The sequence below is a fragment of the Ranitomeya imitator genome, chromosome 5, assembly GCF_032444005.1.
Source record: "Ranitomeya imitator isolate aRanImi1 chromosome 5, aRanImi1.pri, whole genome shotgun sequence".
Lineage (NCBI taxonomy): Eukaryota > Metazoa > Chordata > Amphibia > Anura > Dendrobatidae > Ranitomeya > Ranitomeya imitator.
Genome location: NC_091286.1, coordinates 503,263,887 through 503,335,975, shown reverse-complemented (window position 1 = coordinate 503,335,975; position 72,089 = coordinate 503,263,887). Strand labels below are relative to the sequence as shown.

The following is a 72,089-nucleotide window of genomic DNA, read 5'->3' as shown; positions in this document are numbered from 1 at the left end:
ATGTGACAGTTCTGTAGCATTGAGCGCCAGCCTAATTTATGGGTCCATGTCTCCAGAACAGAGGCGTAGCTAGGGGTTCAGCTCAGGGGGGGGCGAAACATGTGAGTGGGCCCCTAACAGGCGGACATATCATTAGTGCAAACTATGCGGCAGCACATGGGCCCAAGAGTTAAGGGGGCTCATTTCTACCTCTAAATAAGGTGCAATTTTCTATTTTAGAAGTTCTTGGCTGCAAAGGGCCCATATATTGTTCTTGCACATGGGCCCTTTTCTGTCTGTGTCCGTCTGTGGCCCCTAACCAGGTAACCATGATTGTAACTACGGTGGGTATAGGGGAAGCTCAGGAGATGACCGCACTGTTATTGCAAATAAATCTCTATACAGTAACCAGCACTGATATTACCGCCATACGGTAATACCATATAGTGGTAGATACCAGTCCTGCATGACATAGAGAGATCACAGTACAGTTACAGATGGTGACTTACAGAGGACGTTCTTTCCCATCTGTGTATACTATTACGAGGGGCGATCCAAAAGTAATGATAATCAATACTAAACACAATGAATATAGTCAAAAATTTTTTTTATTTTTTTACATAGTCTCCTAACAAGTCTATACATTTAGTCCATCTCGTTTCTAAACTTAGAATTCCCTTAGAAAAAAATTCTTGATCTTGACCCTCAAAAAAATCCCCAACAGCGGTTATCACGTCGCTATTGTCATCAAATTTCTTGCCCCGGAGGTGTTCCTTGAGCCGAGGAAAGAGAAAGAAGTCACTGGGGGCTAGATCTGGTGAATAGGGGGGGTGTTCCACCCGTTCAAAGCCCGCTTCTTGAATGGTAGCCGTGGCAACTGCAGCTTTGTGAGCCGGCGCGTTATCTTGGTTAAACAACACTCCAGCCCGCAGTTTGCCGCGCCTTTTCTCCTTGATAGCCTCCTGCAATCTTCTTATTTGTTCTGCGTAGTAGGAGCCCGTAATAGTGGCTCCCGTCTCCAAATAGTCCACCATAATAATTCCTTCAGCGTCCCAAAAAACGGACGCCATAACCTTCCCTGCTGAGCTTGACACTTTGAATTTCTTCGGCGTCGGTTCGTCGGCTCGTTTCCACGTCATCGATTGTTGTTTAGTTTCGGGATCAAAGTGGTGGATCCAGGTCTTGTCCATGGTCAAAAAACGTGACAAAAAAATTTCCTTGTCTGCTTGGAACTTTTCGAGATTTGCTATAGAAATGTTAACTCGTTTCTTCTTTTGCTCGTCGGTTAACATTTTTGGCACCCAACGCGCGGAGACCTTTCTCATATGCAATTCTTTTGCAAGGATTCTTTGAATACTGCCATATGAGATCCCTGTGACCTCAGCTACATGCCTGATAGTCACTCTTCGATCTGCCAATACAACTTCTTCAACTTTTTTCACGTTTTCTTCATTGAGGGACGTGGATGGGCGTCCTTCACTATGTTCATCTTCCGTCGATGTTCTTCCCAGCTTAAATTCCTTGGCCTAGCATGCAACTGTGGAATATGGAGGAGAAAAGTCCCCCAATGTTTCCACCAAGTCGCTGTGTATGTCTTTGGTAGTCATTTTTTTCAAGCAGAGGTATTTGATGACAGCTCTGAGCTCGTTTTTTTCCATTTTGATGTTCACTCCTCGGCAGTTCATATTCAAATGAATGTAGCGCCTGAGAATCGTGGTCTATTTAAGTGATTTTTTTTTTCCTGGACTAGTGGGTACCTAAGAGAGAAGAAAACATTTTATTTTAATTTCTGTGTGCAATAGAAATAACCGAATATCATTACTTTTGGATCGCCCCTCGTACTTCCACATTTTTCTGTCACCGCTCTGTGTATAGAGAGCGGCGGCTGTAACTGATGCCCCGGGACTGACTGACAGCCGGTACAGCACTATCTGCCACTCTGTAGTTAGGCTTCAATGCTTCGTAAGTGCCTACTTAATATTTAGGAGTCCCCCTATGTACAGTAATAATGGCTTCAGCATCGCTGATGAGAGCAGGAGGTCATGTGACGATTTTCTTCTACTGAGAGAAGTCAAACTTGTCTAGTCAACACGTGCAAATAGCAAACGTGGTCGCATGACCGCCTGACCACACCAGTGGTCTTGGCATGAGCGCCTGATCACACCAGTGGTCTTGGGGTCTCATGACGGCAGGTGCACCCCATCATGATTTGGCAGTCTGTAGAGTGACTGCAGACAATTATCCCAAGCCTTTAATAACTTAAAGGGAACCTGTCACCCCCCAGGGCCTATTAAGGTAAAAGAGCCACCTTCTTCAGCACTAAGGCTGCATTCTGTGACGGTGGCTCTTATGTTTTTTATCCCTAATAACACTGAAATATTCACTTTTATAAATTGTGCGCCATACCTGTATTGAGTCTGAGGGGTACGTTTTCTCCCCCTGACTCAGCCGCCTCGCAGCCGTTCATCATCCCACAGAGCATTGCCTCCTTTCTGTCTTGTGCCGTCACCGGCGCTGTGCAATTATTTCTCGGGCATGCGCCGTGCGCGCTGCCCTGGAACTTATATCAAGTGATGTAAGTAGATTGCACCTGCGCACAGCGCCAGATTCCAAGCCCCGCAGTGTGAATAAATCATAACACACTGCGGGGCGGGATCTCGGTCCTCCGCTACACGCAGGCACGATATCAGTACATCAGCTGATGTGAGTTCCAGGGCAGCGCACACAGCGCATGCCCGAAAAATGAGAGGTCAGCCCAGGCATCGGCGCCCGGTGGGATGATGGACGGCTGGGAGGCCGTTGTGTCCGGGAACAAAAGACGTACCCCCCGGACTCAATACAGGTATGGCGCACAATTTATAAAAGTGAATATTTCAGCGATATTAGGGATCAAAAACATAAGAGCCACCTTCACAGAATGCAGCCTTAGTGCTGATGAAGGTGGCTGGCTCTAATACCTTAATAGGCCCTGGGGGTGTGACAGGTTCCATTTAATAATTTAATTATAAGCAACTACAGTAGATGGTAGTCCGATTCTAACGCATCGGGTATTATAGAATATGAATGTAGTTTATTTATGAAGATTTTAGAATAATACATTGAATACACAGGATTCGGCCGGCCGGGCGCGACCAATTGGCGAAGCGTGGTTCAAATCCTGCACCAATTAACGGCCGGACTGCGCCTGTCACTGATTGTTCGCAGCCGGCCACATAGTATATAGCACAGCCACGTAGTATATTGCCCAGCCCACATAGTATATTGCCCAGCCCACGTAGTATATTGCCCAGCCCACGTAGTATATAGCACAGCCACATAGTATATTGCACAGCCCACGTAGTATATTGCACAGCCCACGTAGTATATTGCACACCCCACGTAGTATATTGCACAGCCCACGTAGTATATTGCACAGCCCACGTAGTATATTGCCCAGCCACGTAGTATATTGCACAGCCCACGTAGTATATTGCACAGCCACGTAGTATATTGCACAGCCACGTAGTATATTGCACAGCCACATAGTATATTGCACAGCCACATAGTATATTACACAGCCCACGTAGTATATTGCCCAGCCACATAGTATATTGCACAGCCACGTAGTATATTGCACAGCCCACGTAGTTTGTTTCACAGTCACGTAGGATATAGCACAGCTCATGTAGTATATTTCACAGCCATGTAGTATATTGCACAGCCCACGTAGTATATTGCCCAGTCACGTAGTATATTGCACAGCCCACGTAGTATATTGCACAGCCCACATAGTATATAGCAATGTGAGCATCATATCCCTGTTAAAAAAAGAATTAAAAAATAGTTCTATACTCACCCTCCGTCGTCCCCCCGGATCCAAGCGAGGCGGTTACCGATGCTCCTCGCGACGTTCCGGTCCCAAGAGTGCATTGCGGTCTTGCGAGATGATGACGTAGCGTTCTCGCGAGACCGCTACGTCATCATCTCGCGAGATCACAATGCATGGAGCGGTCACCGGAGCGTCGCGAGGAGCGGGAAAGGCCTGTTCCTGATCCGGGGGCCGATGGACGGTGACTATTTTAAATTTTTTCAAATTATTTTTAACATTAGATCTTTTTACTATTGATGCTGCATAGGCAGCATCAATAGTAAAAAGTTGGTCACACAGGGTTAATAGCAGCCTTAACGGAGTGCGTTACACCGCGGCATAACCCGGTCCGCTAACGCTGCCATTAACCCTGTGTGAGCGGTGACCGGAGGGGAGTATGGAGGGGGCACTGACTGCAGGGAGTAAGGAGCGGCCATTTTGCCGCCGGACTGTGCCCGCACTGATTGGTCGTGGCTGTTTTGCCGCGACCAATCAGCAACTTGGGATTTCTGTGACAGACAGAAAGAAAGACAGACGGAAGTGACCCTTAGACAATTATATAATAGGTACGAGGCTGAAGTTGGTTTCTTATTCGTTCAGTTTCTTATTCAGAGCTGAAGTTGGTTTCTAATTCGTCAGTTTCTTATTCGGCAATTTTTTCTTTTCTGTTTTTTGCATGTTTAACCCCTTACCGGCATTGGACGTACTATACCGTCCGATGCCGGCTCCCCTGCTTTGATGCAGGGCTCCGCGGTGAGCCCGCATCAAAGCCGGGATATGTCAGCTGTTTTGAACAGCTGAAATGTGCCCGCAATAGGTGCGGGCAGAATCGCGATCTGCCCGCACCTATTAACTAGTTAAATGCCGCTGTCAAACGCAGACAGCGGCATTTAACTACCGCTTCCGGCCGGGCGGCCGGAAATGACGTCATCGCCGACCCCCGTCACATGATCGGGGGTCGGCGATGCTTGTATATTGTAGCCATAGAGGTCCCAGAGACCTCTATGGTTACTGATGAGCGGTGGCTGTGAGCGCCACCCTGTGGTCGGCGCTCACAGCACACCTCCATTTCTGCTACATAGCAGCGATCAGCAGATCGCTGCTATGTAGCAGAGCCGATCGTGCTGTGCCAGCTTCTAGCCTCCCATGGAGGCTATTGAAGCATGGCAAAAGTTAAGAAAAAAAGTTTAAAAAAAATGTGAAAAAAATAAAAAAAACATAAAAGTTTAAATCACCCCCCTTTCGCCCCAATCAAAATAAATCAATAAAAAAAATATCAAATCTACGCATATTTGGTATCGCCGCGCTCAGAATCGCCCGATCTATCAATTAAAAAAAAGTATTAACCTGATCGCTAAACAGCGTAGCGGGAAAAAAATTCGAAACGCCAGAATTACGTTTTTTTGGTCGCCGCGACATTGCATTAAAATGCAATAACTGGCGATCAAAAGAACGTATCTGCACCAAAATGCTATCATTAAAAACGTCATCTCGGCACGCAAAAAATAAGCCGTCAACCGACCCCAGATCATGAAAAATGGAGACGCTACGAGTATCGGAAAATGGCGCAGTTTTTTTTTTTTTTTTTTTTAGCAAAGTTTGGAATTTTTTTTCACCACTTAGATAAAAAATAACCTAGTCATGTTAGGTGTCTATGAACTCGTACTGACCTGGAGAATCATAATGGCAGGTCATTTTTAGCATTTAGTGAACCTAGCAAAAAAGCCAAACAAAAAACCAATGTGGGATTGCACTTTTTTTGCAATTTCACCGCACTTGGATTTTTTTCCCGTTTTCTAGTACACGACATGCTAAAACCAATGATGTCGTTCAAAAGTACAACTCGTCCCGCAAAAAATAAGCCCTCACATGGCCAAATTGACGGAAAAATAAAAAAGTTATGGCTCTGGGAAGGAGGGGAGCGAAAAACGAACACGGAAAAACGAAAAATCCCCCCGGTCATGAAGGGGTTAAGAACTAAAAATAAGCATCACAATAATAACATACAATGCAGTGAGGTGCCCTAATGTGAATACGCTTAAAAACGGCTACAAAAATAAAACTGGCACAAAAATGGGCATCAAAGTGGGCACCAAAGAGCGCTGAAGAAAGGGTTAAATGCCTTTGGGCCACTGATCTAACACTGCAGACATATAGAACAGGGCGCCCCGCATCCAAACCAGTTATTTCCAGCCTGGCCCAAATGGGTTCTAGGCACCAGAACTGGCATCAAAGTGGGCAGACAGTCAATTCTTGCCATTTTAATAAGTAACTGATCTTTGCTGCCAGTTCTGGTGTCCAGAACCCATTTGGGCCAGGCTGGAGGGACCTGGGTTTGATGCAGGGCATCACTGTCTGTGAATTTTAAGTGTTGTATCAGTGGCCCAAAGGCATTTAACCCCTTAAAAACATCAGTTCCTTATTCAAATCTGTGAAAATGAGCTGTTTGCCCACTTTGATGCCAGTTCTGGTGCCCAGAACCCATTTGGGCCAGGCTGGAGGGAACTGGGTTTGATGCAGGGCATCACTTTCTGTGTATTTCAAGTGTCAGATCAGTGGCCCATAGGCATTTAACCCCTTAAAAACATCAGTTACTTATTCAAATCTGTGAAAATGGGCTGTTTGCCCACTTTGATGCCAGTTCTGGTGCCCAGAATCCATTTGGGCCAGGCTGAAGGGACTTTGGTTTGATGCAGGGCATCGCTGTCTGTGAATTTTACGTGTCGTATCAGTGGCCCAAAGGCATTTAACCCCTTAAAAACATCAGTTACTTATTCAAATCTGTGAAAATGGGCTGTTTGCCCACTTTGCCAGTTTTGGTGCCCAGAACCCATTTGGGCCAGGCTGAAGGGACCTGGGTTTGATGTTTGATGCAGGGCATCACTGTCTGTGAATTTTAAGTGTCAGGTCAGTGGCCCAAAGGCATTTAACCCCTTAAAAACATCAGTTACTTATTCAAATCTGTGAAAATGGGTTGTTTGCTCACTTTGATGCCAGTTCTGGTGTCCAGAACCCATTTGGGCCAGGCTGGAGGGACCTGGGTTTGATGCAGGGCATCACTGTCTGTGAATTTTAAGTGTTGTATCAGTGGCCCAAAGGCATCTAACCCCTTAAAAACATCAGTTACTTATTCAAATCTGTGAAAATAAGCTGTTTGCCCACTTTGATGCCAGTTCTGGTGTCCAGCACCCATTTGGGCCAGGCTGAAGGGACCTGGGTTTGATGCAGGGCATCACTGTCTGTGAATTTTAAGTGTCAGATCAGTGGCCCAAAGGCATTTAACCCCTTAAAAACAGTTACTTATTCAAATCTGTGAAAATGGGTTGTTTGCCCATTTTGATGCCAGTTCTGGTGCCAGAACCCATTTGGGCCAGGCTGTAGGGACCTGGGTTTGATGCAGGGCATCGCTGTCTGTGAATTTTAAGTGTCAGATCAGTGGCCCAAAGGCATTTAACCCCTTAAAAACATCAGTAACTTATTAAAATGGCAAGAATTGACTGTCTGCCCACTTTGATGCCAGTTCTGGTGCCCAGAACCCATTTGGGCCAGGCTGGAAATAACTGGTTTGGATGCGGGGCGCCCTATTCTATATGTCTGCAGTGTTAGATCAGTGGCCCAAAGGCATTTAACCCTTTCTTCAGCGCTCTTTGGTGCCCACTTTGATGCCCATTTTTGTGCCAGTTTTATTATTTTTGTAGCCGTTTTTAAGCGTATTCACATTAGGGCACCTCACTGCATTGTATGTTATTATTGTGATGCTTATTTTTAGTTGTTAAACATGCAAAAAACAGAAAAGAAAAAATTGCCGAATAAGAAACTGACGAATAAGAAACCAACTTCAGCTCCGAATAAGAAACTGAACGAATAAGAAACCAACTTCAGCCTCGTATAATAGGTTTATTTTTATAACATAGAATGGAGCCCGTGGTTACTGTACTGCTTGTTAGAGGGCAGACCGACGGACGTATTTCTCATGTCAGGATCGCATCGCAATCCTCGGACAGACCGTCGGCTCTCCTGACCTGAGGCTGACAGTTGCATAGTAATCTATCACGCTGTCAAGCTTATGTCAGGAGAGGTGTCAGGGCCAGTCCGAGGATTGCAATGCGATCGTCGCATGAGTTATACAGTGTCTGTCTGCGCCCTTATGTTAATACTTAATGTATGTTAATACCACCATCCTCTCTCATTCACCCCCACAGTGCCCTGTTCCCCTGCGCACCCACAATAACCCCCATCGTTTCACATTTACCCCACAGTGCCCTGTCCTCCTCTCCCACTTCAGCCCCTACAATACCACAATCCTCTCACATTCACCCCCACAGTGACCATGATATGCCTAAATCGAATTACTCTAATAAATTCCATCCCCACTTACTGATGAAGTTTTCAGGCAGCCAGTGAGGAGAACCAGGAAGTGTCCAGAGAGATGCAGGGAGGGCACTAGGACCCAGCGTGCCTCAGCCAGAAAGTAAGTAACTGCATCTGCTGCTGCCAGCCAGGAAGAGACTCCTCGGGTGAGACCGTCCACATAGCACGGAGGGGGGCTCTGCAGCCGGCATTGTGCTGCTCTCTCCCTGACACCTCAGACTCGGCAGTGGATCTCCCGGTGGGCCCCTTCAGGTGACTGGGCCCGGGGCAATGGCCCCCTCTGCCCCCCCAGTAGCTACGCTACTGCTCCAGAAGCATGAGCTGGGCATAATATACTGGGCGCTACAATGTAAGGGCACTACAAGGTATGGGTACTACAATAGCAGATTTGCAATTTTCACTTAGCAACATGCACTGCTGCTTGCTTCTGGAAAACATCCATGGTATTAAATCATCACTATACCTGTAGATAAATTCACAAAAGGGTATAATTTCCAAAATTGGGTCACTTGAGGGGGGTATTCTGTTCTTTTAGCACTTGCGGTCTGCACAAACTATTCTAGCCCCTTCCCGACCCATGACGCCACGTAGGCGTCATGAAAGTCGGTGCCAATCCGACCCATGACGCCTATGTGGCGTCATGGAAAGATCGCGTCCCTGCAGATCGGGTGAAAGGGTTAACTCCCATTTCACCCGATCTGCAGGGACAGGGGGAGTGGTAGTGTAGCCCAGGGGGGGTGGCTTCACCCCTCGTGGCTACGATCGCTCTGATTGGCTGTTGAAAGTGAAACTGCCAATCAGAGCGATTTGTAATATTTCACCTATTATAACGGGTGAAATATTACAATCCAGCCATGGCCGATGCTGCAATATCATCGGCCATGGCTGGAAATACTAATGTGCCCCCACCCCACCGATCGCCCCCCCAGCCCCCCGATCTGTCCGGTACACTGCTCCGGCTCCCCTCTGTCCTGTGCTCCGCTCCCCCCCGTGCTCTTGTCCGCTCCCCCCGTGCTTCAATCACCCCCCCCGTGCTCCGATCACCCCCCCTGCACTCCGATCCACCCCCCTCCGTGCTCCGTTCCACCCCCCCCGTGCTCCGTTCCACCCCCCCCGTGCTCCGTTCTACTCCCCCGGTGCTTCGTTCCACCCCTCCCGCGCTCCGATTCACCCCCCCATGCTCCGATCCCACCCCCCCCCGTGATCCCCCCCACCCTATCATACTTAACGATCCTGCCGGGGTCCGTCCGTCTTCTCCCCGGGCGCCGCCATCTTCCAAAATGACGGGCGCATGCGCAGTGCGCCCGCCGAATCTGCCGGCCGGCAGATGCGTTCCAAAGTGCATTTTGATCACTGAGATATAGTCTATCTCAGTGATCAAAATAAAAAAAATAATAAATGACCCCCCCCCTTGTCACCCCCATAGGTAGGGACAATAAAAAAATAAAGAATTTTTTTTTTTCAACTAATGTTAGAATAGGGGTAGGGTTAGGGGTAGGGTTAGGGTTACGGGTTAGGGGTAGGGGTAGGGTTAGGGCTAGGGGTAGGGTTAGGGCTAGGGTTAGGGGTAGGGTTAGGGGTAGGGTTAGGGCTAGGGGTAGGGTTAGGGGTATGGTTAGGGTTTCGTTATGTGCACACGTATTCTGGTCCTCTGCGGATTTTTCCGCTGCGGATTTGATAAATCCGCAGTGCTAAACCGCTGCGGATTTATGGCGGATTTACCGCGTTTTTTCTGCGCATTTCACTGCGGTTTTACAACTGCGATTTTCTATTTGAGCAGTTGTAAAACCGCTGCGGAATCCGCACAAAGAAGTGACATGTTGCGGAATGTAAACCACTGCGTTTCCGTGCAGATTTTCCGCAGCGTGTGTACAGCGATTTTTGTTTCCCATAGGTTTACATTGAACTGTAAACTCATGGGAAACTGCTGCGGATCCGCAGCGTTTTCCGCAGCGTGTGCACATACCTTTAGAATTAGGCTATGTGCACACGGTGCGGATTTGGCTGCGGATTCGCAGCAGTGTTCCATCAGGTGTACAGTACCATGTAAACATATGGAAACCAAATCCGCTGTGCCCATGCTGCGGAAAATACCGCGCGGAAACGCTGCGTTGTATTTTCCGCAGCATGTCAATTCTTTGTGCGGATTCCGCAGCGTTTTACACCTGTTCCTCAATAGGAATCCGCAGGTGAAATCCGCACAAAAAACACTGGAAAGCCGCAGGTAAAACGCAGTGCCTTTTACCTGCGGATTTTTAAAAAAATGATGCTGAAAAATCTCACACGAATCCGCAACGTGGGCACATAACCTTAGGGTTATGGTTGGAATTAGGGTGGTGGTTAGGGGTGTGTTGTGGTTAGGGCTGTGATTAGGGTTATGGCTACAGTTGGAATTAGGGTTGTGGTTAGGGTTAGGGTTGGAATTAGGGTTGTGGTTAGGGTTAGGGGTGTGTTGGGGTTAGGGTTGTGGTTAGGGGTGTGTTGGGGTTAGGGTTGTGATTAGGGTTATGGCTACAGTTGGGATTAGGGTTAGGGGTGTGTTGGGGTTAGTGTTGGAGGTAGAATTGAGGGGTTACCACTGTTTAGGCACATCAGGGGTCTCCAAACGCAACATGGCGCCACCATTGATTCCAGCCAATCTCGTATTCAAAAAGTCAAATGGTGCTCCCTCAATTCCGAGCCCTGACGTGTGCCCAAACAGTGGTTTACCCCCACATATGGGGTACCAGCATACTCAGGATAAACTGTGCAACAATTACTGGGGTCCAATTTCTCCTGTTACCCTTGTGAAAATAAAAAAATGCTTGCTAAAACATCATTTTTGAGGAAAGAAAAATGATTTATTATTTTCACGACTCTACGTTGTAAACGTCTGTGAAGCACTTGGGGGTTCAAAGTGCTCACCACATATCTAGATAAGTTCCTTGGGGGGTCTAGTTTCTAAAATAGGGTCACTTGTGGGGGGTTTCTACTGTTTAGGCACACCAGGGGCTCTGCAAAAGCAACGTGACGCCCGCAGACCATTCCATCAAAGTCTGCATTTCAAAAGTCACTACTTTCCTTCTGAGCCCCGACGTGCGCCCAAACAGTGGTTTACCTCCACACATGGGGTATCAGCGTACTCAGGAGAAACTGAACAACAACTTTTGGGGTCCAATTTCTCCTGTAACCCTTGGAAAAATAAAAAATTCTGGGCTAAATAATTATTTTTGAGGAAAGAAAACGTATTTATTATTTTCACGGCTCTGCATTATATACTTCTATGAAGCACTTGGGGGTTCAAAGTGCTCACCACACATCTAGATAAGTTCCTTTCGGGGTCTAGTTTCCAAAATGGGGTCACTTGTGGGGGGTTTCTACTGTTTAGCCACATCAGGGGCTCTGCAAACGCAACGTGACGCCCGCAGAGCATTCCATCAAAGTCTGCATTTCAAAAAGTCACTACTTCAATTCCGAGCCCCGGCATGTGCCCAAACAGTAGTTTACCTCCACATATGGGGTATCACCGTACTCTGGAGAAACTGGACAACAAATATTGGGGTCAAATTTCTCCTGTTACCCTTGGGAAAATTAAAAAATTCTGGGCTAAATAATTATTTTTGAGGAAAGAAAACGTATTTATTATTTTCACGGCTCTGCATTATAAACTTCTGTGAAGCACTTGGGGGTTCAAAGTGCTCACCACACATCTAGATAAGTTCCTTTGGGGGTCTAGTTTCCAAAATGGGGTCACTTGTGGGGGGTTTCTACTGTTAAGCCACATCAGAGGCTCTGCAAACGCAACGTGACGCCCACAGAGCATTCCATCAAAGTCTGCATTTCAAAACATCACTACTTCACTTCCGAGCCCCGGCATGTGCCCAAACAGTGGTTTACCCCCACATATGGGGTATCAGCGTACTCAGGAGAAACTGGACAACAAATTTTGGGGTCAAATTTCTCCTGATACCATTGGGAAAATAAAAAATTGCAGGCTAAAAGATCATTTTTGAGAAAATAATTTTTTTTTTTTATTTTCATGGCTCTGCGTTATAAACTTCTGTGAAGCACTTGGGGGTTCAAAGTCCTCACCACACATCTAGATTAGTTCCTTTGGTGGACTAGTTTCCAAAATGGGGTCATTTCTGGGGGATCTCTAATGTTTAGGCACACAGGGGCTCTCCAAACGTGACATGGTGTCCGCTAATGATTGGAGCTAATTTTCCATTTAAAAAGCCAAATGGCGTGCCTTCCCTTCCGAGCCCTGCCGTGCGCCCAAACAGTGTTTTACCCCCACATATGGGGTATCAGCGTACTCAGGACAAACTGGACAACAACATTTGGGGTCCAATTTCTCCTATTACCCTTGGCAAAATAGGAAATTCCAGGCTAAAAAATCATTTTTGAGGAAAGAAAAATTATTTTTTATTTTCATGGCTCTGCGTTATAAACTTCTGTGAAGCACCTGGGGGTTTAAAGTGCTCAATATGCATCTAGATAAGTTCCCTGGGGGGTCTAGTTTCCAAAATGGGGTCACTTGTGGGGGAGCTCCAATGTTTAGGCACACAGGGGCTCTCCAAACGCGACATGGTGTCCGCTAACAATTGGAGCTAATTTTCCATTCAAAAAGTCAAATGGCGCGCCTTCCCTTCCGAGCCCTGCCGAGTGCCCAAACAGTGGTTAACCCCCACATATGAGGTATCGGCGTACTCGGGAGAAATTGCCCAACAAATTTTATGATCCATTTTATCCTATTGCCCATGTGATAATGAAAAAATTGAGGCGAAAATAATTTTTTTGTGATAAAAAAGTACTTTTTCATTTTTACAGATCAATTTGTGAAGCACCTGAGGGTTTAAAGTGCTCACTAGGCATCTAAATAAGTTCCTTGGGGGGTCTAGTTTCCAAAATGGGGTCACTTGTGGGGGAGCGCCAATGTTTAGGCACACAGGAGATTTCCAAACGCGACATGGTGTCCGCTAATGATGGAGATAATTTTTCATTCAAAAAGTCAAATGGCGCTCCTTCCCTTCCGAGCCTTACCATGTGCCCAAATAGTGGTTTACCCCCACATATGAGGTATCAGTGTACTCAGGAGAAATTGCCCAACAAATTTTAGGATCCATTTTATCCTGTTGCCCATGTGAAAATGAAAAAATTGAGGCTAAAAGAATTTTTTTGTGAAAAAAAAGTACTTTTTCATTTTTACGGATCAATTTGTGAAGCACCTGGGGGTTCAAAGTGCTCACTATGCATCTAGATAAGTTCCCTGGGCCGTCTAGTTTCCAAAATGGGGTCACTTGTGGGGGAGCTCCAATTTTTAGGCACACGGGGGCTCTCCAAATGTGACATGGTATCCGCTAACGAGTGGAGCCAATTTTTGATTCAAAAAGTCAAATGGCGCTCCTTCCCTTCCAAGCCCTTCCGTGCGCCCAAACAGTGGTTTACCCCCACATATGAGGTATCAGCGTACTCAGGGCAAATTGGACAACAACTTTCGTGGTTCAGTTTCTCCTTTTACCATTGGGAAAATAAAAAAATTGTTGCTAAAAGATAATTTTTGTGACTAAAAAGTTAAATGTTCATTTTTTCCTTCCATGTTGCTTCTGCTGCTGTGAAGCACCTGAAGGGTTAATAAACTTCTGGAATGTGGTTTTGTGCACCTTGAGGGGTGCAGTTTTTAGAATGGTGTCACTTTTGGGTATTTTCAGCCATATAGACCCCTCAAACTGACTTCAAATGTGAGGTGGTCCCTAAAAATATGGTTTTGTAAATTTCGTTGTAAAAATGAGAAATCGCTGGTCAAATTTTAACCCTTATAACTTCCTAGCAAAAAAAAATTTTGTTTCCAAAATTGTGCTGATGTAAAGTAAACATGTGGGAAATGTTATTTATTAACTATTTTGTGTCACATATCTCTCTGGTTTAACAGAATCAAAATTCAAAATGTGAAAATTGCGAAATTTTCAAAATTTTCGCCAAATTTCCGTTTTTATCACAAATAAACGCATAATTTATTGACCTAAATTTACCACTAACATGAAGCCCAATATGTCACGAAAAAACAATCTCAGAACCGCTAGGATCCGTTGAAGCGTTCCTGAGTTATTACCTCATAAAGGGACACTGGTCAGAATTGCAAAAAACGGCAAGGTCTTTAAGGTCAAAATAGGCTGGGTCATGAAGGGGCTAGAAAAATCTGCTGTCCAAGAGGCTAATAGCACTCCGTGTTGCTGTGTGGGTAAGCAGTACTGTACAGCCACATATGGGGTATTTCCCAGTTCAGCAGAAATTGTGTGAAAAATTTGGGTGTCATTTTTTTCCTATTTCCCTGCGTGAAAATGTAAAATCTGGGGCTAAAACAACTTTTTGTGGTAAAAATGTAATTATTTTTACTTTACTGCTCAATGGCATAACATTCTGTCACACAGCTGTGATGTCAATTTGCATCAAATAAATTCTTTGAGCGGTGTAGTTTGTAAAATAGGGTCACATATGGGGTTCTGCTGTTCTGGCACTTCAGGGGCTTTTCAAGTGGGTCATGGCACTTTCAAACGATAACAGTAACATCTGCGCCATAATATGGCCCTCCTTTCTTCCTGAGCTTCGCAATGTGCTTCAAAAGTAGTTCATGATTATATGTATGGTATTGGCGCACTCAGGAGAAATTGCACAACAAACTGAAAGGTCTATTTTCTCCTAGCCCTTATAAAAAATAAAAATTTGGGGCTAAAACAACATTTTTGTTGTAAAAATGTAATTATTCTTACTTTAGTACCCAATAATATAAATTTCAGTGAGGCACATTTGGTGTCAACTTGCTCACTGCATGCCTAGATGAATTCATTGGAGAGTGTAGTTTGTAAAATCAGGTCACATACAGGGGGTTTCTGCTGTTCTGGCACCTCAGGGGCTCTGCCAATGTGACAAGGCACCCTCAATCCATTACAGCAAAATCTGAACTCCAATATGGCGCTACTTTTGTGCGTCAAAAGTAGTTTTAAACCACATATGGGGTAGGAGAAATTGCATAACATATTGTTTCATTTCATCTATTTAGCTCCTGTTACTCTTGTGAAAATGAAAAATTTAGGGCAAAACCAAAATTTTGGCTGCAAGAATTTATTTTTTCATTTTCACAGTTCAACGTTATAGACTTCTGTGAAGAACCTGGGGGTTCAAGATGCTCTCCACCTGTCTAGATAAGTTCCTTGAAGGGATTAGTTTCCAAAATAGTGTTACCTGTGGCGGGTTTCCACTATTTAGGCACATCAGGGGCTTTCCAAATCCAACATGGCGTCTGCTAACTATTTCAACCAATTTTGCATTCAAAAAGTCAAATTGGCCCTCCTTCCTTTCCAAGCCCTGCTGTGCACCCAAACAGTAGTTTTCCAACACATATTTAAGGAAGGTTGAGTGCAAGATTTAGGCTATGTGCACACGATGCGGAATGGGGTGCACAATTTTCTTCACAAAATCCGTATCTCCTGTCAGAATCCGCAGGTACAGATTTGCCGCTGATTTTGTGCGGTTTTTATGCGGAATTGATGCGGATTTTGTGCGGATTTTCTGCAGTTTTTGCGGGTGCAGAAACGCTGTAGATCCGCACAAAAGAAGTGACATGCACTTCTTTTAAATCCGCAGCGTTTCGGCATGGATTTTTCCGCACCATCTGCACAGCTTTTTTTCACATTGATTTACATTGTACTGTAAATCACAGTGCGGATCTGCAGCATTTCTGCTCAGAAAAATGCGCTGCGGATCCGCACTAAATCCACATCGTGGGTTAACCCATGAATTTGCACAACACGTCACATGCTAAGAAGTGAATACATGGCATTTTGTGTCACCATTAATGTGATAGTTTTATGTTATACATTTGGACAATAGCACTTTGCATTTGCATTCACTTGATGAGTTTTCTCTTTTTCCCTGATGCATTAAAGTTGTTGAGAGTTGTCTTATGATTGCCATAAGGGTGAGCTTCAATTCCAGCTCATTAAATTGCACAATAAAGCAATGATTTCAGCTAAATTAAGTGCAATCCCTTGAGGATATTTTAGACATGTCATGCTAAGCAACCAGTCTATTCAATTATATCCTAACATTCATTCATTGTTTTAATATTTAAATTAATATTTCTGTACAGTGATTAAAAAACCCAGAATGTTTATGAACACGTGGTTGACTATATATTTTTTGGCTTCAGATCCTTTATTACGCCACTTCCACAAAACTCTGTTTTTTTTTTCTTGGTCCAGGTCATTCTCAGAAACTGTGTGTATTTATGTCTGAACTTGTGCCTACATAGACCTCCAGTATCATAGCACAGCATATTGGAAACGCTAATGTATACCACTACTGCCCTCAACAAAGAGATTCACACAACTGACAGGAAAAATATGATGGGTCTCAGTCAGGTGTGTGGGCTAAAAACGTTATCTGCAATGCTCATGGAGCGCCCGCCAGGGCCGTGGGGATACTCGGTACCGGGCCGGGTCTTAAAGGGATATGTCACGGCAGCAGTGACCCTGTCCGTGGCCCTGGGCATTCAATGAAAATGATGATAAAAGGGAAAATAAAGTTTATGGGGGATAGTTCATGAGTCATGATGCCACCTGTGGTATTCGGCAAGGAATAGCCGACGCTGCTTAAAGAGACCGCTGGGGCTGATGGTGATGCAGCAGAGTTAGTACAGCTCTCCACAGGTAGAGCTAAGTCCCAGGGTACTTATGATGTGAAAGATAGTAGTGATGATTGTGGTGCAGCGTGGATGGTGCAGTAAATAACTCTGAGGACACAGCAGGGTGCAGTCTTCACACTTTTACTCACGGTTTGTGGTGCAGTCCATGGCACTGATTACAGATGGTAATGGCGATACGGGCAGCCTGGAAGCAATTTTGGATCCACCTAACCAGGTGAGTTCAGAGTAGGCCTCCCTATTGTGCTGTATTTTGAGGTCCTTGGTGCCTAAAGATTTGCCCAGTCCTCTGCTCCTTCTTGTTCTTTTGTCCTTGTCTGTATGTCAGGCAGCTTGAGCCTATTACAGGAGGCTGCTGTGCCTTGAGATGTTGTGATGGGCCAGGAGACCTGCAGTCCCCTGCCCTAAGGATTTAGCTGCTGGGACTTCAGTACCCGCATAACCACAGACTCCGGCGTCCAGTCTCTAGCACTTGACAATGAAGTGAGCTTATTTACAGCTCCACTTCTCAGGTTCTTCCTTGACTTCCTCTCTCCTCTCTGTCTCCCTCAGACTCCACACTAGACCGCCTGACTCCTCCTCCAGGCCAGAACTTATCAGGGAAGCTCCCCGAAATCAGGTGTTAGAGCTCCCCCTTCTGGTCGGAAGTAGGAAAGGTGTTGGCTGTAAGTGTTACCTGATAAGAGAATCCCTCCTTGCTTCCAGGCATGTCATCACCCCCTATGAGGGAGGCAATGCCACTGTGGCAACCAGACTCCAGGGGTGCCACATTCCCCCAGTAAAATTCCGTACTCCTCGGACTGAGGAAACAAAACATTATAAAAAGTAAACAATAATAACTATTTACAAGATTTCAAAAATTAAAAATGACAAAAACCAAACCTCAAAAATAGTCCAGGCGACGATTAGTCCATGCGTCATTGTCCATTGGTCATTCCTGAGCCAAGTTGGTAACTATACACAAGTGAGTTCGTTGTCACACATAGTCCTGTTACCCAATTGTCCTTCAACAGATTATTACCAAAGATTTTTTAAAGTTCATACAGTAAGTCTCTATAGGCCCCCATGCTTAACAGTTGCAATTGCACACATTATTAACTTAAGGTACCTTCACACTGAGCAACTTTACAACGAGAACGACAACGATCCGTGACGTTGCAGCGTCCTGGATAGCGATCTCGTTGTGTTTGACACGAAGCAGCGATCTGGATCCCGCTGTGATATCGCTGGTCGGAGCTCGAAGTCCAGAACTTTATTTGGTCATCAGGTTGGCGTGTATCGTCGTGTTTGACAGCAAAAGCAACGATGCCAGCAATGTTGTACATGGAGCTAACAACCAGCTACAACGATAAGTGAGTCGCCGTTACGTTACAGGATCGCTCCTGCATCGTTCTGGAGCTGCTGTGTTTGACGTCTCTACAGCGACCTAAACAGCGACGCTGCAGCGATCGGCTCGTTGTCTATATCGCTGCAGCGTCGCTGAGTGTGACGGTACCTTTATTTACATTATCACCACATTTATATTTTAGTTCCTATACCGGGCTGGGACCTGAACTCTGGTACTACGGGTGGATCTACGCAGTACAGGTATCTCTAATGACCTAGCTTGTGTCTAGTGTGTTTGTTGATGATGTTGTGGACCTACTAGTGTCTGTGCTACTTGTAGGCCTGCATTGTATTGGTAAACTGGGCAACTGTCTGCAACTTCTTAGACTCACCATGGGTCTGAAAGATTCACCACTAGCAGGGGGTAGATTCTCACATTCCACTCTGGATGTGGCATCTATCACTGGAGCCGACAGGTCTAAAGTCTCTGCTGCTTCAGGTGCAGTAAGCTGGGGAAACATCAGGACAGGTACTACGATGGCTTGATTCACCTGTGGCCATGACTGGGGAAAGTCTCCAAGAACTGTATGGATTTTCTCTTCCTCTTCCTTCCTTCTATGGGTTGAGGGGCATCTTGGTCTTCTTCTTTGTTTTTCAGTTTGTCAGGGCATACTTTCAGATGATCCCTCGCACTGCTGCTGAGGTTTCTCCTCCATCTTTACTGATGAGGTACACCTTGGTGTTATCAAAGTTTGAAGGCATGACAGTGTATGGTTCAGCCTCTCACTGATCATCTAATTTGTGCATCCTCCTCTTTCTTTTGAGAACCCATTCTCCCGGTACTAAAGGAGTAGCCAGAGCTTGTTGGTTGTAGCTCTTTTCCTGTCTCTGCCTGGCTTGGGACAAACTCTTCTCTACGCATTCATGCATTTTTTGATATTGCTGCTGCCGCTCTGTATCCCGGTCTGCATCTGGTGATGTTGTTTCAGGTGTTATGACTCCCATGTCCAAGTCGATGGGTATCTTGCCAGGTCTCACTCTCATCAAGTAGGCCGGAGTGCAGTTGGTGGAGTTTACATGGATATGGTTGTACAGATCTACCAAATCTGGCAACTTCTCTGGCCACAGGTTTCACTCTTCCAGGGGCAAGGTCTTCAACAGGTCAATTACCACCTGGTTCATTTTCTCACACATGCCATTTGTCTGTGGATGGTTCGGCGTCGTCCTGATTTTCTTGCAACCGTACAGGTTACAAAACTCCTGGAACACTTCTGCCTCAAAGGCTGGGCCTTGGTCGGTAAGCACTTGTTCAGGGTAATCATGTGGTCGACAAAAGTGTTCTTGGAACGCTTTGGCTGCCCTCTTTGCTGTTTGGTCTTTAACAGGCATGACTACCAGGAACCTTGAGTAATGGTCCACTATGGTGAGGGCGTAGACACAGCCTAAATGGCTTGGGGCCAACTTAATGTGGTCCAAGGCTACCAGTTCAAGCGGCTGTTTGGTGACTATTGGTGTAATGGGGCTCGCTGGCTGTTGCGGTCTTTCCTACGCAGGTTGCAAGGGCACCACTTCTTGGCACCACTTCTGAATGGCTCTCCTCATGCCAACCCAGTAGAATATTTCACGAAGCAGGACCTCCAACTTCTTCCACCCAAAATGTCCTGCTCCATTATGGTACGCTTCCAAGACATTGGCGCATCCCGCTTCGGGACTACCACCTGCCAGACCAGTTCATGAGTTTGTGAGCTGATGTTCCTCCGACACAGCTTACCCTCATAGATGAACAGCTTGCTCTTCTCCTTCTACAACTGCTCTGCTTCCTGTGGAGCATCTGTACCAGGGTGTGAGTGCCAGCTTGTGCCAGTAGCTCCTTTACTAGGCGGACTGCTGGATCACTATCCTGTGTCTCTGCCTACTCATGGTGGGGCCATGGGTTTAACTTGGCCTCTTGCACGATGCAGCGCTTGTTCCTCACCCCCTGAGAGCGTTGGGCGACAACTGGGTGGTGGAAGGCTGGTAACTCAATTTCTTCTAGTGCTCCCGGAACTTCTCCCTCATCCAGCAAGTTGGGCATCTTGGACAGTGCATCAGCATTAGTGTTCTTATGCTCTGCTCGGTACATGATGATAAAGTCGTAGTTGGACAGCCGGGCCATCCATCGCTGTTGCAATGCACCTAGCCTTGCGATTTCCAAGTGAGTCAACGGATTATTGTCCTTGAAGACGGTAAACTTTGCTGAAGCCAGGTAGTGTGTAAAATCGCTCGGTCACAGCCCAGACTATGGCGAGAAACTCCAACTTGAAGGAACTATAGTTGTCATGGTTCCTTTCAGTGGGATGAAAGCCCTTGGTGCAGCCCTTGATGAATCTCCGGTAGCAGCGTACCAACCCGAGGAACTGCCATACTTCATGAATGGTGTTGTGTTTTGACCAGTCCTTGATAATGGTGACTTTGTCAGGGTCTGGTGCCAAGCCTTCAGCGCTTACTATGTGGCCTAGGTACTGCACCTTGGGCTTCAACAGGTGGCATTTGGACGGCTTCACTTTCAGGCCAAAGTAGGACAGGGCTTCGAACACCTTGGCCAAGTGCTTCAAATGGTCTTCCTAGGTCTTAGAGAAGATGATGACGTCATCCAGGTAGAACAGAACGGTTTCAGGGTATGTGCACATGCTGCGGATTTTGCTGCGGATCAGCAGTTTCCCATGCATTTACAGTACCATGTAAAGCAATGGAAAATGAAATCCCACATGCTGCGGAAAAAAACGCGTGGAAATGCAGTGGTTTGTTTTCCGCAGCATGTCAATTCTTTCTGCAGATTCCGCTGCGGGTTTGCCCCTGCTCCAATAGAAATCTGCAGGTGAAAACCCGCAGAGGAAACCGCAAAAGAAACCGCGGTAAATCCACAGTAAAAACCGCAGCGGTTTTTCACTGCGGATTTTGAAAATCCGCTGCGGAAAATTCCGCAATGGAATCCGCAGCGTGTGCACATACCCTCAAAGTTCTTGTGCCCAAGTCAACACTCCATCATCCTCTGGAACGTCCCTAGTGCGTTGCAAAGCCTGAATGGCATGTAGTTGAACTCACAGAGGCCCATTGGTGTTGTAAAGGCGGTCTTCTCTCTATCCACCTCTGCCACGGGAACCTGCCAATACCCACTGGTGAGATCTAAGGTAGAGAAATAGTGGATCTCACTGCAGCTAGTGATTCCTCAATTCTAGATAACGGGTAGGCGTCCTTGTGTGTAATGCTGTTAATTTGCCTGTAGTCAATACACATTCTCATGGTACCATTTTTCCTTTTAACGAGGACTAATGGAGCTGCCCAGGGGCTACGACTATCTCTGATTACTCCAGCCTCCTTCATCTCCCGTAACATATCCTTGGCACGTTGATAGCGTGCTGGGGGTACAGGGCGGTACCTTTCTTTAATGGGCGGATGATCTCCAGTAGGGATATGGTGTTGGACCCCTTTTGCCTGCCCAAGGTCTAGAGGATGTTTGCTGAAGACCCGTTCGTACTCTCGAGCCACCCGGTAAGCTCCATGCTTTTGGTGTAAAGGAGTGGAGTCAGTGCCTACGTGTAGCTGCTGACACCAATCCTCCAGCTGCCCCTCAGAATCATTGTCCTCCACCTGGTCGGATGGAAGCAAGGGTTCTGTTGCCTCTATTGCATTGTTACTTATAGTGAACAGCTTAGCAAGGGTGGCATATCGGGGTAAATTGACCTCCTTTTCCTCACAGTTCATGATGCGTATCGGTACTCTCCCCTTGCGGACATCAACTTCCCCCCTGGCTGTCAGGACAGTGGGCCTACTATCAGAGTACACTGGTTCTACCAGGGCCTGGTAATCTTGACCTCTGAGGCCTATTGCTGCCAGACACCAAATTAACATTTCACTCCTTGGGGGTACTGCAATGGGGAACGGATCACTCACTCTGACACTGCCGACTTCGCCACCAGACAGCTCTACCTGTTGTCTCTGTATCAGTGCTTTGATCTCTTTTTGCAGGACTCGCTGCTGACTGGAACTGGCGGTCTCGGCTACCTGTTGCAACAAAACAATAATTTCTCCAAGACAATGTTCTATTACATTGGTGCCTAAAGTGATCATAGGATGGCATTCTCGTTTGTCAATATCAACTATAATCAAACCTTGTGACTGCAATTTTACTCTGCCAATCTTAATGGTCACCTCTTTGTACCCCACTTGTGGCAAAGGCTCACCATTGCTGGTGACTATTGTCACATCATTATCTGGGCCGTGGATAATATCAGAGTCAGCCCAGTACCGTTTGTAAAGAATATATGGCATAGTCGTCACCTGAGAGCCAGTGTCCAGTAAAGCGTTCGGGAGGACCGGTCGTCCTCCGACGTACTTGTCTCGCCAGCTTTGTGGGCCTGGTCGTCTTACTCCTGGGGGTTGGCCCTCTGCCCCAGGGGTTGCTCGTTTAAATTGCAAAATGTTACGATGTGCCCCGCCTTGTTGCAGAAGTGACAGATGGATTGTCCGTCCTGGTCGTAGCGATCGTTGTCTCTCCCTCTGGTCAGTGGAATTCTCTGTCGTCCCCATGGGACGTCTTCTGGACTGAAAGCCAGCTGGATCCTCTCCTTTGGGGACGCTTGCATGGACCGCATGGTTTTGGTTAATGCAGCCACACTTTTGGCCAGCTCCTAGACCTGGAAACGTAGGTCTGTGGAACAATCATTATCTTGAGCTAGCGTATCGGCCTCCACAGGGGTTCGGGGAAAGGATGCTGCCTCCTGCTGATATGTAATTGCCGGGTGCCTAGGGGTCACTGTGCCACTAAGATTTGGCTCACGCAGCACCCGGATGGCCCTATGCTTAAAGTGTGCAAAGTCCAGTTCAGGATTTTGTAGGGCCATTATGCGCATCTGTGTCCTTTGATTGTTAGACTGGAGTCCTTCTATAAACTTCTCTGTTAGCAACTTATCTTCATCTTGCACGCTGTCAGGGTCAACCTGCTTTACAGCCCTTAGTGCTTCCTGGAGGTTAAAGGCATAGTCCGTATACTGTCCTGTACCCTTTGTTTGCACCCAAAGAATCTCATTTTTATCTCTGCTGCAGTGCAGGTGTCCTTCAGCCTGGCCAAGATTTGTTTGACAGTCCTTTCATCAGTGCCCGTCCATGACTTTACTTCCCTCTGGGCCGCACTGGTTAACTGGCCAGTGAGGATGCTGACTTTTTGACTCTCAGACAGGGGGTACACTTTAAACAAACTACATAGTCTCTCCTTGAAATCACTCAGGGTGTGTGCCTCCCCTTAGTACTGCGGTAACCAGGCTGCTCTGGGTGTGTATAGCGGCATTATGGAAGCTGTATCTGCGGCTGCCACTGGATCAGGCCGGTTTATAGGGGTTGCGGCTGCTGCTAAATTTGGCTGCATCATGGGGCCTGTGGCTACCACTGAATCTCCACCTGGATTGGACAATTTCTCCTTCCCCCTCTAGTGAACCTCAGCCAGGCCCTGTGTTTGGTTACTGGACTGAGGAATTGAGCGTCACCAGAAGGCCACCTTAAGCCTTGCAGTAGTTCATAACCTAATCTGGGTACATCAAGGAGACAAATGTGCCAAAGAAGGAAGGCGAAGACCGGGTTTCTCAATGTATCCGCGCTGACCACACACAATGGAAATATTCTTGAAAACTTTATTGTGCCGACGCGTTTTGTGGAAATCTGCCACTTCTTCAGGGCCAAAGATTTTACAGTGTCTGTTTACAGCAGTGGTTTTATACAGAATCTTCATGGCATCACAATTACAAACAAACCAACATCACTTCCTGTGGGAACGCCCCCTCCAGTGTCAGAAGGTCATACACCAGTTACAATGACTTTATTTCAAAATCCAAACTCTGATAAAACACACTATCTACCTAAAACTTCAGTCTTTAATTTAAAAATATATATAAAAAAACAATGATTGCTGCATTTTTAAAAAAATAAAAAATGGAGTTGGCTGGAATCAAGCTCACAAGTTTTGGGCAAGCCCGGACACTTAGGGTTCCCCATTACCATCATACTATCTCTCCACTTGTTGGGAATGGTTGAGGCTTTAGACAAAACCTTCATGACATCCCAAACAAACAAACATCACTTCCTGCGAAAACGCCCCCTCCAATATCAAGATGTCACACGACAGTCACAATATCTTTACTTCAATATATAACCTCTGATAAACACATTATACCTCTAAACAGTCAATTTTTTATTTAAAACCATATATAAAACCAATAATCAAAAGAATTTCATCATGAGAGGCATGTCCTTCATTTTGAATAACAATTAGTTCACGTTCAAGGGGAAGGTTTACCATCAGAAACAGGGCATGGCCATGGGCTCGAGGGTGGCACCTACATATGCAAATTTATTCATGGCCACCTTCGAGTCCTGGCAGGTTTTCAATAATACCTTCAGGGATGATATCATCTATAAGCGGTTTATAGATGATATTTTTATAATTTTTAATAACCATTGGAACACAGTATTTGAGTTCCTGGAGATCATCATGTGCAACAATTGGGGAATTGAGCTAACACCTGAGATTAGCAAGATGGAGATCAACTTTTTGGATCTAACGATAAAACATGATGGTAAAGGTAAAATAATAACAAAGAATTTTTTCAAAAAAGTTGACGCCAATAGCTATGTACACTACAAAATAAACCATTACAAATGTACCAAAAAATCAGTATCAACGAATAAGGAAAAATTGTACCTTATTAAAAGATTACAAGGAACAAAGCAAATGTCTAAAAGAGAGAGATTTTTAGAGCGTGAATACCCCAAAAAACTAATAAAAAAGCATATTCAGAGGCAAAGGGAATTTCACAAAGTAGTTTAATACATGGGACAGAAAATAAAAAGTCTACAGAGGAATTTTATACCACTAATTTCATCACCACCTTCTCTTCCCGAAATAGCACAATTACAGTAGGAACATAATACAGAAGCATTGGAAGATTCTACTAAATGACCCGGTCTGTCAGAAAGTATTACCAAGTTGACCAGTGGTTACCTTTCGGAGGGCACCATTCCTGAAAAACATTTTAGCCCCCAGCAGAATTAGGGATGGGGGAGTCAAAAAAGCCCCTTATGCAGGAATCAGCACCTCACAGATGCCTCTAAGAGGTTCCTTCAAATGTAAAAATAAAAAATGCTTGTGTTGCCTTTGGATCAGTGATAATGTGAATACTTTTCACTCAAATAATGATAGTGAGAGAGTATATGACATTAATTTTAAATTAACATGCCAATCCAGTTTTGTTATTTAATTGATTGTTGCTGTGGGAAACAATATGTGGGACGCACCACACAGCCTCTACATTTAAGGATGAACTCACATAGACACAACATCTCCAAGGTATATCTGAAACACGGCTTGTCTCGACACTGTTTTTTTGAAAAACCCGGGAACAAAGCCCCATTACGAGTTACACCTATAGATCATGTACCAGCGGATACCCCAAATAGATTACAGTGTCTAAATAAGAGAGAAGTGTATTGGATATACAAATTAGATACTATTCATCCAAAAGGTCTTAAAGGGACACTGTCACCTGAATTTGGAGGGAACAATCTTCAGCCATGGAGGCGGGGTTTTTGGGTGTTTGATTCACCCTTTCCTTACCCGCTGGCTGCATGCTGGCTGCAATATTGGATTGAAGTTCATTCTCTGTCCTCCATAGTACACGCCTGCGCAAAGCAAGATTGCCTTGTGCAGGCGTGTACTATGGAGGACAGAGAATGAACTTCAATCCAATATTGCAGCCAGCGGGTAAGGAAAGGGTGAATCAAACACCCAAAAACCCCGCCTCCATGGCTGAAGATTGTTCCCTCCAAATTCAGGTGACAGTGTCCCTTTAATGAGCTGGTTGATCTTTTTTGATAAGCCATTCTTTATGGTTTCTTGTCCCTATTGGCCCGACAGATCTCCGAATCACATATCCATTCCCCAGAAATGGAGATTTAGTATAATGTTAAGTATTTGGTGTTCTGCCTTGCCCAAAACCTATGGGTTCAAGTCTAGCCATTATATTTTTATAAAATCTTAACACATTTTGATTATAGGTTTTATATATGGTTTTAAATCAAAAATTGACTGTTTAGAGGTATAATGTGTTTTATCAGAGGTTATATATTGATGTAAAGATATTGTGACTGTCGTGTGACATCTTGATATTGGAGGGGGCGTTTTCGCAGGAAGTGATGTTTGTTTGTTTGGGATGTCATGAAGGTTTTGTCTAAAGCCTCAACCATTCCCAACAAGTGGAGAGATAGTATGATGGTAATGGGGAACCCTAAGTGTTCTGGCTTGCCCAAAACTTGTGAGTTTGATTCCAGCGAACTCCATTTTTTATTAAAAAAAAAGAAGTAAAAATGCAGCGATCATTTTTTATATATATATTTTTTTAAATTAAAGACTGAAGTTTTAGGTGGATAGTGTGTTTCATCAGAGTTTAGATTTTCAAATAAAGTCATTGTAACTGGTGTATGGCCTTCTGACACTGGAGGGGGCGTTCCCACAGGAAGTGATGTCGATTTGTTTGTAATTGTGATGCCATGAAGATTCTGTATAAAACCACTGCTGTAAACAGACACTGTAAAATCTTTGGTCCTGAGGAAGTGGCAGATTGCCATGAAACGCGTCGGCACAATAAAGTTTTCAAGAATATTTCCATCGTGTGTGGTCAGCGCGGATACATTGAGAATCCCGGTCTCCGCCTTGCTTCTTTGTCACATTGTTATCCATGGGAGTCTGCAGCGACCACTGTTTCTTCTCACATTCTGCAAGGGGTTGTGACTTTCACAACCTCTAAACGTAAGTGCACCTATCGTGTATTGTCATCCAAATCATCACTTTTATCGCCCTATGTGCGCTCTCTCTCCTTAATTTCAAGGAGACAAATGGAAGACAGCTTTTTAAGGTACCGTACATCCGTTCTGAACTTAACTGCAGCCAATACTCTGCTGTAATATCCGCAGCAGCAAAACCAACTGAAAATTTGCACACAAATTGTGTTGCAAAAGGTATATCGTTTATGCAGCTGGATTATGCATAGACCCCTCTAAGGTGCAGTCTATACAAGAATGTATTTAACCAAAAACCATAAGAGGTTTTCAAAGATGTTTGGGGTATGCTACTAATATACTCCCCATTGTCCTCCACATAGTATAGTACACTCCCCATAATCCTCCATATAGTAAAATATACTCCTCAGTCCTCCAATGCAGCGGTGGACACTGCGTTCACAAGCGCCACTGTGGCATGCAGCATTATGTCTGAATACAGGCTCAAACACCATTGTTCCTCTCTTCTAAAAGATTTTCCATTGTAGTGATCTTACTGAGAACTACTGATGCACTCAGTCAATTTGAATCATAACACACTGTAACTGATGAGGGTCTGAAGCAAGACCGAAATGTTTTACTACAGTGAATCACATTAAAATCCTGTTTGATCACTTAAGATGAGTGCTGGGTTTCCTTAATATATACTAGCTGTTTCCTCTGTCCAGGGACAGGTACCTGTGGAGCGCCCCCACGTCAGGGCAGTGGGGTACTTGGAGCTGGGTCCTCCGGTCCGTGGCCCTTTGAGGGGCTTCCAATAAAAGGACGAAAGTTTATAGGATAATGTTCGTGACGCCACTTGTGGTATTCGGTCAGGGTGACCGACGCTGCTTAGGGGTCCGCTGGGGTGATGTTATGGCAGCTAGATGCTATACCTTCCCACAGGTGAAGTGTATCCCAGGGCTTCCCAGAGTGTAGATGGTGGATGATGTAAGGCGCAGTGAATAACGAGGACACAAGGTTGCAGTCTCTTTACCTTTACTGAAGGCTTCAGCGTCCACAGTCCAGAGCACCAGATCACAGGGTAGGCAGAGTCCGGCCGATCAGAAGGCAAATCCAGAGTCCCCTTATCCAGGTGGAAATGAGTAGCCTTCCTCTAGCGCCTGAGTGTTGTAATCCCTCCCTGCTGAGCTTCTCGGTGAGGTCCTCACAACTGAACTTGGTGTTCTAGATGTTATGTCTTTCTCTCTGTCCCCCAGATGGTATGGATAGGACAAACCCGTATCACTGATGGCCTGAGGCTTTTTACAGGGACTCTACGACACCCCAGCCCCCACAAGTTGCCACCGTGCCTCCTGGGTATGGGTTGGGCAACTAATATGGAACTAGCTGTCCTGCCGGTCTCTGAAGTAAGGCTTAGAGACGATTGCTCCCTCGGTGTTCTGGCTACCAGCTTCTGCGCCTCAGAAGGAGGCAGTCTTTTAATGGGCAGAACTCCTTCTGGTTTCCTCTCCTTTCGCTATGACTTCGTTTCTCACTCTCAGCAATGCAATTCCCTTCGTGTCCTTTCTTAGGATGCTGCCACACGTGGGGCAGGCGCAGCTCTGTGGCATTCTATCTAGGCCTCTGACAGGATCTCACCCTTGTCAGGGACGTCTCTGCAACTGTTTGATGTTCCTCCTTTCCCCTGTCTGCCTGACAGGTGCTGCCTGGGTGAAGCCCAGTCAGCTTCTGACTCGGTCTATCCCCAGTCATCTTCTGCCTAACTTCCTATCCAAGCCACCAGTTTTACCTAATTGTGAGGAGTGCCCTAATAGATAGGAGCATAGCTCCCCCTGGTGGACTGGAGTGTGTTGTGTGGTTTGTGATACCTGGTAAGGTGATCTCCTTTATTGCTATCAGATGTAACATCACTCCCCCTGTTGGAAAAATGACATTACTGCAATGACAAGGACCCTGGGGTGCTGCACCTGTATGGTAGCAGCTTGAGCTGTCCTTTCTGGGGGTCTCCGCCCGGTGACTCCAGGCTCCAGGGTGCTGCTGTACCAAAGGTGTGAATGGGCAATGTCTGTGTAATCCTATGCCCTCTGGTTCTGCTCTGTGTCTTAGAGTTTTCACAAAAGCCTCGGGTTCCCAATACCCGGTTTCTGCGCACTGATTCCTTGGAGGCCTACTCGTAGCCTCCTTAAGTCCTGTATCTCCACTCTGCTCCCTTCCTGTCTGTCCTCGCTCACAGACTGTCTGTACAAACTGAACTGACTCCTCCTCCAAACCAGGATCTTCATTCAGGAAAGCTGCCCTAAAACAGGGTTTTGAGCTCCCCCTCCTGGCCTGGATTTGGAAGGTGTTGTGTGTGTGATAACCTGTCAAAGAGAATCTCACTTGTCTCGAGGCATAGCACTACCCTCCCCGAGAGGAAGGCAGCACTATTGTGGTACCCGATCTCCTGGGGTGCCATACATGATGTATAGTGCACATAGTCCAATAGAGTATAATGCAGCCACCCCATAGAGTGTAATTCAGCTCCCCTCAGAGTATATTGCAGCCCCCATATAGTATAATGCTACCACCTCATAGAGTATAATGCAGCCCCCCCATAAAATATAATGCAGCCCCAGATAGTATAATGCACCCCCTCATAGAATATATACAGCCCCTCATACAGTAATGCAGACCCACCATAGAATATAATGGAGCCCCCTCATAGAATACATGCATCCCTTCATACAGTAATGCAGCCCCACCATAGAATAGAATGCAGCCCCCATGTAGTATAATGCAGCCCCCCATATAGCATAATGCAGCTCACTCAGAGTATAATGCAGCCCCTCAAACAGTAATGCTGCCCTCCAATAGAATATAATGCAGCCCCACAGTCCTACAGTATTATGGCTACCACGTACTCACTGATATTAAAAAAAATGATCACCTCTCCTTTTGTTCCCCCACTGCTCTGATCTCTGCAGAGCATCTCAGCAGCTCCACTGCCAGGCACACAGCATGGTGCGCAATGAAGTCTTTGTGAACCCGCAGCATCAGAAGCGGAGGGGAATGATGGGAGAGGGTGTGTCATCTGATCCTGTCTGTTCCATTATTGCTTTCAACTGTATCAGCCCTCTGACTCACGTGCCCCATAGCGGCCCATGGTATGCCACTATTAGTCTACGTTCACATTGGCGTTCCGCCAATGTGCGTCGCTGTTGCGCCGGCGACACAGCGGCGACGCGCCCCTATGTTTAACATAGGGGACGCGTGCGTTTTTTGTGTGGCGTTTTTCGACACTTGCGTCGTTTCCGACGCTAGCGTCGGACGCAAGAAAATGCAACAAGTTGCATTTTCTGTGCGTCCGATTTTGGTCAAAAAACGACGCACGCGTCGTTTTTCCGTGCATCGCGCGTTGTGTCGCCGACGCAGGGCGGCGCAATGCTAGTGTGAACGTAGCCTTAGCGGCATGCCACTGGCTGGGGGCCCTTGGTATATCGGGGACCCTAGGCAGCTGCCTAGTCTGCCTGCCCCTAATAACGCTGGCCCTGGATCACTGCAATATATTAAGAGGATGCAAACTTTGATGGGAGTGCTTCTTTAAGACTATATCCAGCCCCTTTCATTCTCTTTAATGCTGAGACTGCCTTATTAATGTAATCGTGACAGCAACATATATGACTATGGATAAACACATGGTAATTGGTAGCAACCAACAACCTGTTTAATAACACATGGAACTGATCCTATGGTTTGTTTAAATGAAAACAGTCCTGTCTTTATATATATATGGTGGTATCAGAAGAAGCAATGGCTTTATTCAATGAAGTATAAAAAATAATCCTTTTTAGTGGTATACCAATAGGTTTGGTGTTTGGAAAGTGAAGGAAAAATATCATATTTTAGCTGTAAGAAAAGCATCTCTTTTTAGGTGCAGTTTGAGGTTAGATATATGTTCTCCACAGCAGCTGTTTAGTGCCAGTGGTAGCAGAGTCAATCGCAGTATGGAATATCAAAAATAATAGGCAGGGGATATCTGTCTGTGTATTGATGGAGCAAGCAACAATATTGGAGTCAGTGGGCCACTGATAAATATTAAGAACCCACTCTCACTAATGGCTGATCAAGACTTTGGCATCAGATGGATTTGTGTGAAAATCCTCATGGATCCATGCCTCATACATTTTCACAAATATAATGTTATCCACTCCAGAAGAACAATCTTTTCTTCTTTGATGTGATGACACCATGCAACATGCTAACACCCTTTCTGACTGTTCGTGTAATGCGAACTAGGACAGTTCCTATCACTGGTCCAATCTGCGGACCCAGAAGTTGTATATTTTGCACATTGTTTTGATTTGCACTTTTCATTTTAATAATGATTATTATTTTATCTTAGGTTTATGGTTTTATGCCACTAATAGTGTTTCCTGCATTCCTTTCTAAATCTAGCTACTGAGACAATTGTATAGGATCCATAAAATACATTATGTGATCTTGGGTTCTTGTCTCAAGATTGTCCTAATTTTTAATTTCTGTTGCTGCTCACGCTGACTTTTAATAAACTTACTGTCATGGTAGCGATAGGTCTCTATCCTGGCCCATGTGCACATGCACTGTTTCTCCCTGTGTCATGGATGCGCTGATGAGCGGCCGATTCAATCCCCGGCCTCTGTCTTTTCTATGACTTCCCGATGCTCGGGATTGAGGCGCCGTGAGTCAGCTTGTCTCCTGGGTGATTGCAGGTTGACAACGCATGCGCTATAGATGGATCAGGTCCTTCAGCAACTCTGCTGAAATAGGAAGTCATGTGACTATACACATGACATACAGTCCTCCCAGAATAAGAGATTTAATTGGCTACAAGGTGCCCTTAGTGGATCAGGTCCTTCAGCATTTCAGCTGCAGTAGGATGTCATGTGATTATCCACATAACAAACCTCGCGAAAAAGAGACTCAATTGGCTACAAAGTGCTACTCCTGATTATGTGGTTTTTCTGTCTATCACACATATCTCCCTACTACAATGTTTTGATTGGTGGTTTGTCCTTTAAATATGGCGTCAGCCCCCTCCCCAACACACTCCTCATGATGAAGTTTTGACACAACACTGATACAACGGCATTTTCCTCCAGCATACACCAGTTCATGTCCAACAATGGAATATCTCTTCTTTAAAATATTATGGAATAAAGTTTTTTTTTATTTTATATCTGGAGCTGGAAACCCTTTTGTCTCTTTGCACCATATGTCTATGCTGAAAGTAATGGCTCACACCATAAATCGCTCACCACGGCCTGGTCATTCCTCTTGGCCCTGGCTCGGTTCACTCAATTCGGGTTTCTCAGCCCTGTTCTCTGGTCACCCAGATCTTGTCACTTGTTCCTTCTCTCTTAGCTGGGTACTCGGTACTCCACCAATTACAGGTTACTAGTAATGGTGGCTGTAAGCCAACTCCATGTCCATCCTGCTACATGTTCAGGCGCCAACACCTCCCCTTCATTGGTGTCACCTGACCTGATATCTTCTCCAATCTCTTTCCCGATGGGAAATCACTTGAGTTCTTATTGCAATTCTTTCTGCCTTCACTTTTTTCTATTGCCTTTGGTCAGCAGATGGCAATGTTTACTTGCAGATACTAGGCTTAAGCATTATTGTGCGCATATCTTCACTCTTTTCTTCCTTCACATTATGAACGTCAATAAAAATGAGGCTTTTACTAGAGATGAGCAGATTATTCCGTGTAGGATCGACTTTGTCAAACTTCCTCAAATTTGTGTTTTTTTGCAATTTCAAACATTTTTAGATTCAATTTGCGGTTATAAAAAACAAAATAAAGCTCTCCTGAAGCATTAGACAGTGCGCTAGCATAATTTTGTACTTCAGCATTGACCACCCATAATGCCCTGCAGCAATTACATCTTGTAGATTATCATACCATGTACAGTGGTGGTCAGTACCTGAGCCATTACAGATCAGCAGTTCCCAGTGGAACACAGTTTTTAATGCAGATGGCAGAGTCGTTTCCATCTCCATATTTACTGGGTAATTTTCTCCATCCTGTTGAGTGTAAGCTCTCATGGTCATCAGGGTTGACTGTTTCTTCTGTAGTATGTAAGCTCTTATATTCAGCGGGGTCCTCTCTCTCTCCTGTATAGTGTAAGCGCTATGATCAGCAGAGTCCTCTCTTTCTTATGTAGAGTGTAAGCTATTATGGTCACAAAAGTCCTCCCGCTCTCTATCCTGCAGAGTGTAAGCTCTTATGGTCATCAGGGACCACTCTCTCTCATTCTCTCTGTCGCGTGTAGATTGTAATCTGTTATCTGTCTGAGATGGTTTACTGTAGTGAATCCTGCATTGAGCAGGAGGTTGGACACAATGACCCAGGAGGTCCCTTCCAACATTAAAGGTACCGTCACATTAAGCGACGCTGCAGCGATCTAGACAACGATGTAGATCGCTGCAGCGTCGCTGTTTGGTTGCTGGAGAGCTGTCACACAGACAGCTCTCCAGCGACCAACGATCCCGAAGTCCCCGGGTAACCAGGGTAAACATCGGGTTACTAAGCGCAGGGCCGCGCTTAGTAACCCGATGTTTACCCTGGTTACCATTGTAAATGTAAAAAAAAAAACACTACATACTTACATTCCGGTGTCTGGTCACGTCTCTCGCCTTCAGCTTCCCGCACTGACTGAGCGCCGGCCGTAAAGCACAGCAGTGACGTCACCGCTGTGCTTTGCTTTACGGCCGGCCGGCGCTCACAGTCAGTGCGGGAAGCTGAAGGTGAGGGACGTGACCAGACACCGGAATGTAAGTATGTAGTGTTTTTTTTTTTACATTTACAATGGTAACCAGGGTAAACATCGGGTTACTAAGCGCGGCCCTGCGCTTAGTAACCCAATGTTTACCCTGGTTACCAGTGAAGACATCGCTGAATCGGCGTCACACACGCTGATTCAGCGATGTCAGCGGGAGATCCAGCGACGAAATAAAGTCCTGGACTTTCCGCAGCGACCAACAATCTCCCAGCAGGGGCCTGATCGTTGGTCGCTGTCACGCATAACGATATCGTTAACGATATCGTTGCTACATCACAAAAAGCAACGATATCGTTAACGATATCGTTATGTGTGACGGTACCTTAACAGTCTATGATTCTACAATTCTATGATCGTCTGAGTCCTCTCTCTCTTCTGTAGAGTGTATGTTCTTATGGTCAGCAGGGTCCTTTTTCTCTGCTTCTTTTCTGTAGAGAATTAACTCTCATGGTCAGCAGAGGTCTCTCTCTCCTCTTGCTCATGTTTAGTTTATTTTCCCAGTAATTACAAGCTTTGCAGTGTTGAGAATTGCGCAAATTTACTTACCACAAATCACATTTTTGGGTAAAATTCAAGAAGATTGCGAATTTGAATTTCAAAATATCCGCTCATCTCTAGTTGTTATATGAAATTGTACCATTGCATATTTCCTAATCTATTTTCCTTAAATTAAATGTAAAATTATGCTACAAAATACATGGAGCATTTAGAATATTTGAATTTCTGTGTATACAGTGCCTTGTGAAAGTGTTCGGCCCCTTGGAACTTTTCAACCTTTTCCCACATATCATGCTTCAAACATACAGATACCAAATTTAATTTTTTGGTGAAGAATCAACAACAAGTGGAACACAATTGTAAAGCTGAAAGAAATTTATTGGTTATTTTAAATTTTTGTGGAAATTCAAAAACTGAAAAGTGGGGCGTGCAATATTATTTAGCCCCTTTACCATCAGTGCAGCAAACTCACTCCAGAAGTTCATTGTGGATCTCTGAATGATCCTATGCTGTCCTAAATGTCTAATGATGATAAATATAATCCACCTGTGTGTAATCAAGTCTCCGTATAAATGCACCTGCTCTGTGATAGTCTCAGAGTTCTGTTTGAAGCACAGAGAGCATCATGAAGACCAAGAAACACAACAGGCAGGTCCGTGATACTGTTGTGGAGAAGTTTAAAGCCGGATTTGGATACAAAATGATTTTCAAAACTTTAAACATCCCAAAGAGCACTGTGCAAGTGATCATATTGAAATGGAAGGAGTATCATACCACTGCAAATCTACCAAGACCCGGCCGTCCATCTAAACTTTCATCTCAAACAAGGAGAAGACTGATCAGAGATGCTACCATGCGACCACTCAGCACAGGAAGCGCTGCCGGCGCCGGGACAACAGAGATGCAGGGACATTCAGTGACGGCGCCAGGGGGTGAGGATTATGGGGGGGATGAGGGGGGGAGTTGAGCCATGCATACAAGATGGGATGGGGGAGCCCAGCCATGCATGCAAGGATGGGATGAGGCAGCCGAGCCATGCATACAAGATGTAATGGGGGAGCCATGTATACAAGGATGGGGGAGCCTAGCCATGCATACTAGATGGGACGGGGGAGCCATGCATACAAGATGGGATGGGGAGCCATACAATGAGGCAACCGGGGGAGCCACACAGAGCAGGACAGGGCAGGGGGAGCCACACAGAGCAGGACAAGATTTGGGGGAGCCACACACAGCAGGACAGGGATGAGGGGACAATGCATAACCGGCTTATACTCAAGTCAATAAGCTTACCCTGTTTTCCGTGGCAAAATAAGGTGCCTCGGCATATACTCGGGTCGGCTGTAGTGATGAGCGAGTATACTCGTTGCTCGGGTTTTCCCAAGCACGCTCGGGTGGTCTCCGGGTATTTGTGACTGCTCATAGATTGAGTTTTTGTTCAAGCAGCTGCATGATTTGCGGCTGCTAGCCAGCCTGAGTACATGTGGGGGTTTTCTGGTTGCTAGGGAATCCCCACATGTAATCAACCTGTCTAGTAGCCGCAAATCATGCAGCTGCGGCAAGGAAAGCTAAATCTCCGAGCAGTCACAAATACTCGGAGACCATCCGAGTGTGCTTGGGAAAACCTGAGCAACGCGTATACTCGCTCTTCACTATTCGGCTTATACTCGAGTATATACAGTAAGTAGAAAATGTCAAATCTTCAAATGATTTAACCCCTTCCCGACCTTTGACGCCACGTAGGCGTCATGAAAGTCGGTGCCAATCCGACCCATGACGCCTATGCGGCGTCATGGAAAGATCGCGTCCCTGCAGATCGGGTGAAAGGGTTAACTCCCATTTCACACGATCTGCAGGGACAGGGGGAGTGGTAGTTTAGCCCAGGGGGGGTGGCTTCACCCCCTCGTGGCTACGATCGCTCTGATTGGCTGTTGAAAGTGAAACTGCCAATCAGCGATTTGTAATATTTCACCCATTATAACGGGTGAAATATTACAATCCAGCCATGGCCGATGCTGAAATATCATCGGCCATGGCTGGAAATACTAGTGTGCCCCCACCCCACCCCTCCGATCGCCCCCCCACCCCCCCGATCTGGCCGGTACACTGCTCCGGCTCCCCTCCGCCCTGTGCTCCGCTCCCCCCCGTGCTCGTGTCCGCTCCCCCGTGATCCAATCACCCCCCCGTGCTCCAATCACCCCCCCTGCGCTCCGATCCACCCCCCCCCGTGCTCCGTTCCACCCCCCCGTGCTCCGTTCCAGCCCCCCCGTGCTCCGTTCCACGCCCCCGCGCTCCGTTCCACCCCTCCCGCGCTCCGATTCCCCCCCCGTGCTCCGATCCCCCCCCCCCCCGTGGTCCCCCCCCACCCTATCATACTTACCGATCCAGCCGTGGTCCCGTCCGTCTTCTCCCGGGCGCCGCCATCTTCCAAAATGGCGGGCGCATGTGCAGTGCGCCCGCCGAATCTGCCGACCGGCAGATTCGTTCCAAAGTGCATTTTGATCACTGAGATATAATCTATCTCAGTGATCAAAATAAAAAAAATAATAAATGACCCCCCCCCCCTTTGTCACCCCCATAGGTAGGGACAATAAAAAAAATAAAGAAATTTTTTTTTTCCACTAATGTTAGAATAGGGTTAGGGTTAGGGGTAGGGTTAGGGGTAGGGTTAGGGCTAGGGGTAGGGTTAGGGTTAGGGGTAGGGTTAGGGCTAGGGTTAGGGCTAGGGTTAGGGCTAGGGTTAGGGTTAGGAATGTGCACACGTATTCTGGTCCTCTGCGGATTTTTCCGCTGCGGATTTGATAAATCCGCAGTGCTAAACCGCTGCGGATTTATGGCGGATTTACCGCGTTTTTTTCTGCGCATTTCACTGCGGTTTTACAATTGCGATTTTCTATTGGAGCAGTTGTAAAACCGCTGCGGAATCCGCACAAAGAAGTGACATGCTGCGGAATGTAAACCGCTGCGTTTCCGTGCAGTTTTTCCGCAGCATGTGTACAGCGATTTTTGTTTCCCATAGGTTTACATTGAACTGTACACTCATGGGAAACTGCTGCGGATCCGCAGCGTTTTCCGCAGCGTGTGCACATACCTTTAGAATTAGGCTATGTGCACACGGTGCGGATTTGGCTGCGGATTCGCAGCAGTGTTCCATCAGGTTTACAGTACCATGTAAACATATGAAAAACCAAATCCGCTGTGCCCGTGGTGCGGAAAATACCGCGCGGGAACGCTGCGTTGTATTTTCCGCAGCATGTCAATTCTTTGTGCGGATTCCGCAGCGTTTTACACCTGTTCCTCAATAGGAATCCGCAGGTGAAATCCGCACAAAAAACACTGGAAATCCGCGGAAAATCCGCAGGTAAAACACAGTGCCTTTTACCCGCAGATTTTTCAAAAATGGTGCGGAAATATCTCACACGAATCCGCAACGTGGGCACATAGCCTTAGGGTTAGGGTTGGAATTAGGGTTGTGGTTAGGGTTAGGGGTGTGTTGGGGTTAGTGTTGTGGTTAGGGGTGTGTTGGGGTTAGGGTTGTGATTAGGATTATGGCTACAGTTGGGATTAGGGTTAGGGGTGTGTTGGGGTTAGTGTTGGAGTTAGAATTGAGGGGTTACCACTGTTTAGGCACATCAGGGGTCTCCAAACGCAACATGGCGCCACCATTGATTCCAGCCAATCTCGTATTCAAAAAGTCAAATGGTGCTCCCTCACTTCCGAGCCCTGATGTGTGCCCAAACAGTGGTTTACCCCCACATATGGGGTACCAGCATACTCAGGACAAACTGCGCAACAATTACTGGGGTCCAATTTCTCCTGTTACCCTTGTGAATCTAAAAAAATGCTTGCTAAAACATAATTTTTGAGGAAAGAAAAATGATTTTTTATTTTCACGGCTCTGCGTTGTAAACGTCTGTGAAGCACTTGGGGGTTCAAAGTGCTCACCACATATCTAGATAAGTTCCTTGGGGGGTCTAGTTTCTAAAATGGGGTCACTTGTGGGGGGTTTCTACTGTTTAGGCACACCAGGGGCTCTGCAAACGCAACGTGACACCCGCAGACCATTCCATCAAAGTCTGCATTTCAAAAGTCACTACTTCCCTTCTGAGCCCCGACGTGTGCCCAAACAGTGGTTTACCCCCACATATGGGGTATCAGCGTACTCAGGAGAAACTGGAAAACAACTTTTGGGGTCCAATTTCTCCTGTAACCCTTGGGAAAATAAAAAATTCTGGGCTAAATAATCATTTTTGAGGAAAGAAAACGTATTTATTATTTTCACGGCTCTGCATTATAAACTTCTATGAAGCACTTGGGGGTTCAAAGTGCTCACCACACATCTAGATAAGTTCCTTTCAGGGTCTAGTTTCCAAAATGGGTCACTTGTGGGGGGTTTCTACTGTTTAGGCACATCAGGGGCTCTGCAAACGCAACGTGACGCCCGCAGAGCATTCCATCAAAGTCTGCATTTCAAAACGTCACTACTTCAATTCCAAGCCCCGGCATGTGCCCAAACAGTAGTTTACCCCCACATATGGGGTATCACCGTACTCAGGAGAAACTGGACAACAAATATTGGGGTCAAATTTCTCCTGTTGCCCTTGGGAAAATTAAAAAATTCTGGGCTAAATAATTATTTTTGAGGAAAGAAAACGTATTTATTATTTTCACGGCTCTGCATTATAAACTTCTATGAAGCACTTGGGGGTTCAAAGTGCTCACCACACATCTAGATAAGTTCCTTTGGGGGTCTAGTTTCCAAAATGGGGTCACTTGTGGGGGGTTTCTACTGTTAAGCCACATCAGGGGCTCTGCAAACGCAACGTGACGCCCACAGAGCATTCCATCAAAGTCTGCATTTCAAAACGTCACTACTTCACTTCCGAGCCCCGGCATGTGCCCAAACAGTGATTTACCCCCACATATGGGGTGTCAGCGTACTCAGGAGAAACTGGACAACAACTTTTGGGGTCAAATTTCTCCTGTTACCCTTGGGAAAATAAAAAATTGCAGGCTAAAAGATCATTTTTGAGAAAATAATTTTTTTTTTTATTTTCATGGCTCTGCGTTATAAACTTCTGTGAAGCACTTGGGGGTTCAAAGTCCTCACCACACATCTAGATTAGTTCCTTTGGGGGTCTAGTTTCTAAAATGGTGTCATTTCTGGGGGATCTCCAATGTTTAGGCACACAGGGGCTCTCCAAACGTGACATGGTGTCCGCTAATGATTGGAGCTAATTTTCCATTTAAAAAGCCAAATGGCGTGCCATCCCTTCCGAGCCCTGCCGTGCGCCCAAACAGTGGTTTACCCCCACATATGGGGTATCAGCGTACTCAGGACAAACTGGACAACAATATTTGGGGTCCAATTTCTCCTATTATCCTTGGCAAAATAGGAAATTCCAGGCTAAAAAATCATTTTTGAGGAAAGAAAAATTATTTTTTATTTTCATGGCTCTGCGTTATAAACTTCTGTGAAGCACCTGGGGGTTTAAAGTGCTCAATATGCATCTAGATAAGTTCCTTGGGGGGTCTAGTTTCCAAAATGGGGTCACTTGTGCGGGAGCTCCAATGTTTAGGCACACAGGGGCTCTCCAAACGCGACATGGTGTCCGCTAACAATTGGAGCTAATTTTCCATTCAAAAAGTCAAATGGCGCGCCTTCTCTTCCGAGCCCTGCCGAGTGCCCAAACAGTGGTTTACCCCCACATATGAGGTATCGGCGTACTCGGGAGAAATTGCCCAACAAATTTTATGATCCATTTTATCCTACTGCCCATGTGAAAATGAAAAAATTGAGGCGAAAAGAATTTTTTTTTGAAAAAAAATTACTTTTTCATTTTTACAGATCAATTTGTGAAGCACCTGAGGGTTTAAAGTGCTCACTAGGCATCTAAATTAGTTCCTTGGGGGGTCTAGTTTCCAAAATGGGGTCACTTGTGGGGGAGCGCCAATGTTTAGGCACACAGGAGCTATCCAAACGCGACATGGTGTCCGCTAACGATGGAAATAATTTTTCATTCAAAAAGTCAAATGGCGCTCCTTCCCTTCCGAGCCTTACCATGTGCCCAAACAGTGGTTTACCTCCACATGTGAGGTATTGGTGTACTCAGGAGAAATTGCCCAACACATTTTAGGATCCATTTTATCCTGTTGCCCATGTGAAAATGAAAAAATTGAGGCTAAAAGAATTTTTTTGTGAAAAAAAAGTACTTTTTCATTTTTACGGATCAATTTGTGAAGCACCTGGGGGTTCAAAGTGCTCACTATGCATCTAGATAAGTTCCTTGGGGCGTCTAGTTTCCAAAATGGGGTCACTTGTGGGGGAGCTCCAATTTTTAGGCACACGGGGGCTCTCCAAACGTGACATGGTGTCCGCTAAAGAGTGGAGCCAATTTTTGATTCAAAAAGTCAAATGGCGCTCCTTCCCTTCCAAGCCCTGCCGTGCGCCAAAACAGTGGTTTACCCCCACATATGAGGTATCAGCGTACTCAGGACAAATTGGACAACAACTTTCGTGGTTCAGTTTCTCCTTTTACCATTGGGAAAATAAAAAAATTGTTGCTAAAAGATAATTTTTGTGACTAAAAAGTTAAATGTTCATTTTTTCCTTCCATGTTGCTTCTGCTGCTGTGAAGCACCTGAAGGGTTAATAAACTTCTTGAATGTGGTTTTGAGTACCTTGAGGGGTGCAGTTTTTAGAATGGTGTCACTTTTGGGTATTTTCAGCCATATAGACCCCTCAAACTGACTTCAAATGTGAGGTGGTCCCTAAAAAAAATGGTTTTGTAAATTTCGTTGTAAAAATGACAAATCGCTGGTCGAATTTTAACCCTTATAACTTCCTAACAAAAAAAAATTTTGTTTCCAAAATTGTGCTGATGTAAAGTAAACATGTGGGAAATGTTATTTATTAACTATTTTGTGTCACATATCTCTCTGGTTTAACAGAATAAAAATTCAAAATGTGAAAATTGCGAAATTTTCAAAATTTTCGCCAAATTTCCGTGTTTATCACAAATAAATGCAGAATTTATTGACCTAAATTTACCACTAACATGAAGCCCAATATGTCACGAAAAAACAATCTCAGAACCGCTAGGATCCGTTGAAGCGTTCCTGAGTTATTACCTCATAAAGGGACACTGGTCAGAATTGCAAAAAACGGCAAGGTCTTTAAGGTCAAAATAGGCTGGGTCTTGAAGGGGTTAATAATTTAAATGTTTCTGAAAAATTCTGAAAATGTGCTTACTATTTATTTCACAAACATCAATCTTTTAAAAATATATTGGTCAAAGTTATTGACACTTTTTACAGCATCTAGTTTCCAGGAACCCCATTGTTAACCATGTCCTGCTTCTCTGCGTTAGGCCGGGATCACACACAGCGAGATACGGCCGAGTCTCGCAGATTAAAACCAAGCTCTGGCACCGGCAATCCAGAGTGGAGCGTGCGGCCGCACAGCAATACATGGAGCCGCACGCTCCGCTCCGGAGTGTATCAAGAAAAAAAGGTAAATGGTAAAGCATATAGTACTATGCAAAAGTCTTTGAATGTTGTGGAAAAAAATGCTGTAAAACAAGAATGCTTTAAAAATAGGAATGATAATAATCTATTTTAATCAATTAACAAAATGGAAAGTGAAGGAACCACAGAGAAATCTAATCAAATCAATATTTAATGTGGCCACCCTTTTCCTTCAAAATAGCATAATTTTTTCTAGATACACTTGTACAAAGTCAATTATTTTGTTGGATTATAGTCAGGTGTATGAGTAACCATTTATATCATCATTTTCATATGTAGGTGGAAACACAACATAATAGAAATACAAACAGCTTTGCAGGAGGCTAAAAACTAGGAGAAAACTGCCAAACACAAACTACAAAGATAGAAGACAGTTTCATGTCACAGGTTATAAACTATTACAAGACTAAGCCCTCCATCAAGACATAAGGTAGTTATACTGCATCAGCAAGGTTATTCCCAGGCAAAGGTTTCAAAGCAGACTGAGTTTTCCTGATGTGCTGTTTAAGCTCTCTTCAAGAAGCACAAATAAATGGGCAACTTTGTGGACAAAGTGGTTGCCCAAGTAAACTTAATGAAGCAGATTAAAACATATCATGCCCGCCCTCTTTGGCAAGTGTTTAGGTCTGCAAAACAACTCACAAGAAGACTTCACTGCATTCAAAAAAGCAAATTTCACATACAAGTCAGCCTTCACCTCTGCTAAACAACCCTACTTCTCCACCCTTGTATCTTCTTTATCCCACAACCCCAAACAATTATTCAACACTTTTAAGTCCCTCCTTTGCCTTCCTCTGCCCCCTCCGACCTCAAAATTAAGCTCTGGAGGCAAATGAAAGAGGGAGTTACCAATGTGAGACATGTAACAAACACAGGAGAAATTAAATTTCTCTTCTTGCTAACACATTTTTTGCAGCTCTCTGAGCTCTGCTGTATTGTAAGAATATTGCAACCCTATCTGCCTGTGAGATGGAAGCTGAGAGGAACCTGCAGATGTGTCAGGTATAATCACGCACAGCTCTACAGTGAGATCAGGAGAGCAGAGACCGGATATTACACATTACACTGGTAACACTGGTTGCCATTTCCCCTTACACTGGTAACCATTACATGTCACACTGGTAACACTGGCAACCATTAGACGTCACACTGGTAACTCCCCCTTCATGTAAAATAAGCTCTGAGGGCTGAGTTACCTTCCAGGCAGCGTCCTCCCCACTGCCTGGAAGAGATCATTTATATAAAGTGTTAAAAGATGATTTCTCAGCAACAACACATGTGATATGAGACACACAAGGAGTCCTGTTTTCGCCATTCCTTAATCTGTATGCACATAGTAATAGTTTACACAGGTCAAATGTGGTGACAGATTCCCTTTAAAAAACTTCTTGGGGCTGATATTCTAACACGGGAGAGCCATACTTTTTATTTTGCTTTAAAACATTTAAAAAATAAAAACTATATACCGTATTTTTCAGACTACAAGACGCACTTTTTTCCCCAAAAATGTTAGGGGAAAATGGGGGTGCGTCTTGCAGTCGCAATATACTTAAAATCATGCGGCAGTGGCAGCGGCGGCGGTCCCGATGCAGCCTCCCTTCCCATGCTGGTGCGGCTGTGGCTGTGCTGCGGGCAGGGACTGTGCTGCGGGGCTGTGGCAGCAGCTCTCTGGGCTCAGTGGGGGCTCTGACGGCATTTCGAAAAAGCCCGGAGGTCCCCCGCTCATCCGTTAATGGCATGTTGCGGTGGCCTCCGAGAACATGGGCGCAGGGAAAATGGCCGCCGGGCCGGCACAAGCTCAGATTCAAATCTCGTCAACGAGATCTCGTCTCCCGAGATCTCGGCAACAAGATCTGAATCTGAGCGTGCGCCAGCCGGCGGCCATTTTCCCGGCGCCCATGTTCTCGGAGGCCACCGCAACATGGCCAGGCCATTAACGGATGAGTGGGGGGCCACCGGGCTTTGATGAAATGCCATCGGAGCCCTCACTGAGCCCAGAGAGCTGCTGCCACATCCCCACAGCCCCTGCCCCGCAGCACAGCCCCTGCCCTGGAGCCCAGCCCCTGCCCTGGAGCCCTGCCCCGGAGCCCAGCCCCTGCCCCAGAGCCCAGCCACTGTTCCGGAGCACAGCCCCTGCCCTGGAGCACAGCCACTATTCCAGACCACAGCCCCTGGCCCGCAGCACAGCCACTGTTCTGCAGCGGAGCACAGCCCCTGCCCCGGAGCACAGCCACTACCCCGAAGCACAGAGCCTCCACCCCTGCCCAAGCACAGAGCACCAGCCTGGGATGGGATTTCCTGGAGGCCAACGCACCAGCCTGGACCACCGAAAGACCCCTGTGACCACTTCTCCACCTGTGCCGATCCCTTCACTGGTAAGCTGAATTCGGACTGTAAGATGTACCGCCATTTGAAACATTTTTTTTTTCCCTTATTTTTATTCTGAAATTTTGGGGTGCGTCTTATGGTCCGATGCGTCTTATAGTCCGAAAAATACAGAACCTTATATGTGGGTGTTTTCCTAAGATTGATATTGTTCAGTGGAGTGTGAAGGGTTGTAAGCATGTATCACAGGGTCGGACATATTATTGGTGCGACCCGGGCAGCTGCCCAGGGGCCCAAGAGGTAAAGAGGCCCATTTCCACCTCCAAATCAAATGGATTTATGCATCATATTAAGCTATTGGACTGCAAAAGACCTATATGCAGTTCTTGCACAAGGGGCCTCTTCTGTCTGTGTCCACCAGTGATGTCCCACATATATTGTCAACTAACTCTTATATTGCTAAAATATGAAATATACACACGTGAAAATTGTTGGTACCCCTTGTTTAATGACAGAAAAATCCACAATGGTGACAGAAATAACTTGAATCTGACAAAAGTAATAATAAATTAAAGATCAAAAATGAACAAATGAAAGTCAGACATTGCTTTTCAACCATGCATCCACAGAATTTAAAGAACAAATAAATCTTATGAAATTGGCCTGGACAGAAATTATGAAAATAATGTGACAAAAGGGACATGTTAAATCAAGGTGTGTCCACTAACTAGCATCACAGGTGTCTACAATCTTGGAATCAGTGAGTGGCCTGTATATAGGGCTACAGATACTCACTGTGCTGTTTGGTGACATGGTGTGCATCACACTCAACATGGACCAGAAGAAGCAAAGAAAAGAGTTGTCTCAGGAGATTAGAAAGAAAATTATAGATAAACATGTTAAAGGTAAAAGTTATAAGACCATCTCCAATCAGCTTGATATTCCTGTGACTTCAGTTGCACAAATAATTCAGAAATTTAAGATCTATGGGACTGTAGCCGACCTCCCTGGACGTGGCCGCAGGAGGAAAACTGATGACAAATCAAAGAGACGGATAATACAAATGGTAACAAAAGAGCCCGGAAAAACTTCTAAACAGATTACAGGTGAACTTCAAGCTCAAGGATCATCAGTGTCAGATCGTGCCATCCGTCATTGTATAAGCGAAAGTGGACTTCATGGGAGACGACCAAGGAGGACACCATTGTTGAAAAAAATCATAAAAAAGCCAGACTGGAATTTGCCAAACTACATGTTGACAAGCCACAAAGCTTCTGGGAGAATGTGCTATGGACAGATGAGACAAAAATGGAACTTTTTGGCAAGGCACATCAGCTCTATGTTAACAGATGGAAAAATGAAGCATATCAAGAAAAGAACACTGTCCCTACTGTGAAACATGAAGGAGGTTATGTTATGTTCTGGGGCTGCTTTGCTGCATCTGGAACAGGCTGTCTAGAATCTGTGCAGGGTTCAATGAAATCTCAAGACTATCAAGGGATTCTAGAGAGAAATGTTCTGCCCAGTGTCAGAGTCTTAGTAACAGGTCATGGGTCTTGCAACAGGATAATGACCCAAAACACACAGCTAAAAATACCCAAGAATGGCCATCTGGAAATGGCAACCTTCAAACACGAGACAACTGGAGCAGTTTGCTCTTGAGGAGTGGGCCAAAATACCTGTCGAGAGGTGCAGAAGTCTCATTGACAGTTACAGGAATCATTTGATTGCAGTGATTGCCTCAAAAGGTTGTGCAACAAAATATCAAGTTAAGGGTACCATCATTGTTGTCCAGGCCTATTTCATGAGTTTTATTTTTTTTTTAATTCTGTGGAAGCATGGTTGAAAAGCAATGTCTGACTTTCATTTGTTAATTTTCATAATTTTTTATTTAATATTACTTTTGTCAGATTTCTGTGACCATAATGGGTTTTTCTGTCATTAAACGAGGGGTACCAACAATTTTGACCACGTGTGTATTCTGTTTATGTTCAAGTGTTTAACAAGGAGTCTCCTCTTGTTTCACAGATGATATTAATAAGATATCAATCTGAATGCATATTTTATCCATCTATATCATGCATGTGGCATTTTGAAAAATATATGTAACACTTATGTTTGGGTTTAATTTAGCAAGAAAATCTCTCTAGCGAGGAGTTTGCACTCACATCAAGTATAATCAGGACTGACAGGAAAAACTCTTGTCAGTTTGTGCATCCACATTGGAGCCTCCCAGAGGGCCTGACTACGAGGTTTTTTTAACAATTAAACCTGAGTACACAAGTGTTCTTGAGGGTATAAATGGGGGCCTGGTGCAGGAGATCTCATAAAGCTCCAAGATGTTGTGTTACATGCTGCACTTACTGATGTATCATGTATGTTTTTGTGAAGTAGCATTCCCCTCTTGTACACTAGACACAAATGTAATCCCAGGCATATTCAGCTCTGGAGATATAGTGATTGGAGGAGTCTTCCCCGTCAAAAGGTCTAGTAATGTAGGTATTATAAATTTTACTTCAAACCCGGCATCTCAAATGTGTGATGACAGGTGAGTGTTCATATCATATGGGCAATTATTTACATTTATTTTAATTAAGTTTGTTGAATGCAGGAGGGAATTTACATTGTTCATATTCAACCACACATATGTACTTTAATAACTTTATTTTTTTTAAGAAATAGAAGACCCCAAACAATCCATTATTGTATTTTTAAAGAATGCATATTAGTATAGAAATAGGAAACCACTTTGGACCAACCATACTAAACTGGAACTAGACTCTAGACTAAACCTGGATTCTAAGAAAATAGGATGAACAGAACTTGAAGGAAAATTGGAGAGGAGAAAAGTAAACTAAGGGTTGAGTGCTAAAGGACAGCACATGGAAACAGACTAGGAGATGTAGAGAGACTGTGGTCTACTTAGAAGATTTCCTCCTTAGTTCATTTTCTATTCAAATGTTACAGATCGCAAAATCGAAAAATTTTTACCTACACTTTTAGGCAGATTTTTGGAATACATTTTTATGGCTTATTGTCTATTCTATAAACATAAGATGTTAATAATACATATTAACGTTTAATGTTTGTCTTTAGCTTTGATTTCAGGAGCTTCCGTTGGATCAGAACGATGATCTATGCCATAGAAGAGATAAATAATAACACTCACTTGCTTCCTAACATATCATTAGGCTATTCACTCTATGACACTTGTGATAATATAGCGGAAGTTGTAAAACAGATATTCACATTGATCTCCGGATCCGGAGTTGAAGGAAAAGGTATTCCAAATTACCAATACCAGGAGAAATCTACATTATCTGCTGTTATTGGTGAATCAGCTTCAGTTATATCCATAGCAATGGCGAGGATATTGGGCATATACCACTATCCACAAGTAAGTTAACGTTAAAATAAATTTATATATATAAAATTGTATAACAGTGTACAAAACACATACATATATATACACATTCATATAAAAAGTATGGTTACACTCAGCATATTGCTGACATACTGGACTCTGTATTTTGGCAATTACACTGCTAAATTAGAAATTTGTTCCATTCTCTTTTCATTCCTAGGTAAGCTATTTCTCCTCCATCAATATCCTGAGTAATAAATATGAATTCCCTTCTTTCTTTCGGACCATTCCGAGTGACACATTTCAAACCATTGCCTTTGCGGCTATAGTGGAACACTTTGGTTGGAAATGGGTGGGAACCCTAGCTGAAGACAATGATTACGGGAAACTTGGAGTTCAGCTTTTCACTGAGCAGGTTGTACGACTTGGTGTCTGTATTGCATTCTCAGAGACAATTCCTTTAGTGTTTTCCAAGGCCAAATACTTTCAGATTGCTGAGACTATAAAACAATCCTCAGCTAATGTTATCATTGTATTCTCAGGGGACACCAACTTATTACCACTGGTTTGGGAAATAGCCAAGCAAAATATTATTGGTAGAACTTGGCTAGCAAGTGAAGGCTGGAGCACATCTGTTTTTGTCCTAGAAAAGGAGCACACTAGTTTTTTTAGTGGCACTTTGGGGCTAACGATACCCACAGGGAATATTCCAGGCCTTGAAAATTTCCTCCTTCAGCTGAACACTCAACAAGACCCTGTAGATATCATAACAAAATCATTTTGGGAACACACATTCAAGTGTTCCTGGCCCGATCATACAAAAATACAAAGCAACATGACGATTTGCACTGGTAATGAAGATATTACATTGGTGAACAATATATATACAGATGTGTCCCAGCTGAGAATTAGCTGTAATGTTTACAATGCGGTATATGCTATCGCACATGCGATCAACAGCTTATGGTCTTGTGGCGACAATGAGCCATGTGCAAGAGGACACAGCCTGCAACCCTATCAGGTAATGGGAGATCACTGCTTTTTGCTGTTTCTTGTATGATGTAGTCATATACAGTTGTGCTCAAAAGTTTGCGTACCCCAGCAGAATTTTTGCTTTCTTCGCCTTTTTCAGAGAATATGAATTGTAACACCAAAACTTTTCTCCACTCATGGTTAGTGGTTGAGTGAAGCCATTTATTTTCAAACTACTGTGTTTTCTCTTTTTAAATCATGACAACCCAAAACATCTAAATTACTCTGATCAACAGTTCACATACCCCATTTCTTAGTCTGTGTATTGTCCCCTCTAACATCAATGACAGCTTGAAGTCTTTTGTGGTAGTTGTGGATGAGGTTGTTTATTTTCTCAGATGGTAAAGCTGCCCACTCTTCTTGGCAAAAAGCCTCCAGTTTCTGTAAATTCCTGGGCTGTCTAGCATGAACTGTGCGCTTGAGCTCTCCCCAGATTGGCTCAATGATATTGAGGTCAGGAGACTGAGATGGCCACTCCATAACCTTCACTTTGTTCTGCTGTAACCAATGACAGGTCGACTTGGCCTTGTGGTTTATATCATTGTCATGTTGGAACGTCCAAGGACACCCCATGTGCAGCTTTTGTGCTGATGAGTGCAAATTTGCCTCCAGTATTTGCTGATAATGTGTTGCATTCATCTTTCCTTCAGCTTTGACCAAGTTTCCTGTGCCTTTGTAGCTCACACATCCCCAAAACATCAGGGATTCACTGCGGTGCTTTACAGTAGTAATGGTGTTCCTCTCATCATAGGTCTTGCTGACCTCTCTCCAAATGTAATGTTAATGGTTGTGGCCAAAAAGTTCAATTTTGGTCTCTGCCAACTCGACCATGCAGCCCATTTTTCTTCAAGTGCCTCCTTGTTGTGCATTTTGAAACAGCACACAGCTTGTTTTGAGATTCCTGTATTTCAGCTGATGATATTTGTGGGTTTTTATTTGCATTCTGAAAAATTTTCTTGGCAGTTGTGGGAGACATTTTTGTTGGTCTAATTTAGTTTTTACAGAGCCCCTGATTTTCCATTTGTTACTCACAGTTTGAATGCTGCTGACTGGCATTATCAATTCCTTGGATATCTTTTTGTATCCCTTTCCTGGTTTATACAGTTCAACAACCTTTTCGTGTAGATCCGTTGACAATTCATTTGCTTTCCCAATGACTCACAATCCAGAAACATCAGTGGCTGGTTGAAAGATGCAAGAGTCTGTCTGGATCCCAGAAACTCACTCAGCTTTTATGCACACACACTGATTACAAGCAAACAGGTCACTGGTAAGGATGTTACCTTTAGTAGCCATTCAAACCCATTTGTGTCATCTTTATTACAAGTTATCAGACCAAAATCACCAAGGTATGTGAACTTTAGATCAGGGTCATTTGGATGTTTTGGGTTGTCATTATGATTTAAAAATTGTCCCCTCTAACATCAATGACATCTTGAAGTCTTTTATAGCAGAGGTCCCCAACTCCAGTCCTCAAGGCCCACCAACAGGTCATGTTTTCAGGATTTCCTTAGTCTTGCCCAGGTAATAATTGCATCACCTGTGCCATGCAAAGGAAATCCTGAAAACATGACCTGTTGGTGGGCCTTGAGGACTGGAGTTGGGGACCTCTGTTTTATAGTAGCTGCGGATGAGGTTGTTTATTTTCTCAGATGGTAAAGCTGCCCACTCTTCTTGGCAAAAAGCCTCCAGTTTCTGTAAATTCCTGGGCTGTCTAGCATGCACTGTGCGCTTGAGATCTCCCCAGATTTGCTCAATGATATTGAGGTCAGGAGACTGAGATGGCCACTCCATAACCTTCACTTTGTTCTGCTGTAACAAATGACAGGTCGACTTGGCCTTGTGTTTTAGATCATTGTCATGTTGGAACGTCCAAGTACATCCCATGTGCAGCTTTTGTGCTGATGAGTGCAAATTTGCCTCCAGTATTTGCTGATAATGTGTTGCATTCATCTTTCCTTCAGCGTTGACCAAGTTTCCTGTGCCTTTGTAGCTCACACATCCCCAAAACATCAGGGATTCACTGCGGTGCTTTATAGTAGTAATGGTGTTCCTTTCATCATAGGTCTTGCTGACCTCTCTCCAAATGTAATGTTTATGGTTGTGGCCAAAAACTTCAATTTTGGTCTCTGCCGACTCGACCATGCAGCCCATTTTTCTTCAAGTGCCTCCTTGTTGTGCATTTTGAAACAGCACACAGCTAGTTTTCAGATTCCTGTATTTCAGCTGATGTTATTTGTGGCTTTTTATTTGCATTCTGAAAAATTTTCTTGGCAGTTGTGGGAGCCATTTTTGTTGGTCTAATTTTGTTTTACAGAGCCCCTGATTTTCCATTTGTTAATCACAGTTTGAATGCTGCTGACTAGCATTATCAATTCCTTGGATATCTTTTTGTATCCCTTTCCTGTTTTATACAGTTCAACAACCTTTTCTCGTAGATCCGTTGAAAATCCATTTGCTTTCCCAATGACTCACAATCCAGAAACATCAGTGGCTGGCTGAAAGATGCAAGAGTCTGTCTGGATCCCAGAAACTCACTCAGCTTTTATGCACACACACTGATTACAAGCAAACAAGTCACTGGTGAGGATGTTACCTTTAGTAGCCATTCAAACCCATTTGTGTCAACTTTATTACAAGTTATCAGACCAAAATCACCAAGGTATGTGAACTTTAGATCACGGTCATTTGGATGTTTTGGGTTGTCATTATGATTTTAAAAAAAGAAAACACAGTAGTTAGACAATAAATGGCTTCACCCAACCACTAACCATGAGTGGAGGAAAAGTTTTGGTGATATCATTCATAGTCTCTGAAAAAAGGCCAAGAAAGCAAAAATTCTGCTGGAGTATGTAAACTTTTGAGCATGATTGTATGTGATGACTAATATAAAAATATCCAACTGATGGGAGCATGTTCGGGATACTTTAATGCATATTTTACTCACAGTCAACTCCTTTATCTTCATTGGCAGGTCTAGGAGATCCATTTGATAATGTATAAAAGTTGCATTGTGATAACTGGTGAAAGATCAGCTTAAAAGGAGTTATTCCATGAACCTCTTACCTACAGGCTATAAATAATGAATGTTAATTTCTAAAAATCATTTAAACTCAAATTTTCAATTTTCTTCCAATGGCTTGTTCCAGACTTTATCCTCTACTCCATTGGTCACTTGTGGATGGGCAGCATCTAGCTCCCGGTAGTTTTCTGTCTTGCCAAAACTTCTTTCTCTAGTCTTCCTCCTCTAGTCAGCTAAAAATAGTCTGTTACGCTGCTCCATGAAGCTTGTTAGAACATGTGCACACTACGTCTTTTTCAGGTGAGCCCGCTATGAAACCATAATGCAATTAAAAGAAGCTAAGTCATTTTTTTAAACGGATTCTGTTTGGAAGCTGCTCACTATGCATATATAATGCTTAAAGAAAAAGGCCGGCGACAAAGCTGCTACAAATCACAACGCAGGATACGCCAAAAAAGATGCTTTAGGAAAAACAGTGCCTAAAAGATGTCATGTGCACATATCCTAAAAGGGAGGCTATGCAGTCAGCTTTTCAGCAGAAAAGTTATACCGCTATGTTCAATGGCACAAGTGTGCTTTGCCCTGTGTTGAAGTTAGAAATAGATATTGGGACAAAGAACAAATATTATAATGGTCTCATAACCGTAGGATATTTCTGCACAGAAAAAATAAATTTGATGCATTTGTAGTGTGTAGCTACTTTTTCCAGGTTTTCTACTGTATACATATTATTCTTAACAGCTTTAAGTCATAGATTAACCCCTTCAAGTCGCGGCCCTTTTTCATTTTTGCGTTTTCGTTTTTCGCTCCCCTCCTTCCCTGAGCCATAACTTTTTTATTTTTCCGTCAATATGGTCATGTGAGGGCTTATTTTTTGCGGGACAAGTTGTACTTTTGAAAGACACCATTGGTTTTACCATGTCTTTTACTAGAAAACGGGAAAAAAATTCCAAGTGCGGTGAAATTGCAAAAAAAGTGCAATCCCACACTTGTTTTTTGTTTGGCTTTTTTGCTAGGTTCACTAAATGCTAAAACTGACCTTCCATTATGATTCTCTAGGTCATTACGAGTTCATAGACACCAAACATGACTAGGTTATTTTTTATCTAAGTGGTGAAAAAAAATTCCAAACTTTGCTAAAAAAAAAAAAAAAAAAAGTGCCATTTTCCGATACCCGTAGCGTCTCCATTTTTCATGATCTGGGGTCGGGTGAGGGCTTATTTTTTGCGTGCCGAGCTGATGTTTTTAATGATACCATTTTTGCGCAGATACGTTCTTTTGCTCGCCCGTTATTGCATTTTAATGCAATGTCGCGGCGACCAAAAAACGTAATTCTGGCGTTTCGGATTTTTTTCTCGCTACGCCGTTTAGCGATCAGGTTAATGCTTTTTTTTAGTTGATAGATCAGGCGATTCTGAACACGGCGATACCAAATACGTGTAGGTTTGTTTTTTTTTTATTGTTTTATTTAGGATGGGGCGAAAGGGGGGTGATTTAAACTTTTATATTTTTTATATTTTTTTCATATTTTTAAAAACATTTTTTTTTTACTTGTGCCATGCTTCAATAGCTTCCATGGGAGGCTAGAAGCTGGCACCACTTGATCGGCTCTGCTACATAGCAGCGATCATCAGATCGCTGCTATGTTGCAGAAATGGAGGTGTGCTGTGAGCGCCGACCACAGGGGGGCGCTCACAGCCACCGGTGATCAGTAACCATAGAGGTATCAAGGACCTCTATGGTTACCTTCCTGATGCATCGCCGACCCCCGATCATGTGACGGGGTCGGCGATGACGTCATATCCGGCCGCCCGGCCGGATGCGGTAGTTAAATGCCGCTGTCTGTGTTTGACAGCGGCATTTAACAGGTTAATAGTGGCGGGTGAATAGCGATTTCACCCGCCGCTATTGCGCGCACATGTCAGCTGTACAAAACAGCTGACATGTCGCGACTTTGATGTGGGCTCACCGCCGGAGCCCACATCAAAGGGGGAGACACGATTTGAGCAGTACATGTACTGCTCATGTCATGAAGGGGTAGGAAGGACAATTTTGACATCCAGTATAAAGTAAATGCATTACAAATTATGAATACATCTTTTCCATCGTCTAGTTGCTAGATCCATGGTGAGGAAACAGAATTTTAGCAATGCAGATTTTACTTATTCTTATTCTCCACTCAATTAAATCTAGGAAATAATGTTAAAATCGCATAATGCAATGACTAAATATGAACATGTATAAACTAGAAATATGTGGACACTACATGAAAATGTGATCTTTTTCCAATTACACATGGGAGACGTCTGTGTCGTTAAGATATTTATGTCCAGTTAAGGTAAAGGTAGTGATTGCAAAGCACAACCATATTCTGGGAGTTGTAGTTTCTCATGCTACATAGTATCATATTGCTTCTGTATAAATATCTATATTTCTCTGTTCTGTGTAGTTGGTTGAAGCTTTAAAAGCAGTCAATTTCACAGATCCAAATGGAAATTTTCACTACTTTGACAAAAATGGAGATCCAGTAGCAAAGTATGATGTTGTCAACTGGCAGATAGGAGAAAATGGCTTTCTAAGCTACAAGAAGGTTGGAAGCTACTATGGCAGCACACTTATGGACCATCAGCTTGTGATTAATGAACAGAGTACCTTGTGGAATGGAGACGAGTCTCAGGTTTGGATTGTTCTAAGTTCATTTAAATTTTGCTTTGTCTAGTGTTCAAAAAGTATCTTTGTATTTCTGTTTCCCCCATTACTGGAAAAATGCCAATATATAAAATATAATATAAAATCTCTATTTGCTTTATTTGCACTTTGCAGTAATAATTTATTGTAATTCCTTTGCCTCAGCCTCCACTATCAGAGTGCAATAAAAGCTGCAAGCCTGGATATAGAAAAAGTATCTTACAGGGGCAACCAGTGTGCTGCTTCAATTGTCTTCCATGCCCAGATGGTGAAATCTCCAATGGAACTGGTATAAGCCTTTTACTTATACTTTACTTTATTGATCTTCTAGTCCTTAATAATGTGTAGTAGAGTGGTAGATGATGGTCTTAAGAGCTCCTTGGTATTGAGATGTGAAAAGACCATGGGGTGCGATGGTATAATTCACAGAAATATTAACAACAATCTCATAATACATTCTCCCTCATTACCTTCTCCTTGCAACATGTCTCGTAAAATATATCATCAAACTCTGAATCATTCACCTTTTTTTCAAACATAACCTACCTTCATCTTTTTATTTCATAAAAGGGGTATTCTCAAGTTGTCTCTTGCGCAGCTTAGAGCTATGCAGTCTCCTTAGTTTCCTTACTTCCTAGTTTCCAGCAGCACCAGCTCTCCTCTTTGAGTGACATGTCTGGTGAGTTCTACAACTATAATATTAGTAGAATTATAAAGCTCAGCACCACTTCTGCTATAACACATTAATCTGTCTGTGGTTTGTTCCGAGTCTACACTGTTTTCACTGTATTTACACATAGAGATATTAAGGTATTTGAACAAGCACAGATTCGAACAGCAAGAGCAGAAGCTGTGATTTGGAGACCTGCTGTGAAAGTCGTAGGCTGGTGGTTGTTCAAGATTTGTAACAGATTCTCTGCACAAGATGAGAGGGAGGGTGATGGAGGTGAGCAGCTGACTGCTATATATAGAAATCGATGAACTGGAGAGAGGTGGCTGGAATGTTAAGAGTTAACCCCTCTCCTGGAGTGTAAATACTGTTACTCTTGTCCATGCTCTGGAGACTGGTCTCCATAAAAATGAGCTGTATTTTATAAAAGATAAAAGCTCTCAAGGCTCAGGAGAATGACAGCAGATATAGAAAGTAATTCAGATGCAAAGTTGCTTATTTTCATGCTGTCTAACAATTTAAAGCAATTTAAGAACTTGATAATACCCCTTTAAGCCGCTTGCCACAGGACTGGACGTGGGAGTCAATCTCCTCTGAGTCCTCCACAATTTAGTAATGATGTGATTACTCAATTTTAGAAGGTTTCTACTCACAACGTATCAATAACGTCACAAGATGCACAGGCAAACTTTCTTTTTTGCTTTTTCTTTTTTTCTCCTCTTTTTCCAAGAGCCATAACATAGTAACATCGTAACATAGTTAGTAAGGCCGAAAAAAGACATTTGTCCATCCAGTTCAGCCTATATTCCATCATAATAAATACCCAGATCTACGTCCTTCTACAGAACCTAATAATTGTATGATACAATATTGTTCTGCTCCAGGAAGACATCCAGGCCTCTCTTGAACCCCTCGACTGAGTTCGCCATCACCACCTCCTCAGGCAAGCAATTCCAGATTCTCACTGCCCTAACAGTAAAGAATCCTCTTCTATGTTGGTGGAAAAACCTTCTCTCCTCCAGACGCAAAGAATGCCCCCTTGTGCCCGTCACCTTCCTTGGTATAAACAGATCCTCAGCGAGATATTTGTATTGTCCCCTTATATACTTATACATGGTTATTAGATCGCCCCTCAGTCGTCTTTTTTCTAGACTAAATAATCCTAATTTCGCTAATCTATCTGGGTATTGTAGTTCTCCCATCCCCTTTATTAATTTTGTTGCCCTCCTTTGTACTCTCTCTAGTTCCATTATATCCTTCCTGAGCACCGGTGCCCAAAACTGGACACAGTACTCCATGTGCGGTCTAACTAGGGATTTGTACAGAGGCAGTATAATGCTCTCATCATGTGTATCCAGACCTCTTTTAATGCACCCCATGATCCTGTTTGCCTTGGCAGCTGCTGCCTGGCACTGGCTGCTCCAGGTAAGTTTATCATTAACTAGGATCCCCAAGTCCTTCTCCCTGTCAGATTTACCCAGTGGTTTCCCGTTCAGTGTGTAATGGTGATATTGATTCCCTCTTCCCATGTGTATAACCTTACATTTATCATTGTTAAACCTCATCTGCCACCTTTCAGCCCAAGTTTCCAACTTATCCAGATCCATCTGTAGCAGAATACTATCTTCTCTTGTATTAACTGCTTTACTTTACTGCTTTGCTTTAAGCAACTTTTTTATCTTTCTGTCAAGACATCTATATGAGGACTTGTTTTTTGTCGGAGGAGTTATCATTTTGAATTACACCGTTCATTTTACTACGCAGCTTACAGAAAACCAGAAAAAAATTGCAAAAGGGATGCAATGTAGAAAAAATGGCAATTATGCCATTGTTTTTTGGGTTTAGTTTTTACAGTGTTCATTGTATCGTAAAAATGACCTGCAAATATAATTTTACAATTCAATATAAATACCTCTATACCAACCATGCACTTATATATTTAAATAGTGAAAAAAAATTAGCCGTATGTAAAAAAAAAAAAGGTTTCTGGCACTATTTTCCGAGATTTTTGCATTGTTATTTTTCCATCAATGGAGTTGTTTGAGGTCTTGATTTTTTTTGTCAGTTGCATTGCAAACAATTGCGGTAGATATGAAATTTGCATTATTTTTTAATGTAATTTTTTAGGTAGTTGTGGTGACCAGAAAACCCTAATTTTGGTGTTTTTGAATTTGTTTCTATTTACAGCTTATGGGTTCATTGATTTTATATTTTGATAGACTTCACTTTTATGCATATGGCCATGCCATACCAAATATGTTTAATTATTTTTTTAACATTGAGCGATTTGAATTTTTATACTTTTATTTATTTATTTTTTATATTTTCGATAACTTTTTAAAATGTTTTACATTGTTTTTTAGTCCCTCTAAGGAACTTGAACCTGTGATCCTCTGATCACTTGTTCTATATACCGCAATACTACAGTACAGTGGTATGTAAAAGTTTGTGCACCTCTCATCAAAATTGTTGTTATTGTGAACAGTTAAGCAAGTTGAAGATGAAATGATCTCTAAATACCTTAAGTTAAAGATTACACATTTCCTTAGTATTTTAGGCAAAAAATAAATATACATTTTCATCTTTTACATTTTAAAAATTACAAAAAAAATCTGAACAGATGCAAAAGTTTGGACATCCTGCATGGTTAGTACCCAGTAGCACCCCTTGTAAATGCTTTTTGCAGCCCGACAAGAGTCTTTTAATTCTTGTTTGAGGGATTTTGAGGGATTTTCATCCATTCTTCATTGTAAAATTCTTCCAGTTCTGTGAGATTTCTGGGTCATTTTGCATGCACTGCTATTTTGAGGTCTAGCCACAGCTTTTCAATGATGTTCAGATCATGGAACTGTGAGGGCCATTGTAAAACCTTCAGCTTGCACCTTTTGACTTAGTTTATTGTGGATTTTGACATGTGTTTATGAATATTATCCATGTGTAGAAGCCATCCTCTTTCAACTTAAGCTTTTTATACAGATGGTGTTGTTTGCATCAAGAATTTGTTGAAATTTCATTGAATCAATTTTTCCTGCTACCCGTGTAATGTTTCCCTGTGCTGTTGGCTGCAACACAACCCCAAAGTATGGTTGATCCACCCCCATGGTTAATAGTTGGTGAGATGTTGTTTATTGTTTATTCTGATGATGCTTCCATGAAGGCCATATTTGTGCAGGTGTCTCTGAACAGTAGAACAATGTTCCACAACTCCAGAATCTGAGAGTCTGCTAAATCTTTCTTAAGGTCTTTTGCAGTCATGCTGGGATTCTGATTTGCCTCTCTCTAGCAATCCTACGTGCAACTCTTCCTTAAATTTTACTTGGTCTTCCAGATCTTATCTTGACCTCCACTGTTCCTGTTAGCTTCCATTTCTTAATTACATTTCGAACTGAGGAAAGGACAACTTGAAAAAACCTTGCTTTCATCTTATAACCCTCTCCTGATTTGCAGGCCTCCTCCGTTTTCATTTTCAGAGTGCTAGGCAGCTGCTTAGATGAACCCACAGCTACTCTTTTTTGGCACAAAGTTAGAGGAGGCTGGGTTTTTATAAACTGAGAAATTTGCATTGCCTGGCCTTTCCTAATGATGATAGTGAACAGTCATAAGCCTAACAGTCTAATTAAAGTCTGAAACCTTGGTCAAAGTTATCTGAGCACACAAATCTCCAAGGGTACGAAACCTTTTGCATTGCTCATTTCATTTTTTGTAATTTTTAAAATGAAAAATATGACTATATATATACACAGTATATATACAGTACACACTAAAAGTCTGGACACACCTTCTCATTTAAAGATTTTTCAGTATTTTCATGACACTCTTGGCATTTTCTTGATGAGCGCTACAAAGAAACTGGCTCACATGAGGACCGCCCCAGGAAAGGAAGACCAAGAGTCACCTCTGCTTCTGAGGATAAGTTTATCAGAGTCACCAGCCTCAGAAATCGCAGGTTAACAGCAGCTCAGATTAGAGACCAGGTCAATGCCACACAGAGTTCTAGCAGCAGACACATCTCTATAACAACTGTTAAGAAGAGACTTTGTGCACCAGGCCTTCATGGTAAAATAGCTGCTAGGAAACCACTGCTAAGGACAGGCAAAATGCAGAAGAAACTTGTTTGGGCTAAAGAACACAAGGAGTGGAGATTAGACCAGTGTAAATCTGTGCTTTGGTCTGATGAGTCCAAATTTGAGATCTTTGGTTCCAACCACCGTGTCTTTGTGCGACGCAGAAAAGGTGAACGGATGGACTCAACATGCTGGTTCCCACCGTGAAGCATGGAGGAGAAGGTGTGATAGTGTGGGGGTGCTTTGCTGGTGACACTGTTGGGGATTTATTCAAAATTAAAGGCATACTGAACCAGCATGGCTACCACAGCATATTGCAGTGGCATGCTATTCCATCCAGTTTGGGTTTAGTTGGACCATCATTTATTTTTCAACCGGACAATAACCCCAAACACACCTCCAGGCTGTGTAAGGGCTATATGACCAAGAAGGAGAGTGATGGGGTGCTATGCCAGATGACCTGACCTCCACAGTCACCAAACCTGAACCCAATTGAGATGGATTGGGGTGAGCTGGACCGCAGAGTGAAGGCAAAAGGGCCAACAAGTGCTAAGCACCTGGAAACTCCTTCAAGATTGTTGGAAGACCATTTCTGCCGACTACCTCTTGAAGCTCATCAAGAAAATGCCAAGAGTGTGCAAAGCAGTCATCAAAGAAAAGGTGGCTACTTTGAAGAACCTAGAATATAAGACATAATTTCAGTTGTTTCACACTTTTTTGTTAAGTATAGAATTCCACATGTGTTAATTCATAGTTTTGATGCCTTCAGTGTGATTGTACAATTTTCATAGTCATGAAAATACAGAAAAATCTTTAAATGAGAAGGTGTGTCCAAACTTTTGGTCTGTACTGTATATGCCACTGTACAGCAATACAGTTTGACCCCTATACAAACTTTGACATATATACACGTCAAAGGTTGTGTCACCACTCCATGCGTGCTCCGGCCTGAGCCTGCATGTTCTGACCAACTGTCATGTGCCCCTAACAGTTGTGGATAGGATCACGATCCAATCATTAACATGTTAAATGCCATTGTCAATCTCTGACAGCGGCATTTAGCATGCTTGCGCAAGAAGCATGTCACAAACTTTGCCTACTGGCACCGTGACATGAACGTGGGTCGCCGATGGGTTGGCATGGCAACCCAGGGTCTGCAGGAGACCCCTGAGGTTGTCATTGCTGGATTGATATGAGCGCCGCTCTCTGGCCAGCCCTCATAGCAGATGATCATTTTAGCTACACATGGCAGGGTGACAGCCCTGCCATGTGTAGCACAGGCGATCAGATGATCATAGCTTTTAGTCTTTCATGGAAACTATTAAAGCCGATGGAAAGCAAAAAAAAAAATGTTTTTAAAAATATTTTAAAAATTTCCAAATTATAAAAGTTTAAATCACCCCCCATTCACTCCATTCTAAATAAAACAATAAAAAAAATTGGTATAGCTTCGTTCAGAAATGCCCGATCTATCAAAATTAAAAAAAATTAATCGGATTGGTAAACAATGTAGCGAGAAAAAAATCAAAACGCCAGAATTGCGGGGTTTTTTTGGTCGCTGCAACATTGCAATAGAACACAATAACAGATGATGAAAACATCATAGCTACACCAAAATGATAGCAATAAAAATGTCAACTCGGTGTGCAAAAAATAAGCCCTCACCTAGCCCCATATCCCTAAATTGGAGACGCTACGGGTCTCGGAAAATGGCACCCTGTTTTTTGCAAATTTTGAATTTTTCTTTCACCTTTTTTTATTTTTTAAATAAAACAGAACCTATACATCTTTGGTATCTTCAATCTCGTAATTACGTGGAGAATGATAATGGCATGTCAGTTTTAGTATTTAGTAAACATGGTATAAAAAAAAAACCCAATTTTTTTTTGAAATTTCACAACACTTTGAATTTTTTTCCCCATTTCCAGTACATGACATGGTGAATGCAATGGTGTATTTTAAAAGTACAATTCATCCTGCAAAAAACAAGCCATCACATGGCCATATTGACCTAAAAATAAAAAAGTTATGGCTGTGGGAAGATAGGAAGCAAAAACCAAACACAAAAATGAAAAACCCCAAGGCTGTTAAGGGGATAAAATTGATGTACTTAATTTTCACGTAAGCTTTAGTGCACTCTGAGTGTGGTTGTATGCATTTGCATGTATGCTATAGATATAATAGAATATAGATTAATAAACATATTTCCATTTAATTCTTTTTGACATTTATGCTTTATTTATTTTTAGATCATACAGACTGTTTAAAGTGCCCACCAGACTACTGGTCTAATAGGAATAGAGATGCTTGTATTCCCAAGGAGGTAGATTACCTGTCGTTTGGAGAGCCACTTGGAATCACATTCTCTGCAGCTGCTGGATTTGGTATCTGTCAGACTCTTTTGGTCATAGTGGTGTTCATAAAATATAGAAATACCCCAATTGTCAGAGCCAACAACTTAGAAATCAGCTTCCTGCTCCTAACGTCATTGACATTGTCTTTCATTGGAACCTTCACTTTCATTGGAGAACCCTCCACTTGCATGTGCCTCCTCAGACAAATTGTGTTTGGAATAAGCTTTGTCTTAACTATATCATGTATCCTAGTAAAGACGTTAGTTGTCATTCTAGCATTTACAATGTCAAGGCCAAACCAGGGTGTGATGAAATATTTCCACCCTTCCCATCAGAGAATATTAGTTGGATTCACAACGATTATTCAGTTGGTCATCTGCATGGGGTTCTTATCATCCGCTTCTTCTTTCACGAGGAAGAACAGAGAAGCTTCAACGACCAAGATAATCATAGAGTGCAATCGGAAGTCGGAGCTCGCATTTCTAGTTTCTTTCGGATATATTGGCCTCCTGGCCGTAATTTGCTTCATCCTTGCCTTCCTGGCCAGAAATTTGCCAGGCAGTTTTAATGAGGCAAAGTTTATAACATTCAGCTTATTGGTGTTTGTCGTGGTCTGGGTGAGCTTCATTCCTGGCTACGTGAGCACAAGTGGCAAATACGTTACTGCTGTGGAAATCTTTGCTATTCTTTCTTCTGCTGCTGGATTGCTTGCTTGTATTTTCTTTCCTAAATGTTACATTATACTACTAAAGCCAGAGAAAAATTCCAAGAAAAACCTAACTTCACGCCCCAACCTTGAAAAATAAATGTAAAATGGCAAAAAAATCCTCAATCATTTGCTACTAACTTGGAAGCAAATACTATAAAAAGTGAGTTTATTTGTGCTATTATGGCCCTAGTGTGTATATGAGCCTGAATAAGTCAACTACATCAGATCAGATGTAGATTTTTTAAGGTGTACAGACATGAAGCTGAATATACAGTATAAAGTACTTATGTATATCAAAAAATAATTTTCTCTGCTATAATATTGAGCGATTCAATCATTAAGATGCTCGCCAACAGTGCTGAGTGTAGAGGGCCTATGCAAAAGGCAAACTTGGCTCTCTTCACTGCTTACTGGGAAGAATTTATTAATAGTGTTGTATTTTATTACCTTGTTGTATTTTATTTAAGTATTTGGGACAAATTACACAAAATTTATCAAACTAACGCACATTTCATATATTTTCTTTTCATCACCTCTTGCCTGATGTGAACTTTCACCCCAAAATGAAATTCCTTATATATGAATTTATGGGTCCCTGCACCTATAATCATTATTCACCATCATAGTGAAGAACACATTTCTATTATTTCTCAATAAACCAAAATAAATGACCAAAACAATCCACAAACTGCCACATTGGAGCAAAAAAAAAAAAAACAATAGTAAAGTGGAGGTTTCTTCTGCCTGTATCTATTTTACCACTTTGTCTTAATTGATCAATCTATTACCTATATCTTATATAGCAGCAATGTGCTCTGCGGTGCTGTACAGCTATTGAAATCGCTCACTGTACCCATTGTGGTCATGTGTGATCTTCCGCTAATAAACATAGTGCCACCATTCATTTATAACTACAGAATCATCTACTATATAATTGTCTAAGGGGTACTTCCGTCTGTCTGTCTGTCCCGGATATTCATTGGTCGCGGCCTCTGTCTGTCACGGAAATCCAACTCGCTGATTGGTCGCGGCAAAACAGCCACGACCAATCAGCGACGGGCACATTCTGGCACCAAAATGGCCGCTCCTTCCTTCCCGCAGTCAGTGCCCTCTCCATTATCCCCTCCAGTCAGCGCTCACACAGGGTTAATGGCAGCGCTAACGGACCCTGTTATGCCGCAGTGTAATGCACTCCATTAACGCTGCTATTAACCCTGTGTGACCAAATTTTTACTATTCATGCTGCTTATGCAGCATCAATAGTAAAAAGATCTAATGTTAAAAATAATAAAAAATTAAAAAAATCATTATATACTCACCTTCCTCCGCCTTTCCCGCTCCTCGCGAAGCTCCGGTGACCGCTCCATGCAAGCGGCAGGTTCCGGTGGCAAGGATGGTATGCGAGAAGGACCTGCCATGACGTCACGGTCATGTGACAGCGATGTCATCACAGGTCCTGCGAGAAGGACCTGCCATGATGTCACGGTCATGTGACCGCGATGTCATCACAGGTCCTGCGCCCATACCAACCCTGGGACCGGAAGCTGCCGCGTGCACCGCACACAGGGCCAGGACTTCAACGGGCTTTCGGAGGGTGAGAATATGTTTATTTTTTATTTTAAGTCTGTATACTACGTGGCTCTGTGCTGTATACTCCGTCGCTGGGCAATATACTACATGGCTGGGCAATATACTATGTGGCTGGGCAATATACTATGTGGCTGGGCAATATACTACTTGGCTGGGCAATATACTACGTACGTGACTGGGCAATATACTACTTGGCTGGGCAACATAATACGTGCAATATACTACGTGGCTGGGCAATATACTACATGGCTGGGCAATATACTACGTGACTGGGCAATATACTACGTGGCTGGGCAATATACTACAGTTAGGGCCAGAAATATTTGGACAGTGACACAATTTTCGCGAGTTGGGCACTGCATGCCACCACATTGGATTTGAAATGAAACCTCTACAACAGAATTCAAGTGCAGATTGTAACGTTTAATTTGAAGGGTTGAACAAAAATATCTGATAGAAAATGTAGGAATTGTACACATTTCTTTACAAACACTCCACATTTTAGGAGGTCAAAAGTAATTGGACAAATAAACATAACCCAAACAAAATATTTTTATTTTCAATATTTTGTTGCAAATCCTTTGGAGGCAATCACTGCCTTAAGTCTGGAACCCATGGACATCACCAAACGCTGGGTTTCCTCCTTCTTAATGCTTTGCCTGGCCTTTACAGCCGCAGCCTTCAGGTCTTGCTTGTTTGTGGGTCTTTCCGTCTTAAGTCTGGATTTGAGCAAGTGAAATGCATGCTCAATTGGGTTTAGATCTGGAGATTGACTTGGCCATTGCAGAATGTTCCACTTTTTGGCACTCATGAACTCCTGGGTAGCTTTGGCTGTATGCTTGGGGTCATTGTCCATCTGTACTATGAAGCGCCGTCCAATCAACTTTGCAGCATTTGGCTGGATCTGGGCTGAAAGTATATCCCGGTACACTTCAGAATTCATCCGGCTACTCTTGTCTGCTCTTATGTCATCAATAAACACAAGTGACCCAGTGCCATTGAAAGCCATGCATGCCCATGCCATCACGTTGCCTCCACCATGTTTTACAGAGGATGTGGTGTGCCTTGGATCATGTGCCGTTCCCTTTCTTCTCCAAACTTTTTTCTTCCCATCATTCTGGTACAGGTTGATCTTTGTCTCATCTGTCCATAGAATACTTTTCCAGAACTGAGCTGGCTTCTTGAGGTGTTTTTCTGCAAATTTAACTCTGGCCTGTCTATTTTTGGTATTGATGAATGGTTTGCATCTAGATGTGAACCCTTTGTATTTACTGTCATGGAGTTTTCTCTTTACTGTTGACTTAGAGACAGATACACCTACTTCACTGAGAGTGTTCTGGACTTCAGTTGATGTTGTGAACGGGTTTTTCTTCACCAAATTAAGTATGCGGCGATCATCCACCACTGTTGTCATCCGTGGACGCCCAGGCCTTTTTGAGTTCCCAAGCTCACCAGTCAATTCCTTTTTTCTCAGAATGTACCCAACTGTTGATTTTGCTACTCCAAGCATGTCTGCTATCTCTCTGATGGATTTTTTCTTTTTTTTCAGCCTCAGGATGTTCTGCTTCACCTCAATTGAGAGTTCCTTTGACCGCATGTTGTCTGCTCACAGCAACAGCTTCCAAATGCAAAACCACACACCTGGAATCCACCCCTGACCTTTTAACTACTTCATTGATTACAGGTTAACGAGGGAGACGCCTTCAGAGTTAATTGCAGCCCTTAGAGTCCATTGTCCAATTACTTTTGGTCCCTTGAAAAAGAGGACGCTATGCATTACAGAGCTATGATTCCTAAACCCTTTCTCCGATTTGGATGTGGAAACTATCATATTGCAGCTGGGAGTGTGCACTTTCAGCCCATATTACATATATAATTTTATTTATGAACATGTTTTTGTAAACAGCTAAAATAACAAAACTTGTGTCACTGTCCAAATATTTCTGGCCCTAACTGTATGTGGACATGCATATTCTAGAATACCTGATGCGTTAAAATCGGGCCACCATCTAGTAAAATATATAAAAAGATCCGACCCTGTGCAGCTTGAATGTTTTGTAGGATATTAATAATCTTCTCTTTTAATGATAATTTCAGTATACCCTGAGGGTTCACATTTTTATAGATTATTGTATTATTTTTATGCTGTAGCATACTGTATATGCCGTATGCGATTTTATCTGGTGTGGTTAATATGAGTATTATTACCTTTCTACTTACAGTGGGTGCGGAAAGTACCATATTCCTACCCCTTTACATTTTTCACTCTTTGTTTCATTGCAACCATTTGGTAAATTCAAAAATTTTTCACATTAATGTACACTCTGCACTCCATCTTGACTGAAAAAACAGAAATGTAGAAATTTTTGCAAATTTCTTAAAAAAGAAAAACTGAAATATCACATGGTCATAAGTATTCAGACCTTTTGCTCAGAAACTCAAATTTAAGTCACATGCTGTCCATTTCCTTGTGATCCTCCTTGAGATGGTTCTACTCCTTCAGGAGGAGGCCAGCTGTGTTTAATTACATAGTTACATAGTTATTAAGGTTGAAGGAAGACTTTAAGTCCATCTAGTTCAACCCATAGCCTAACCTAACTTGCCCTAACATGTTGATCCAGAGGAAGGCAAAAAAACCCATGTGGCTCCATGTGGAGTAAGCTCCACCTTGGGGAAAAAAATTCCTTCCCGACTCCACATACGGCAATCAGACTAGTTCCCTGGATCAACGCCCTATCAGGGAATCTAGTGTATATACCCTGTAACATTATACTTTTCCAGAAATGTATCCAGTCCCCTCTTAAATTTAAGTAATGAATCACTCATTACAACATCATACGGCAGAGAGTTCCATAGTCTCACTGCTCTTACAGTAAAGAATCCGCATCTGTTATTATGCTTAAACCTTTTTTCCTCCAAACGTAGAGGATGCCCCCTTGTCCCTGTTTCAGGTCTATGATTAAAAAGATCATCAGAAAGGTCTTTGTACTGTCCCCTCATATATTTATACATTAACATAAGATCACCCCTTAGTCTTCGTTTTTCCAAACTAAATAGCCCCAAGTGTAATAACCTATCTTGGTATTGCAGATCCCCCAGTCCTCTAATAACCTTGGTCGCTCTTCTCTGCACCCGCTCCAGTTCAGCTATGTCTTTCTTATACACTGGAGACCAGAACTGTGCACAGTATTCTAAGTGTGGTCGAACAAGTGACTTCTATAGAGGTAAAATTATGTTCTCCTCATGAGCATCTATGCCTCTTTTAATGCATCCCATTATTTTATTTGCCTTTGTAGCAGCTGCCTGACACTGGCCACTAAATATGAGTTTGTCATCCACCCATACACCCAGGTCTTTTTCATAGACGGTTTTGCCCAGAGTTTTAGAATTTAGCACATAATTATACATCTTATTACTTCTACCCAAGTGCATGACCTTACATTTATCCCCATTAAAGCTCATTTGCCATTTATCAGCCCAAGCTTCTAGTTTACATAAATCATCCTGTAATATAAAATTGTCCTCCTCTGTATTGATTACCCTGCAGAGTTTAGTGTCATCTGCAAATATTGAAATTCTACTCTGAATGCCCCCTACAAGGTCATTAATAAATATGTTAAAAAAAGAGGGCCCAATACTGACCCCTGTGGTACCCCACTGCTAACCGCTACCCAGTCCGAATGTGCTCCATTAATAACCACCCTTTGTTTCCTATCCCCGAGCCAGCTCTCAACCCACTTACACATATTTTCCCCTATCCCCATTATTCTCATTTTATGTATCAACCTTTTGTGTGGCACCGTATCAAAAGCTTTTGAAAAGTCCATATACACTACATCTACTGGGTTCCTTTGGTCCAGTCCGGAACTTACCTCTTCATAGAAACTGATCAAATTAGTCTGACATGAACGGTCCTTAGTAAACCCGTGCTGATCCTGGGTCATGAGGTTATTCCTCTTCAGATACTCCAGTATATCATCCCTTAGAATGCCCTCCAGGATTTTACCCACAGTAGAGGTTAAGCTTACTGGCCTATAGTTTCCGAGTTCAGTTTTTGTTCCCTTTTTGAATATTGGCACCACATTTGCTATACGCCAGTCCTGTGGTACAGACCCTGTTATTATGGAGTCTTTAAAGATTAAAAATAATGGTCTATCAATGACTGTACTTAATTCCTGCAGTACTCGAGGGTGTATCCCATCCGGGCCCGAAGATTTGTCAATTTTAGTGATTTTTAGACGCCGCCGCACTTCCTGCTGGGTTAAGCAGGTGACATTTAATGGGGAATTTTTATCACTAGTCATTTTGTCTGCCATGGGATTTTCTTGTGTAAATACTGATGAAAAAAAGTCATTTAGCATATTGGCTTTTTCCTCATCCTCATCCACCATTTCACCCAGACTATTGTTAAGGGGGCCAACACTATCATGTTTTAGTTTCTTACTATTTATGTAGTTAAAGAATATTTTGGGATTATTTTTACTCTCTCTGGCAATGAGTCTCTCTGTCTCAATCTTTGCTGCCTTGATTTGCTTTTTACAGAATTTATTTAATTTTTTTGTATTTATTTAATGCCTCCTCACTACCTACTTCCTTTAATTCTCTAAATGCTTTCTTTTTGTCACTTATTGCGCCCCTTACAGCTCTATTTAGCCATATTGGTTTCCTCCTATTTCTAGTATGTTTATTCCCATACGGTATATACTGTGCACAGGTCCTATCCAGGATGCTAATAAATGTCTCCCATTTTCTTTGTGTATTTTTGTGTCTCAGGATATCGTCCCATTTAATTGCACCAAGATCCTCTCTCATCCGTTGGAAATTTGCACTCCTGAAGTTTAATGTCCTTGTAACCCCTCTATTACACATCTTTTTAAAGGATACATGAAAACTTATTATTTTGTGATCGCTATTTCCCAAGTAACCCCCAACCCTTATATTTGCTATGCGGTCTGGCCTGTTGGTTAATATTAGGTCTAGCAGTGCCCCCCTTCTTGTTGGGTCCTGAACCAGCTGTGAAAGGTAATTGTCTCTCACAGTTGTCAAAAACCGATTACCTTTGCTGGAACTGCAGGTTTCTGTTCCCCAATCTATTTCAGGGTAGTTGAAGTCCCCCATAATAATGACTTCTCCTTGAGTCGCAGCTTCATCTATTTGCTTTACGAGGATATTCTCCATTGCTTCCATTATTTTTGGAGATTTATGACAAACCCCTATCAGTAATTTATTATTTTTTCCCCCTCCCCTTATCTCCACCCACAGGGATTCTACATTTTCATTAAATTCACCTATATTATCACGCCGGATGGGTTTTAAGGACGATTTTACATATAGACACACCCCTCCCCCTCGCTTATCTGTACGGTCATTTCTGAACAGACTATAGCCCTGCAAGTTAACAGCCCAGTCATGGCTCTCATCCAGCCACGTTTCAGATATCCCCACCATGTCATAATTATGCTCCAACAACATTAGTTCTAATTCGTCCATTTTGTTGGTGAGGCTTCTGGCATTAGTATACATGCACTTGATGTTCCTCTCTGTACCTCTACTCTTTCTTAAATTATTAACTGTTCTAACCCCACCCCCCATGCCCCTGCCACCCCCAACTTCCTTATTTGTGCCCAGGTCTCTGTCTGCACTATCTTCCCCTCCTATAAATTGAATACCCTCCCCCCAATCTCTTGTTTAAACACTCCTCCAACCTTCTAGCCATTTTCTCCCCCAGCACAGCTGCACCTTCCCCATTGAGGTGCAGTCCATCCCTAGCGTAGAGCCTGTAGCCAACTGAGAAGTCGGCCCAGTTCTGCAGGAACCCAAACCCCTCCTTCCTACACCAATTCTTGAGCCACTTATTAACCTCCCTAATCTCCCGTTGCCTCTCTGGCGTGGCATGTGGTACAGGCAGTATTTCGGAGAATACCACGTTGGAGGTCCTTGCTTTCAGCTTGCAGCCTAATTCCCTGAAATCATCTTTAAGGACCTTCCACCTACCTCTAACTTTGTCATTTGTGCCAATGTGCACCATGACCGCTGGGTCCTCACCAGCCCCTCCCAGTAATCTGTCCACCCGATCAGCGATGTGTCGGACTCGAGCGCCAGGTAGGCAGCACACCGTTCGACGATCCCTGCCTTTGTGACAGATTGCCCTATCTGTTCCCCTAATAATTGAGTCCCCCACTACCAGCACCTGTCTGGCCTGCCCTGCTCTCCTATTTCCCTCCTTACTGGAGCAGTCACTCCCCCGGCTTTCAGAGGACATGCCTGGCTGCAGCAGTGCTACCCCTGTACTGGCACCCCCCTCATCTGCCAACTTAGCAAACTTATTGGGGTGTTCCAGATCAAGACTAGCCTCCCTGGCACTCTTCCCTCTACCCCGCTTCCTAACTGTTACCCAGCTAGCTGCCTCACTGTCCTGCAGCTCCATCCCACCATCCCCCCCCCCCCTCATCTGTCCCATTGAGCGTCTGCTCCGTGAGCAGAAGACTCCTCTCCATATTGTCAATGGATCTCAGTGTTGCCAGCTGCACATTTAGAGTCAGAATCTGGGTTTCCAAATGCACAACGTGCTCACATCTCGCACAGCAGCATGCACCCTCGATCGGCTGCTCAAGGACTGCATACATGTGGCAAGATGTGCACTGGATGGCATTAACAAGAGTGGAGCACATTTCCTAATGGGGATTGCACCAGACAGAAAATGTAAATTATAAAAAAAAAATAAATACAAAGTATTAATACAAAACAGACAGCAATTCAGTACTTCCTCCCTTGGAAACTCCCTGACTCCAAAGTCACTGAATCACAAGTCACACTTACCGCCGTCCACACTTACGCTCTGGTCACACTCAGCTCGCTCACACTCGCTATGCTGAAGATTTATAGATTTTTTTTTTTCTAGTTCCCTTCAACAGCAATCACCCTTGCTGGTCAAATGCACTTCCAAAAACTGATAGGACTTGATTTGGGTAAAACCAAAGCCCAAAAGCATAGACTAAAAGAAGGAGAAGAAATACAGGCTAGGATATATGTATATTTATCTTTATTAGGATAGCAGATGGTCACATTACAAAAAAATGATAAAAAATGGAAAAGATGTGCACTTCAGGACATATAATAGTACTAGAGGTCAATAGTGCAATTGATAAATAGATATATAAAAATAGCCGCCCACAGTATGATATTACAAGGAAACCTGATGCTGAAAAAAGTAAAATAAATAATGAACATGAAAAAGTGAGGAACATCCAATAAAGTAATAAAAAAATGTTATTTAAAATTTTTGCAAAAGTGCCTCAAACATTAGCATAAAAGTAAATATTGAAATGGTGTATGAATAGGTAAAGTGCACAAGTGCCACAGCAAAAAAGTATAGAAGGTGTTCACACCGGCCAAGCATAAATGAAAGGGCCAGAATATATCAATGTCAATGCTCTGCCAAAAACAAGATCAGTGAATAATGTAACTAACAATACAAGCATACAGGATACCTTTAGGGGTTAATGTCCGTGTGCACATGCGCCCTGACGCGCATTTCAGTGAGATTTCCTTCGTCAGGGGTGTAGGTAATAGTAAAAAACGCCGAGTGTATATAGCATGTACAAATGGTGATCAGACGTGGTCCATGTACACTCTGCACATGCGCCGTCAGGAGGTCCCAGAAGTCCCAGAGCAACACGTCACGTGACCAGAATTACGGCATTATGAATCCGGCGTAACCAAGGACACAGTGACGCGATGCCCCAGAGCCCAGGGACGCAGACCGCGCATGCGCACAGCCAGGAGCGCGCCATCATCAAATACAAAGAGACAAAAAGTGATGGGTAAGCACAGCACGGATAAAGGGAATGCGGCTAATATATTAATACCAATATAAAAGCGCTACACAAAAATAACAAAGAAAATAAATCCTATGATAATAACAAAATGGCTCATGACCCATTAATGGTAAATCAAAACAACAAAAGATAATGAGCTACAAGGACTACATGAAAATGAAAAAAAGAGCGAAAGATGTATAACTATAAAAAAGAGGAAAGATACTACAGTAGTAGTAATAGTACAAACATAACAAATAAAGCCAGAAAATAATACTGTAAAGAAAAAATAATTAAAAAGTAAAATAAATAAAGCAGTAATGCAGAAAAAAATGAATGAAAATATTGATAAATTAATTAAAAAAAATGAAAAGAATATATAAGTATCCTGGACGATACAAGGTAGAAGGTGAAGCTATGTAGCATTTGTAAATAACGGCACCGCGCTCGGGTTATGAAAGGAATGCCATTACCCTAATACTCCTGGAGTATTCAGGAGTATTAGGGTAATGGCATTCCTTTCATAACCCGAGCGCGGTGCCGTTATTTACAATATATTTTTTGTTTTTTTCAGAAAGTGGCACATGTTCTGTGGTCACCAGCAGCTGGGTTATTGTA

General features: G+C 43.4%; 1 protein-coding gene across 1 annotated transcript; it reads left to right on the top strand.

Annotated features, from left to right (window-relative positions):
* Nucleotides 1-44,399: 44,399 nt before the first annotated feature.
* LOC138637823 (extracellular calcium-sensing receptor-like) lies at nucleotides 44,400-62,953 on the top strand. The gene is made up of 6 exons (XM_069726750.1): nucleotides 44,400-44,461; nucleotides 47,258-47,558; nucleotides 47,746-48,546; nucleotides 54,029-54,256; nucleotides 54,433-54,556; nucleotides 61,251-62,953. Exons 1-6 carry the CDS (start codon nucleotides 44,400-44,402, stop codon nucleotides 62,159-62,161), a joined length of 2,427 nt encoding a protein of 808 aa, XP_069582851.1. The 3' UTR covers nucleotides 62,162-62,953.
* Nucleotides 62,954-72,089: the final 9,136 nt, after the last annotated feature.

What these genes read in the sequence shown, in the direction of transcription:
- LOC138637823 (XM_069726750.1), top strand. Translation starts at nt 44,400, where the DNA reads ATGTATCACAGGGTCGGACATATTATTGGTGCGACCCGGGCAGCTGCC. An exon ending in GCATATACCACTATCCACAA is followed by an intron (nt 47,559 to 47,745) that starts GTAAGTTAACGT and finishes TTTCATTCCTAG; the next exon opens with GTAAGCTATTTCTCCTCCAT. An exon ending in TGAAATCTCCAATGGAACTG is followed by an intron (nt 54,557 to 61,250) that starts GTATAAGCCTTT and finishes ATTTATTTTTAG; the next exon opens with ATCATACAGACTGTTTAAAG.